General features: G+C 39.7%; 1 protein-coding gene across 1 annotated transcript; it reads right to left on the reverse strand.

Moving 5' to 3' along the window:
• Positions 1-19538: 19538 nt before the first annotated feature.
• Positions 19539-53229, reverse strand: cabp7a (calcium binding protein 7a; the record flags this gene model as incomplete). The annotated part of the gene is made up of 5 exons (XM_080499379.1): positions 19539-19669; positions 23527-23677; positions 25758-25870; positions 26009-26152; positions 53121-53229. The coding sequence occupies 5 exons, from the start codon at positions 53227-53229 to the stop codon at positions 19539-19541; spliced, it is 648 nt and encodes a 215-aa protein (XP_080355505.1).
• Between the last annotated feature and the right edge of the window lie 18860 nt (positions 53230-72089).

A 72089-nucleotide genomic window follows, 5' to 3' on the forward strand; every position in this document is an offset into this window, starting at 1 on the left:
AGAAGGAGGAAATACATTAAACCAAAAAAATTAAGAATTTTAACATTTAGTTATTAAGATTATGAAATAAAAGATTATGAAAATGACAATAAATTAAGTAAAAACTTTCAGATAACAATAACAAAACAAGTGAAACCTCTTGTTCAGTGAAAAGCCTGAAATAATAATGAGCATTTAACATTTAAAGGCATCATTTAAAAGAAGTAAATGTGTCAGCAGTCCACAGGTATCAGGGTTCCAGTTAGATGTAAAAGTGATAAATGTCCATTTGGCATCTATCACTTATATATTGATGTGTTTTATATTTCGGCTCGGTAGGCTTCACTCTAGCATCAAAGGCAAGCAGACACATCGTAAATGCTGAAAATCACGATTTTGGTAAGTTGTGTTACATCCGATAAAACAAGTCTGGTTTGATGCATGATTTTTTAACTAATTTTCTTCTTTTAGGATCTTTTTCTTTTCTCAAGATCAGACAATTAAATGTTTTTTTTTTTTATATTAAATATCTCAATTGATGTCAAAATTTACAATGATGAGATCCATATGTGAAATTTTCCTAAAATGCCTGTTTTTAGATTTGTGGAAGGAAACAAGAAAATAAAATCTGTTAAAACAAAACTCCACACAGAAAAGCCTGACTCTGGGAGATACACACAGTGTGAAAACATTCACATTCCTTGCAAGTTCTGAGTTTGACAGTTTCAAAGTCAAATTTTTTTCCCCATTCAGGATTTTAAGAAAATTAATCACAAACAGCGTGGCTTTAGAGGAAGGCGGCAATAAAAACATGAATGGTCCACAATATATGTTTCAACCTTGCTTTAGTGAGTCGTTCACCGAAAATATGCAAAGTGAAATCACGTAAACAGGCCAAACAAATTCTGTGAGTCAGTTTTATGTAAGGAGGAGACCATCTGCTCGAGCAAGTGTATATAGAATATTAGATGTATGTTCTTCACTTGGGGCTGGGATAGTCATGTGAGATGACTTGGAGATTTTGTTGATGAAAATAACTCTTGTTGAGTCCAATGCTACATTGGGAAAGAACATTTTGAATAGTACATTTTGGGCATTAAAATAATTTGAAATGAGCAAAGACGAGTTGCCAGTCCATCACAGGATAAATAGAGATCATGACAAACAAACAGAAGCCTATGAGAATTTAAGATCGCCCATTAACCGCCAATGTGTTTCGACTCGAGTACTCATAACTGACAAAGAGTGAACTGGACTGGCCAGGATTGTAACACAATCAATACACCACCTTTAAAAAAATGGCATAATTTAAAATACACATACTCCATTGTTTTCAGCATTCCTGCCATTTCTTTGCAAATGAACACCATGTTCTAAGCACTGTTGTTAATTACAAAACTTATAAATCAAAAACACAAAAATGATGCAGAATTAACTGGAAACTGACCCTGTGCTGCACCGGCAGTTGACCCGCCCCTGCAGCCCTCTCCAAAACCTCTTCCCATTAGTGCCAGAGGAAAGACACTTTGACGAACATCCCGTGGGCCTCCTGGGAGTGTGGCGTGCCGAACCATCATAAAAATCCTGAGGGACAATATTCAATCTCCCCTACTCATTTCCCTTGATACTACAGGTAGGAACTGATCTCTGAAAAGAAATGACAATGTCATTGTTGATGGGAACAAATGCAGGGTTTCACCATTCCGTGCGATTGCAATGACCCAGTTGCTTTGCCACTCGAATTGGAATAAGCTGGAGTGCCTGTTAGGGGTGCAGAATACATATTGCCCGATTACTGACTCTAAATGATATTGGGTTATGAAATTCAAATCTCATTCATAAGCCACTTATATTGTGTCCACCTTTACAGCCAGCGGAAAATAAAACATCATACTAGCAGACAGGGAATATCGAAACCCAGGCTGAAATTGGCGGCTGGATATTTTCAATTTGGGTCTGATTACCAGAGTGAGGGGGACGGCAGGGCAATTCACTTCTCCTAGTGGTTTAAATGGACCCTCGCTGTCATGTACGAAGTGGTATTTTATCAGGAGAACAGTAGTATATCGGTAGAGCTCAATCTCTCTGCAGAATCGATGGTATTCGGGGCAGAAAAGGGTGTCAATTTGAGTTTATGGATGATGTGATTTAATGAGATATCTTGAATGAAGCCAATTCAATTAGCTCCAAACTTTATTGGAAGTTTATTGAGGAATGTGTATTCCTGATGCCTCATATGTCTTTTAAAAGCTAAGTGATGTACTCCCTATGATTAACTATATTTGTCTTCTATACCCTTATCATTCAGGTTAAGGTTTATGGGAACTCAAGCCAGAAATATCAAAATCCCCAATTCAACAACAATTTTCACCAAACAAGCAGTGAATAAGTGACAGTTATTAAATCCCACCCCTTCTCCATAAATAATACAAAACATTGTTAGCTTCCAGTTATTTAACTATGGTTAATTTAGGTCTGAAATAAGATATGTATGCAATAAAATATGCATGGGTTATTCAGAAAAAACACCATGCAGTTTTAAAAATAACAGCCTGCAAACTCCACACAGAAAGGCCTTCACTACTGTAATGACTAATATCAAACATTTAAATTGAATAATTCAGTGTGTTCATGCAGAAGAAGATTTTGACAAATGTCCCTTTACCAGTCTAGTTAAAAAAAAAAGTTTGGATTTATTTTCAGGATGTTCCTGGAAGCATAATCTAACATCTTACAGAAAATACATTAAAGAAAGTAATTAAAAGTGAATTTTTATACTGCAAAACTGCCACAGTAAGACCACCGGCCCCACCAGCAGTTTGTAGAGGTACCCCTCATAGAGCATTCTAAACATCAATATATTTCCATCGCTTGCAGTCACATTATCATGTATCCACTGCAATGCACAATAACAACTGTAAATAACCCTCTTGGATATTAAAAGATCAGTAGTCCTCACAGCCAGTCTGTGAGGACAAGCGTTTAGTCACGTTAAGCACGGTCACCTCGGTGTTAGCAGCCTCTCTGCAATGTTCAATGTCGTTATGAGACTGGATACATTCAAAGAGGAATGTCTTTGTCTTGGAGTCAACATGCTCCATTTCAGGTTTTTTCTTTTTTTTCCCCCTTTTCTTTGTCAGGAGTGTGTTAGCCTCATTTGTACTAGATGCAGATGAAGCTGAGTGATTTGAGTCCAATCAGCATTTCAACCAGAAGGCCTGATTTACCAGGATCCTGCATCAAGCATGCACACTTATGCAAGCGGATCACACTTCTTTTTTGCATATTTCTTGCAGGGATTTCAATTAAGTAAAAAATAACTAACATGACACACAAATTATTTGAGGACCCTGTTCACACAAAATCTGCTGGAAACTGTTTTGCTTCTATGTTTGTTTGCTTGTGTTTACCACTGTGGACATGTTGGTGGAGGAAAAGTTCTCAAACATATTGTATTGTTGCTAAAAATAAGTCTGAATTTAGAAAAAAATAAAAAGTAGTTGTGCCACCATGTGACTCACTTGCAAGGTAGAGACCCCTGTTCTATGACAATACAACATAATAGGCATTCAAATACAGCCATGCTCACACAGTCCATCCATCCAGCAGTAGACGTTACACAGCCATTTGCATTTCAAATAAAAAGTCTAACTGCACCTCAATTGTGATCCATCTGCTTGTTAAATGCTTTGTCCTTGATGAATTCTAAAAGTGGTGGTCATTACCTCAACAATTAATTGGAGGAGCAATGTGAAACAGAGGCAAATCAATGATATAATCTACTAGATGCTCTGGCTGCCCGTGACCTTTTTAAGTTCAAGTTAACCGGCACAGACTGGTGAGCCATTGTAAGATGAGATGGTTGAGATACAACTCTTGCCTAACTAGTTCTTACTGCTTCATATGTGTGAAAAAGCGTAAGTGATTTTTATGGACTTAACATGAATTTTATTTCAGATTGATCACATGATTCAAATTTCTCATTCATCCATTTTACTTAACATCATTGAAAGCTTCCATTCAGACTGTGCTGCAACTTTAAAATCATTTGTTGCCCTCCATGGAGCCCATTCATTTAATTTGTAGACGCATCAGTGATTCAAGGTTTTTCCAGACAGTAAACACTTTGACCCACGGTGAGTGGAGTTGAATCTATAAATGAACGGATGACAAAAACATTGAACTTGAGCGGCTGTGAATTATAGGTTAGCCATTTTTCTAATCAATGGGTGTGCCGTTGAGTGAGCAGGTGGGGTTAATCATTCCTCGTTCAAGGACGCTTGAGCCTGACGCCAGATGGATCCATGCTAATCTTGGCTCGGGCAAGCTGGTTGCTGTTGTTGGCTTGAGTGAACATACAAACCATCTTTCTTTTATCACATTGGAAATATTCCTGCTCTGAGTAGCTTCTTATGAGAAATGATGCTTGAGAATAATCTTAATATAAGTTGATAATCAGTGAAGGAATGAGAATTCCACTAGAAAAATTAAGATCTGGAAATAAATCTGAGCATGAACTGATTGTGGTTTCGGTTTCGGTTTTGAATTCTAAAATCAAAGTCAGACAAAAGCGAGAGAGAGAGAGAGAGAGAGAGAGAGAGAGAGAGAGAGAGATAGTCTCTCTATAACTGAATCTGAGAGAATTGAATGTCCAACCATTTCCAATGGGAATTTTAGGGAAGCTGGTCCCAGCTTACTACATGCAAACTCCACAGAAAGACCTGACTGATAGTTGAGCCCACAACATTCTCCCTGTGAGGCAACTGCTGTACCATGCAGCATCTGTCGTCATGCTTTCTTAATTTATTTTTCCTGGTTTTTTGGCATTTGATCCCCCCCCCCCCCCTAAAAATATATTTTTTTGGCAGAATGTCTATTAAAGTCATCCACATGCAGACTGATCTGAAGGTTTCGCATTTTGATCACGGAACCGAGAAAATTAATAATTGCTAATTACAGTTCTTTTGTTTCTGTCAGGAAGACTGAACCCCTCCAGGATTGAGGTGCTGGCCATGTTTTCACACAGACCATCATCAATATGTCAGTGTATTGTATTTGCTGTTGGTACATCATGATTTGTATTTGGACATGATTTATTTATATTGTATATATTTTATATATGATATTTTATTGTTTAACATCAGTGAGAATGTTCCTTCTCAAGACTTACATTGATATTTAATATTTAGTTTGATATTCAAAGCCTTCACTGAAATCTCCCGCTGATGAGAGGGTTTTGATTAATCCCTCCTTTTGTTCTCTGCAGACATTTGGGTGATTTGACTGTGAATATGAATGCAGAGGCTCGTTTGGGCCCTTCTGTTAAACTGCAGAGCAGCAGAGTCTCACTTCCAAGCTGGAATGAAGCAGTCACAGTCTTTCCAGGATCCGATTCAGGCTCCACTCTGATATCTGTTTGAGGTGCGTTCTGACAAAGACATTAAAGTCTTTGAGATTAACAGAAGGATAAGAAAAGTTCATCTAATTGATCGATGGTGTGTGTGCGCACATGCGAGAAAATGCTAATTAATCTTATTCTGGAAACCAGATTCTTTCTTCCATGCATGTTCTGGTCGTGAGTTTTTTTATTTTTTCAGCGCTGCAGAAGGTGCCGAGCTTCAGAGAAGTCTCCACAGGCGCTCGGGGGGGAAAAACATACTTGAACTGTGGTAGTTAGCCGGATGATGGAGTTCCCTCTGAGCTGACAAACAGTCGAGGGAAAACATAGCTGAGAGTAATGGCAAGACTCAAAACGAGTGAAGCTTGATGCATTAAAAAAAAAAAATAATAATAATAATTCACCCATCAAGATTTAGAGATGACGATTTATGATCAGATAAGAGCACAACTTCCATTTCATTGTGCCACATTTATCTTTACCTATGTGCTGCACTATTTACACAGGCTCATAGAGAGGAACGATTTGTTTGTACCACATGTATTGGGACCACAACTTCAAAGATGAAAAATACGGTATCTTTATTCACCAGCTATTGCCCTCTTTAAAGCCTCCAGTTAATGCACACTTAACTACCTCATGCATATTCTTAATGCTCTGCTTAGTATTTTCTACCAACGGGCCACTGGTAGACTCCTGGGGAGACAGCAGCTTCAATTCAATTTAATCCTGAAGTTCTGCGACTCCTGATCCAATCAGGTTCTTGGCTCCGGTCCATCACTATGTGAATGATAATGCTGCTGAAGAGACAGAGACATAACACCACAGAAAAAAAGGCAGGCGGGATGGCATTGGAAATTTTGTTGCAGGAACATGCATTAAAAAACAATGAGAGGGAACATATGTCTTATAAGTCACCGCAGCGTGATGACCAGATGTCTCCAGACTGCAATGATGTTTCTGTCTGAAGGCTGGAGGGACGGGTTGAGGAAAGGGTGAAAGAGGAAAAGGAGGGGGAATCTCCAAAGCCTGCTGCAATATGTGCCGCATTGCTCCATCTCTGATGGAGAAAGGAAACGCAACATTAACTGGCCAAAAGAAAAATGGCATACATGTTTGAAATTGTCATTGTGTGACTATTGAAACAGTAAAGAAAAAGAAAAAAAAAACTATGCACCACAGCAGTAGGAAATAAAGCAAACAAAGTTTGCTGGCAACACCTGCTACTTTGTGGTATGTCATTAGTAAGAGGTGATGAAACCTCGAGCAGAGGAGGAACTAAACTTTTCTTTTTTTCCCCACCACTATAGCAGAACAACCACAGTTTTTCCTCCCAATGCTTTTCCCTTGAGGGTGTCTGCCTTCACTCTGCTTCCTGCAGAGCCATAAAAACATATTTCCCACACAAAACATGAAGGGTTGATATGTAACTGGAATTACCACGTTGCTGGATTCCTCCACCAGCAAGGTTGTCGTTCATTTTAAAACAAGGTCAGACTTAATACACTTTGAATGAGGTTTTAATCCATCTTGCATGCGTGCCAGATTGAAGACATTCTGTCAAGATGTTCAACACTGTTCAGGGAGAATTAAATGGACAGACTCTCACTCCAAAAACATAATGCCTCAAGCTTGTGGGCCTTTGCCCAAATATGAGCGAGAGAGAAAATAAACCATGCATGGACTGGAGTACGTGGAGTACCCACAGAAAACACATATATGTACAGGGAGAAGTGTGAAGCCCAGTGGTCTTGACAACAGTGCTACACCACTATTTAAAGTGTTCTTTTGTGCGCACTACCAAAACATATACTGGGGTATCAGGGTGTTTTAGCTTGTCTTCACATTAAATTTGAGTAGGAGAAGAAGAATAAGTAGAAGGAGGCGGATTTTAATAACCTGCAGTGTACAATATAAAGCCTGGGGTGCCTCTGTATGTTGACATTTAAAAGTCGAGTATCACCATTTTAATATCAGATCGGTTGTGTGCTTACCTTTAGGATTATCTGACTGCATTGCTATTATTAGGACAGATGTAAAAAGTTCCCAAAAGTAAGTGGTTTGTGACTCTCTGTGATAATCAAACTATGTTGCAATCTGCTGGATTGTGTGGTGACATCAATGTTCAAATGGATGAAAATCAAGGAAAAGCTGGATTTATGACAATAAACTTTGAATGCACAATTTTTGGACCATGTGAAAGTGTCTAATATGACCCTTTAATAAAGAAAAATGACTAAAACACCACTTTGATAGCATCATTGTGTGTTTTGAAATTTGTTTTCAATACACAGATTGAGACTTCAATTACAGTAAAAATAAATGCTGAAATTGAGAGTTCCTTGTAGTCTATTTGAAGGGTTTTTTTTGTGTTCAATGAAACTTTGGCTGATAATAATGTTAACCATTGTAGAATAAATGAAAAATGTGCAGCCGTGCAAAATGCGCATGTGTCTGCGCATGTGTCTGTCTCTTGCAGCAACACTGCATGACACCTCTGCAGCACAAAGCCTGACAGCCTCTGAGTTTCCACTTGTGGGGTATTATCCATCCCTGCAGAGAGATGTGACTGGAGATCACGTCCACATGCAGGCGGAGGGTCATATCCCTAAATGCTGATAACTGAGCTCCTTACATTTCATTAAAGAGTGGCCTTGTAATTGACGACAAGTGGCCTTTCGCTTGTTGTGACCTTAATCTTTTAATTAAGAGCTTTGCAAAGGTGAAGTGATCAGGGAGGTGGGGAGAGTGGTGCCACCAAGGTTTCATCAAGCAGCTCAGCAGCTCTTCATTTGTATGAATTTATAGTACATCCCCCTGAAGTGCAGGAGCAACATATTGCTGTCTGTTTGTTCTTTTTTATTTATTTAGACAAATTAGACTTTCAATGGATTGTGTTGGTATAAACAGACATGTTTTGATTGACAGGTTCTCTCTTGTCAGTTTACACATTTGTGCCAAAGCTTATTTAAAGCTAAGAAAGTTCCCATACTCGGAATTCTGGTTGTAAACTTGTTCTTTTTCTGGCTGGATACTTTCTTTGGTTGTTTTCCCAATGTTGTCTTTTTTTTTTGTTTAGCCTGAAATTACATTAAAAATACTGGAGCTGAATGTCAGTTGAAAGGCAACAGAAAGTCAGCCAAATGTGGTGCAAAACGTGGCACAGCAATACTTCTACACACAACAACCCAAAGCAATGCCCTTTCGCAACTCTGCACAGTATTTTGGTTCATTGCCAACAAAATATTACCTTGCTGTTGAAACACATTGTAAATGCAATTCATCAGGTTTGTTGGAACTCTTCACAAATGACAAGTTTTCTAAGTCTGTACATGTTTTTTTGTGGAGTTATTTTTTCCCCGTTACAGTATTTATTTTAAACGAAATGACAGTCAGAATACTTTGTCATATTTATCGACTTCAATTTTTGGGTGAAATGTCCATCTGTCAACAAAAATAATGTGGTAACTGGAGGTTGTGGACCCCCGTTTCTTTAGAAAACATATGATTTTCTGTCTCAATAAGAAGTAATAGTCGAGTGACCAATATTGTAACTATGGCCAATAATGTCATATCCACTAATAACATATGACATGTGGCTATTTTAAATTGAATAAATCAATTAACCCAATTATTTGGAGACAACATCAAACGACCACGAGACATACTTTTATGCCAATGGATCTCAGCAGCAGGAAGCAACACTGGCTTATCATGTGACAATTCAGAATCCAGCATTCAACCCAAAGACCCATTGATGTGAGAGTTCAGGAACTGTCATTCCCCAACACTTTCAAAACTCGAAGCACGAGGCAGCCTTTGAGAGGTTTGGTGACATAACATAAGATCCCAACACAAATAAACAATGGAAACATACCAAGTTTGTGTTGAAGGTAACTGTGCAGTTTGGGAGATGGCTCATCCACATGGACAGGAGCATCTCATTGGAAGCTACAGTGACAGCTGTTGCAGTGATGATGAGACCTGGAGACCTCAGATTCTCCTCAGTATTCGACCTCTGTGGAAAAGAGGCATAAATGATGCAAAACCCTAGTTTGGCATGTGCATGTGGTGAATAACACAAATGAGATCATTTGGGCCTGCGGAGGGACCAGTCGTGTACCATGAAGAAGTATCATTTGTGGCTTTTTGCTCGGCTCTAATTTCCATTTGTTTAGGATTTTCCAAGGAAAGAGGCATACGGTTTACGAAGAGTAGATAATGACCTGCCGATCTAGTTGAAAGGAACCAAGGAAGAGATCCTACCAAGTACAACCTTCATGTGGCCCAATGGAACAGGTCGTTTTACTCTGGACAATCCATGACAAAGTAACAATTCAAAATATATGCACTAATGCTAACGGAGAAATGTAACAGAGAGGAGTTTCCTTGCAATCTTTTTTTATTGCCTCTTAAATAGCACAGAATGAGTGAGACTAATGAGCTTCCTGCTCAGGAGGAGGGGGAGCATGTAACACTCCACAAGAGGTTCTGGACAATGAATAGAGTTAAATAATTCACTAAACAATAACAGATAATTGCTTTATTAACAGGACACATTGTTATTTACAGGCCAGGCTGCATGCCAGCCAGAACATTTACCATTTACCACATGTATTTCTATGAATAATTCTGATTTCCACATTAAAGGATTGAAAAGATCTTTGTTCATTGTTATGCATCCTATGTAAAAAAAAAGAAAGAAGAGAAAACAATAACAAAAAGCGAGTTATGATCTGTGTGAGGCCCCATTTACACAAACATATTTCGAGGGAAAACACATCAGTTTACATTTTTGTTCCAGACAAGGGTTGTGTTTACACAATGTTTTTAAAACGATTCCATTCACACAGAAATGGTATAAATGCTGCAAATGATGTCGTTAGTATAGTGGGCACTAGTGGGTACTGTTTTTTTGTTTTTGTAATGAAACCACAGACATTTGCACAGAAAACCATTCACTATAAATTTTAACAGTGGCAAATACACAAACATTAGTATAGATCTACAACAAATTTGGGTTGCAGTTACAAGCAACTCTTAACTATAAAATTAACAAGTAGCAGGAGAATATGGACTGGGACTCATGACAATCTCGACAATCTGCTTCTGAATGTGCAAAAAAAGCAATTTACTATTGCAGTATTGCACTGCTATTAAGTTGCATTTTCTTCTGTTTGGAGATTTGTTTTTCATCCAAAAATAATCAGCTATGTTTAAGCATGACATGCTTGCTTGCCCTGCAATGTGCCAATTAACTGAAACCTGTATAATGAAGCCACAACCTACAAATAGTTAGTTCTTTTGCAACCGCAAAGACACATTTGAGTGCTATTGAATTTTGCTTCATTGCAACATTTATTAAATCTCGGTGACATAGCAAGATTGTACATTTATGCTCCAATTACTAACCCGACATTAAAGGCTGTGCCACCTCACATCATAACAGGCAGGTCAGGCAACCAAACCAAAGAATTTCCACCTGTCAAAAGCAAACACACACTAAATTAATCAAGAAACAATGAAAGAGAAAATAAAAGTTGAAACCTCTGGCAGCTGCAGCTGGTGCAGCATCAGTGGTAAGTGCTCCATCTGCTCCATCAAATAGGTCCCTGGATCCTCTCTCAAATGAGCCGGCTGGCCTTGACCTTAGGGTTGACTTGAATGACACCTTTTCTTAGCAGGAAATATATCACTCTGTGATTCCCTGGAAGTCTGCTGATTACGGTTCATTTCCTGAACTGACGGGTTTGCAGACTGTCAGTGATTTCTGGGTTGAAGGCGGGTGGAGATGTGTTGTATTTTTGTAATGCAACCACATGTGAATGTGCACAATGAACAGATGTCAACATTCAAGTGCAGTGTTTCACCGTAAAATTTATAGTAAATATAAATAGTAATAAAGAAACACTTTGCTGTTGAATTCAACATAGTGAGCAACACAACAATCACTCAACCCATTGGTTATGTTGTACATCGACCCATACACGTTCACATGAATGTTTTTATTTCACGACTGTTCATTTTTTACATTCTAGTTAGGAGAAGCATTCAGGAGTGGTCAAAAAACAAAAAAAACTCAAAGCCTATAACTGTCCAAGATACGAAAACACGAGTTGGATTTTGGCGACAAGAACATCGAATAATTTACTTTTTTCAGATTCTTCAGGGTGATCATAAATTGTAACAATACAGGTGACATAATCGCTGATGCCATTGAACGTGTTTAGTTTACATGACGCTCTTATATCTGTACAAGATATTAAAAAAAAGAGTCATCTGTTCAAACAATCACCTCCTTCTCTCTTTCAGCTGATGCAGCATTTACAGCAGCACAAATATGTTCTGTTTACTGTTCTTTCGTTTTTTTAGTTGAAGACCTCAAATTGCATCGGTACATTACTCTTTATGATTCAGCACAGTGTTGGCAAGCTTCTCCCTTTGGAACAGTTTGCATGGTAATTTCCTCCATTTGTATTTTTGATTAGAGCAATTAATCTTAAAAGACAGATCCACCTATGGGGGTGCCAGAGGCCGTCCATGGTAACACAGCAGGAAAGTCTGGGGATCAGAACGATGCCTTTTCCCAGCATGATGATTTCCTTGATCAATTTTTTACAAGAATTCACAATATGCATGATCAGAGATCATTTTAAATATATCAAAGAGAAGTGTACAGACATTTTGAATGGTTTTACAGCAAACAATTGAGAAATTCTTTGTTGATCAGGAGCAAAGAACAACTTTATGGGAAAAGTTTTGTGATTTCCACTAATGGTGAAACACTACACTTTATAAAGATGACACAAATATCCTGTGCAGCCACACATTTCAAATCATTACTGGATACCTATCGAGGTGTTATGATGTGGAAAAAATTTGTGTTGTCTCTTTGAATGCCTGCTGTGCTGTTGTTTATTTGTTTGTACGGTTGTGAAGGTGCTGTGCGTATGTGTTCTTTATTACACTGGTGACAATTTTACAAATCTTAGTTTAACATTGGGGTTTTTTTTTTGTTTTTTTTAAGAAATTGTGTTTCGAACACATTGCTGTGTTTTTATTGAATTGGGTTGGTTTTTATCAGATCTAGCATCCACTGCGGTCAAAAGGAGGGATTAACATAGGTATACAATTGGGAGGATGAAAATTCAATTTTTTTCTCTTTAGAAATTCAACTTTTTATGAATAGTTTGTTCCTCCACAAGAGAAGCTGTTGGACCCTCTTTGTATAAAACATAACAGACCCTCTGAATCTGTATAGAGAGAATGAGAAAATATTGTATAAGAAAACTGGTGTATGGATGATGGGAAATTCCAAGTTTGTGGAACAGCGTGTCTCTAATGAAATTAAAGGGAATCTATTATAGAGGTGTGTATTCACTTGTGGCCACAGTTCCTTGGGTCAATGCAATTGATCTTCCACAACTCCCCTAAATGACTTTGGTCTTCTGCACTTTTGTTTACTATTGATTACTGTGGGTGATAAAATGACTTGGAGGGTGGGGGGGGGGGCATTTAAATGATTCTAATTCCCTCCCTCCCTTCACAAAAAGGTGAAAATGAAAGAAGAAGAAAAAAAGAATCATTATGGGTCGACATTCCTGGTTTCATCTACAGAGGCTAAACTGGCTCATCAGTAAAGGATAAAACCTCAATTTCTCTACTGCTGCTGCTAGGAGAACCAGTCCTTTTAATCACTAGTTCTCTGTGTGAAAATGTTACGGCCTGACGTGACTGCGAGTGCCCCTGCTGAACACAATGTAGTCCGATGATGTTGCGTGCACTGATAGAGAATAATGTAATAAACAATAACAACATTGCAATTTCATGAAGCCCACAAACCATCAATCTGTATGCAGCCTGGGCAGTCCAAATTAAAAACGACTGGCAAACACCACAGAGGGTCCCCTGATAATTCACTTACTTAGATAGCGGGAATGTGTTTCACACCTTAGCGAGGAATGATAATGATCGTTCGTGCTTAAATCCTGAGAGCGCGAGGATGACGGACGACTCGAGACAAGACTGCAACTTCTAATTCTCACATTAAGCCTGCTGACACACACACACACACACACACACACACACACACACACACACACACACACACACACACACACACACACACACACACACACACACACACACACACACAGTGCACCTGAGTGGAAAATACTTTGCAGTTTCGGATTCTGTGTCTTTCTGCATCCTGAAGATAATTATCCCTGGTGAGCATTTCGTACGTGATCTGAGTTGTCTGTTATGATTGTGGAGATTCCCCAGAACAAACTTTTATCCATGCTTTAATTCTCTCCCCTAAATAAATAGATTTGATTTCCAGGGGTACTGCACCACATCGGCTTAGCTTGAGTGCTTCCCATTGGTTTGCTGCAGAGGGAAGAAAAAAAAAACAAAAAACGTACTCAATTGCCCACTTTAGTTTGTGCAGCAGTGGTGAGATTAACATGATTACATCAAAGGGTTCACTAAGTTCTTTTTCTAGGTGTTTTTGAAAAATGCTTCCATCAACTCTTATATAGTTTCACGTCTTGGGGGTTTCTGGGTTTCATTACTTTCTACAATTAAAGCAGGAACTAGTGTAACCCAGTGGAAACCCATGCATACACAGGGAGGACATGCAAACTCCACACAGAAAGGCCCAGTCAGTTTTTGAACCCTTTACCTTCTCAGTGTGAGGTGAGACCACTGAACACAACACCACCATGTGTCCATTAAAAGTTACCCCCAGTGTTGTGATTAGTTAATGTATTAAAAAAACACACAATTGTTGACTTTAGACAGACTTGAGAAAGAATGCTTTTAAGTTATGATAACTCAACTGATGTGAAGAAGCATAAATATGTGGGTCATTTCAGACATTCAAATTTTTATTGTTATTTAAAGTTGACTTACTGTAATATCCTATGTCAGTGAGAATATGGTCTGCGCTATATATGGATAAATAACTTTATAATTCTCATTGATCCCGGTTACAAGCGGCTGAAATGAGCTTCCTCCGTAGGGTGGCTGGGCGCACCCTTAGAGATAGGGTGAGGAGCTCAGTCACCAGGGAGGAGCTCGGAGTAGAGCCGCTGCTCCTCCACATCGAGAGGAGCCAGCTGAGGTGGCTCGGGCACCTGTTTCGGATGCCCCCCGGACGCCTCCCTGGGGAGGTGTTCCGGGCATGTCCCTCCGGTAGGAGGCCTCGGGGCAGACCCAGGACACGCTGGAGGGACGATGTCTCTCGGCTGGCCTGGGAACGCCTTGGGGTGCCACCGGAGGAGCTGGAGGAAGTGTCTGGGGTGAGGGAAGTCTGGGCAACTCTGCTCGGACTGCTGCCTCCGGATAAGCGGCAGAAAATGCATGGATGGATGGATGGATAATTCTCATTAGTTGAACAATTATTATAATTCTTAAAGCGCTTACAAATGTTGCCAATTTTAAATATTATCAAATATTGTTCGTACCTTACAAATATAAAAATGATTTACTGAGGTTGTAACATTAAATACTCAATTACCTGTACTCAAATAAAATCCTATCTAATAGATAGATAGATAGATAGATAGATAGATAGATAGATAGATAGATAGATAGATAGATAGATAGATAGATAGATAGATAGATGTCACTGGATTTGCACTCACTTTTAGCTTGTTTTTCTGATGTAGCATGAAGACATTTTTCTTTGAAGGAAAGTCTTTAAGCTTCACCTGGAAGGCAGATCAACCCAGGAGTAAAGACCCCGGTGATATGCAGAACTTCAGTAAAAGCCCCTCATGGATTGATGCAACAGTGCTCTCTCTGCACTTTGGTTGAGCAATAAAGTTAATGTGAGTCAGCGAGCCTATGGGAATCTTGGATAAATCTCAATTCTACATTGGATAAAAAAAAAAGAAAAAAGAAAAACAAGGCTTCTGATTTCAGGCGCTTGCTGCCATGTAGACACTGATAGCCACTTTTCTTCTTTCTTTTTTTCCTTCAGTGAAATACGTGTTCATGTGCAACTTAATCTTCTGACCTCCATCCATCATCGGGTCACCATCATGGTCTGTCGCTCGGTGACAGGTTTTCTTAGTGAAAACCATGTTGTTGTTTTTTGGTGTGTGTGCGTGTCTCTCCAAGGTTTTTCACGCAGTGCACAAACAAGATGAATGTCACGCCAAGTTGTTTCCTTTTTGATTATGAGTTTTCACCTTGAGGCATTTGGTCGACTGATTAATGTTGAGACAAAACAAATGAAATGCTTTCCTCCTTTCTCTTCTGCTCGGTATGAGAAAAAAAAAAAAAACGTTACTCATCCTGGCAAGGGCTTGTGCAACCATTCCGCAGCTCTGTGCGATCAAGTGGAAAAAGCAAAGGATAAGCACACACAAAATGATATATTTCTTACTTATCGGGGTTGTTCAAATCACACCTCTGTATGGAAAACCCCTTGAGAAGCTCAGTTCAACTTACATGAGCTAATAGTAAACTATTGTGACCTCCTTTTTTGTTACCAGTTCTTAAGCTGCTCATAAAACCCATCCTGGATGGAAGATCAAATTCAAATCCTGTTCATCCTGTCCAACTCCAAGGTATCAGCTTCCATTTTTTGGGGGGTTCAGTGTTCAACCCTGTCACTCCATGACGAATACAAGCACACGAATAGAGTACTATATTCTTGTGGAAACACATGAAAATACCTCCTGTTTACATGACGAATGTGCATGAAGTCACTCATGGTGTTATTCTTAGCTCATGACCAGTGAATTGAAAGCACTGTCTATTTGCATGATGATGCAATTTAGCAGGATTTATATGGAATCTAAGTATTGTTTATTAATCTCAATAGTATTTAGAGTGTTATGATCTCAAATGTATGCATTTCATGAGCTGTTGTGACGTCTCTGGATATCATAACTTTTCTGGCTGTTGGGTCTGTTTTCTCCATTTAGTTGTTCCTACCTAAATAAGGAATGGAGGTGAGCTTTCTGTGATGTTGTCTAAGCCTTTACACCTCCTTGAACCCAAATTTTGTTTGCCTTCTGTTTTAATTTGATATGATGTGAATCTCCCACATTTTCTTCCTACTATTGGAAATATACAGTTTCACATTGACAGAATAGAGCAACCACATCAAATGAACGTAAGAGTGAAGTAATAGTCTTTTTGAGAGTGATGTGGCAGATGGAGCCAAAACCACTTTACTAAGCCAAAGGGGGTGTTAAAGTGCAATAAAGCCATACATGGATTCAGCCGGCCTTGAAAAAAATCTATCACTTTATATGGAATCCATCTAAAATGTCAGGATGTCAATCAATACAGTGAAACTGATCCTCGCGTCATCTCGAGCGCCGGGAATTGAGGATTTGACAAACCAAAAATGATTTCACAGGAAGATAATGGACACAGTTGTTCTCTGGTTTTATTAATGGGAAATACCATTCCACAGACATAGAGGAACATCGGATGAAGTGGATGAACGGAGATCACGGGTTCAATTAACATCTTTGCAAGATTCAAAGACAAGTATCAAAGTACAGTACAATGGAAAGATAACATTCAGTAGACTATCAACATGTTTGTACAGTTTTCTCATCCATAAAAAGAAAATAAATATAAACTTGTACATTTTTTTATGATTTTTTTATGGCGATGAAAATCAAACCCATGTTGTTTTGTGTTTTCTTTTTATCCAACAGTGACTCAAAGAATAAGGCAACAAATCAAATTATTACTCAAACTTTATTCCCCATGAAAATGTCACCTGATGATGTAAAACAAAAATGAGACAGTATCAGTTGACATTCTTACTACACTCTACTCCATCACATTCTTATCACAAAAATAGATACATCTATGGCTAAGGTGATTCTATACATTTAACCCATTTCTGGACGTGGACAAACAATCATGGCGGTGAGTTCTCGTTGTGCGCTGCAGCACATCTTAAAGTGCAATATGGGAAAAAAAAGTACTTAATAGATAGTTCATTTTTCTGTGTGTGCATGTGTGTGTGTGTGTGTGTGTGTGTGTGTGTGTGTGTGTGTCACAGAGTTGGAAAAGCTTGAACAATTGTTGAGGTGGATCAGATAATACACATTCTGAGATTTTTCTTCCTCCTTGAGGTTCTGGTTACTCTGGGATCCAAGTTCAGATCCAATGTTTTAATCCAGTTCTTTATATTTTCATTATTTACATATTCACCTTCTCAAACATTGTAATTTTTGAAAAGGTTGAAGGTGATCAGGCCAAGATTTAAATAATCTGTAAATCTATAAGAGATATTATTTGTGTTTGTTCCTCAATAAATGAGTTTGTATCTTCCTCTAATGTGGGCCTGTCCTGTGTTCACAGAGTGCTCCGTAGCTTTGGTAATGTTGGTTATATATATATATATATATATATATATATATATATATATATATATATATATATATATATATATACATATATATATATATACTACATACATGACACACGTGGATAGACACAGATCTGACTGAGATGCATGCACAACAATCTAACTTACACCCGTTCAAATTCAGGCGATGTTTCACAGGTATCATTATTTTATTGCAATGGCGTATGCCGTTTGGCCGGCTCTAACTCCTGCATTCAACATGCAAGTCGTCATTCCTCTCTTTGAATCCCACTAAACACGAAGGTTATTCCCCATTCAGACAAAAATCTATTGCTAAAACATACATTTTTTTAGAAGTGTTATAATCTGTTTTCTGACGTCAGCAAAACATGTTTCAGTATTTTGTCTGTTTCAACGCACTGTGAGATGACTATTTTACACGCAGTTATTGCTCTGCAGCAATGCATTCGAACAGAAAGCAACTTCAAAGGAACAAAAAAATACTTTCCTGCACATTTGAATCCCTCTCTAGCAAGCTGATCCCGTTGTGATGCATATTCTTAAAATGTTTGTTTGACACGTCTCGAAATCATTTGCTGCCCTGTGACCGTGAGAAATGATCAACAACCTTGCAAGGCAACTCGTCCATAGGTTTTTAATCTGTAGTTGGGCTTTTTTTCTTTCAGAGCATGTACTAAAGCAGCCCTTCTTTTTCATGCACTTGTATGATTTAATGTTGTGTTTGCTCGTATCCTGCACCCCACGCAGTTGCTCACAGTTGTGGTTAAGTAATTGGGGGGAGGGGGGGGGGGGGGGGGGGGGCAGCTGTTACACAGTCATAATGATCAATACATTGATAAGAACGTCTACAAATGTGTCAAGACGACTGTTTAGAATCCATGCATTTCATGCATAGATGATAGTCATCCTCTGAGGCCTGCAAAGCAGAGAGAAAGAGAGAGAGAGAAAGAGAAAGAGAAAGAGAAAGAGAAAGAGAGAGAGAGAGAGAGAGAGAGAGAGAGAGAGAGAGAGAGAGAGAGAGAGAGAGAGAGAGAGAGAGAGAGAGAGAGAGAGAGAGTGTTTACTGCAGTGTCCAGCTGTTTTCTAGCGAGTAACCTGTCCATTCTGATCTCGGCACCCGTCCTCCAGAGAACTGTTAACCTGCCTCACCCTCATCCACCCTCCCCATTATCTCCACTCCATACCAAGCCATTGTCCCCCCCCCCCCCCCCTGAGTGGTTTTTCAACAATGTTACACCGCATACGGTATATCCCTGGCATTGTGTTCTCCAGACCTCGCTCGTAATGACACTTTCCAGCCTCAGTAATCCATTCCCCTCAGTGTCCCCCTCCAATAATATTTCACAGCTTTCTTTCTTACTCGTAGAACTGCATGGCACACCGGACAAATACACAACTGGACAGTCACAACACTTCTCTCTATAGCTGCCACCATACTCAATGCAACACTGCTTGAATGCACATAGCTAATGAATACTAAATGTTGTGTAACGAAGTGATATGTCTGGTCAGCTGTCCACTCTAAGCTTGCTGCTGTCTCTTCAATTGTGAGGTCTTGCAATCCTGGAAATTGCAAGTTGATGATGTCTCTCTTTGTCTCGCCAAGAAGCGTCCGTACTGGCTCCATCTGTTCCGTCAGTCTGATGTTCGTAAATGTCTTGTTGAGATTTTCTTTGCGTGTGTTATTGAGGTTGATCTGCACAGTTGTTTTAGCTCGAAGGTAGCCTTTTGGTAGGGGTCAAGGCAAAAAGAAAAGGAAAAAAAAAAGCCAACAACCCCAGAACGTCACTGCTCTTACTTCATCCCGCTCCGCAGCACCTGATTGGCCGCGATAAGCATGACACTGATGATGAAAGCAATGGCGAAGGCGCATATCAGGCTCTTGCGCACACAAGTCTGTTTGACTTGCTGCGTTGGGCTTGAGCCTGTGGAGAGAAAGAAAAGGAGTGAAAATACACATGACTCAAAGCACTACTGATTCAAAAGTTATTTAATGCTTGAAAGACATTGGATATTCATTTCCAAATGATAGAGCCCGTCATAAAAAGCACACAATTACATGAACACAATTGAAACGGATGAAGGCAGCCAAGAAGAAATTGTTTTCACACCTGTATGCTGCATAACCGCTTCGAGATTGAAATGTTGATGGGAGTTTTGGAGGAATAAACGGATTGGCATCCGACCGGCATATTAAACCACGCTCATCAAAACACTGGCACTCAAAGGAAAAGGTGTCATATACCATAGAGTTATCTTCAGCTACAGCCAGAGTAGCTGAAGCAAACAAACTGCTTCGAACTGAATTTTCCACTTGTGTTGATTTACTTTTGTCCAAACAGTAGATCGTTAGAAATGCTTGATGACTGATCTTGCTTTTTAAATCACATTGCTTTTCTCCAAGAAGTTGTAGCTGTTAAAGGAAAAAAAAAAGTTTTTGAAACACAAAAGTAGAGATTCCCTGACTGTGAAACACAAGGAATCTTCAAATTAGCTATAAGCTAAGGAAAGGAGGCTCAATGCTTCCTTTATAACCTTCTTTAACCTAGGAAACACTGATGCATTCTTTACTAAAGGAGACGAGATCACGCTGCCCCACAATTCCTTCCGGCAATATTTAAAGGGACCCAATCATCAAAGCATTCAGGGAAACTCACATTGACTCAGTGAATATCATGTTAAGTTACCAATGCAATAATATGCCTTGAACAACTTTAAATAATCTAAAACGCAGATCCCAATTATGGATGTTATGTGAATGTTGTAAAACGAACACAGTAAAGTAAAGTTTTTGTGCAGCCTATTCTCAGTTTGCATTGGTTATTTATTCACCTCGTTGGCAGCCTCTTTTCCTTTGATTTCAATTCAAACCTTGTGATATTTGAGATTTTATCAGTGGTTAGAGGCACAGGGGAAAGTGGTAGAAATGCACTTTTTGTAGTCCATTTTCGGAAATTGGTAGTTTTTTCACCGGTGCTGACGTCACTGACCTGTGCCGCTGTCAGATTATTATCACGTCACGTAGTAGAAGTGCGGTCTGACTGTCACTGCCTGTCACTGCCTTTCCCGAACTCCTTTAGGAAGCCTCCTGACGCCTTTCCTTGATGTCATGCACAGGGTTGAGGAAAAGTGGATAGGAAAGGAGAAAAGGAGGGACTATTTGGAAGCACCCCTACGCTTAAAGTAGCTCTCTAAATTAGCCACTTAAGAGAAATTCCACCTTTAAGGTAGCGATTTGTTAGTTCCTGCACCGATCTCGTAAAGGAGAGGTGTAATTTACTTTTTTCACTTAGGCCTACTTTTTTTTTAATCTCTCTTTCAGTCAGGGATTCCCTGCAATGTCTGACAATGACTTTGAAATGAGCCCCAGAGCACCAAGTTCTTCACACAAAGCTTGTGTAGGCAGGAGGGGCTCCAGCACTGGTGTAGTCATTTTTAAACAATGAGGTGAAGCGGAGAGGTGATGATGGTCTCTCATTTCACTAAAATCGCAGCCTCAACAGGCGCGGTGTTTCACAGACTGCTGATGACGGGCTGGAGCTTATTGCAATGGGCGGAAACTGCTGATGAGAGAAAATAGTAACTTTGCAGTTCAGCTCATAGTGTGCCAAGTGAAGGTGTGTGAGACTTGAATATTTCCTGATTGTGAGGAAGTTTGAGAATATGTTTTGAAAGATATGAAAAAATAATATCGGATAATAATATTAAATCGATCTTTTACATACCAAAAGCTCTGGATCTAAGGGGATCGTTGCAGAAAAGGTAATATCTCACTGGGCTGTGACAAACCGTATGACACAAAAACTTTGTCAAATACGCAAGTTAATAGAGCTCCATGATACATTGAAAATGTTATCATCAAGACTATATCAACAATTGCAATATACTGGAAATATCGCAAAAAAGCCTACCTGAACTGAACGGTCATGGTGCACACGTAGCGTTACCGGAAAGCTGTGTTATATCTGTCTGAGCTTTCTTGAAAAATTCCACATTGGGAAGCATTTTGAAAGGTTGCATTTTCAATGGCTCTGAGCAACGTTGTTGTGTAAACTGACCACCAAAATGTAACACAAGTGTTCTGTACTCACTTGAAAACATTGTAATCGTGTAAATCCTCTAATCAGTGAGTTAGGAGGGTAATCCTTCCATGTGTTTATTTCCTCTTGGAAACAAAAGGCGAACCCCACCATGATAATACAGTGGATTTCCCAAAAATATTTTACAGTACTGAGTCGGCAGATATATTGTGTGATGCATGTTTGAGTATAGGTTGGTAATGACTGTGAGAGATATTCTGTTGATGAGTTTGTTTTTGTTGATGCACCAGTAGCGCCTGCCAGGGTAGGTAGCAGGTCAAACAGGCGAGAACCAGTGTCTGCTGTCCGTGGTGATGTACTGAGCCAGTGGCAGGTGTGAATGTCCATCAGGGAGAGGAGAGGACAGCCAACAATGCTCTGTGTGGCTGTGATTACCCCCTAAAGCCTCCTCTTATCTGCCTCAGTGCAGTTGCCGAACCACACTGCAATACCGTATGTCAGCAGGCTCTCCATGGACAAGCAGTAGAAAACCAGCTGCAGTTCTGTGTCGGGACTGTTCTTGCAGAGGAAACGCAGTCCCTGCAGAGACTTGTTGATAACAGCTGTGATGTTGTTTGTCCATGAGGGTCATCAGGGACAAAGACTACAAGGAAACTGAAGGTGTGGACACTCTCCATAGGGGCCAGGCCAGTCCTTCATTTTTCTGATGTTCAGTGTCTAGATTATTGACTGAACACCAAGCTGTTGTCTTCAGGACCCTCTATAGGCTGCCTCATCCCTCCCTGAGGTTGGTCTGACCATTAAAGTCACTGTGGATCTATATGGGGAATTAATTACACCTCGACACTTCACAGAAGCCTTGGTTCAGGCTTCAACCATATCTGTTATTGTCTCACAATAAGTTCTAGCTGAAGGACCTGGGAATATATGTTGATTAATTGTATTCAATATGAAGCTTACTGTCATTGTACATGTCGAACTCATGTTTAGTTTGAGATAAAGATTTAATAGAATCACCCATTTCTTTCTCTTTTATTTAATCATTATTTTTATACAGATAAAGGCCCATCCATCCTTTTTTTGAACCTTTCCAAATTAGAACAGTTGGTTCCTAAACCTTTGTTGAAGAAAGAGTGATTTTATCACCTTTTAACACTTGTTTACAATACAATATGATGCAATCAACTTCTGAAAACTTTGTCAATCATTATCTTTGATTCTTATTTGCATTTTAGACTCCATCTCAGCATTTCAGAAGTCCATGTTGCGATATCAAATTAATCAAAGTGACAGACAGTGTTTTACTTTTTTCCCATGATAATCAAGCCGGTTCTGTTCAGTAATTTTTTACCTCATCAAGAGAAGCATCGAACAAGTGATTCCAGCCTGAGTGTCGGGGACCGATCGCTGAGCAAAGCGTGTAAAATTTCTTTGCAATTTGCAAGCGACAGTGATTTGTAAAAATGGGTTGTTGCCACCATTTGCAATCTCTTTGTAAGCAATTGAAAAACACTTTTGTGAAACATGCCCGAGGTTTTCTGTGCCTTTGATAAATCCAAAGCCAAACATAAATAATGTATCACTCCGTATGATGGCTTGTTGTAGCTCTATAAACTTTCAAACACACCACGAGAAGCTACATCAATTTTGATATCTGAATCTTCCACTGAAATTCCACTCATTTTTGCTGCAACATTACCACATGAAGCAGAAATGGGAAGGTTTAAGAAGATGCTTCTTACTGTCTATGTCCACTTGGCAGTCCTCAGGGTTCTCTATGTGATTCTCCTCAGTCATGATGATGTTCTCAATGTCTTTCATGGAAAGATGATCACAGAAGGTGTCGTACAGAAGCCTTTTCAGCTCCTCCACCGTGAGCTTCTGCATGTCGCACTGGAAACACACACACAAACACAAACTCTAAGCTATATGATTTAAAGTAATTTTGATCAATGTTGGTTGATGGTCATTATCTAAGGGATGCTAGTTACAACTGTTAAACCTATATCAGTTCACGATTGTATTTTCTGCTCATTACATTCAGTTATACAATACTTGTGTTTTATGAAATATAGTTTTAAGGTCCACCTTTTACTTTTTGTTCTAATATATTACGGTCTTCTGTATTTTCCCGCATTAATTTCATCCTGCAGGAAGCACAGATGTGTAAAAGCATACAGTAGCGATAATAGTAGCAATAATGGTATAAATAGGAATTCAGGCCAGCTAATAAAACAAGAAAAGAAAAGCTCAAGAATTTCTCGAGTGTATTTTTTTTTTTAATCAGATTTTCGAATTTGAATATGGGTATGAATGAACATGTCAGATTTCTAACTGAGCTCAAAATATAACATCCACCCCAGCTGAACGAATCCTATTTTAGACTGTTAAACTGTGTGATGTGAGGCCAAGCACTTTATTCTGACTCAGTGACTGCAGGGGAATATTTAACTTTAGTCACTCTCATTTCTCTTTTCTTATCTGTCAGCTTGATGGTAGAAATGCAAATGCAGCATTATCTGTAAATGGGATTGCAACATTTGATGTGAAAGAGAGATAATCTCATGTTTAAACATGAGCTGAATATACTTGATGTGTTACAAGTTGCAGTACACAGGATGGAGCATGGTTTCTATCACAGTTAAACTGTTGATTTATTTGATTAGATTAGTTTCAATGCATTAGTTTTGTGAGTGTTTTTTGAGTGGCAAGCGCCTTTTGTTGTTTAAACGGACACCACAAAATAATGACAAGGAGGACCCAGAATTTTTCCGTTGGAGATGCAACTCAAAATTATAATTCATTGCAAAACCTTGAAATGTTTATAAAGTGACATAAAATCTCTAAAACTGTGATCAAATTAACATCATGTGGATTTATTTAATTTTACTCAAAACCAACCTTTTGCTCGCTGAAATGATTGACTACAAGCTTGTTGACTCTTGCATATCATCATGGAAGCTGAAAGCTTCCTTTTGGGCAAAGTAGTTCCCAACATTGGCATTAGCTGACCGCAGTTAGCGTCTCGGTGAACACTAGACATTCCAGAAAGTAAACCTGTTGAGTCAACAAAACTGAAACAATATTCAAGGGCTACTCAAATTTAAACCAATTTTAACTAAAGCTACAAAGCCTTAGTTTTAATGCTTAACTACACAACACTTTGTATGTAAAAAGGAGAAAAACATACATTTATTCCGATTTCTGAAATTTATTATGAGATTTATAGAAACACTGCAGGACTGTTAGTTTAGTGCATGTGGCCGTTTGAAGCGCTGGTGTACGTTACTCTCCCTCAGCTCCATCCAAGTTCGGCTCATCAGTGTGACCGGAGGCTCAGTGTGATCAATCCAGCAGCACAGGCTCGGCACTACCATTCCGTTATATAATGTTATGTGAAGCTATGCAACGGCCCCCTGGGCCCCACATCTCTCCCAGCAGGTGTCTTTGGTTGTGATTCTCTTTTTTTTTTTTTTTTGCTCACCGAGTGCAACAAGAATTATCATAAACCACCTCTCTTTCACACCCGATTTGGAGCCTCGCAGTCTGACAGGCGCTCCTGCGCCGTTATCACACCGTTACAACAAAGGCAGTTTTGACACGAGCTCCATCCCACTAATTTCCATCCCAAAGTCAAAGTGAACAGCTGATTATCTAATAAGGTGTCTGTAAATAAATTAATATCTATTTTGCATGAAAATTGCTTTAATCCTCAAAGTAATAAGACCGTTGCCACACACAAAGAGGCAGAGATATGAGCTCAAAGACCAACAGAGGAAACCATTTTGAGGGGCATTAGAACCTCTTCTTGATTAAAATCCTCCCATTAAAGACTCAGCGGGCGTGATAATTAAAACCGGTTTCCCTTTAAAGTGTCAGTCTAACCATTTTACCGCTTTGAAGTTTACTATATTGGCAACCTATGTCCATCTTCTCCCTAATAAGCAGGAAAAAACGTCTGAATAATGAGCACCTTCCAAAACACGGAGTCAAAGTCGGTGCCGTTGAACTTGTCCGGCATCCCAGCTGCCGTCAGCTTTGGACCCAGTAGAGTCACAAATTCCTCAAAGTCCACCTGGCCATCGCCTGGAGAAAAGACAAAACAGTTGGCATTTATTGATGCTCCCTTTACTGCCCACCACGGCCCAGCTTAGAGGGCAAATAGAGGACAAATCTTTGGTCATTCAAGGTAGTAAAATAAAAGAATCTGTGTGCCAGTCTCACCATCCATGTCCAGTCTCTGGATAATGACTTCCAGCTCCACCTCGTTCGGCATGTAGCCGAGGGAGCGCATGGCCATACCCAGCTCCTGCTTGGAGATGAACCCGTTCCCATCGCGGTCAAACACTTTGAAAGCCTCGCGGATCTCTGCAGAAAAGAAAACACGTGCCAGCTGAAGTCTTACAGCAAAGCAGGATATGAGAGTGGGAAATGTTCCACACACCAAAGATGCATTTGTTATGCTGTATCAGTGTTTGACTCATAGTTATATGGAGGTTGGCAGCTCAGGAGAACAAATTCTACCAGAAAAACTGACAAGAAAGAGCCAAAATAAAATAAATACCCATAAACAACAAGCTGAGCTCAGGACACATTGTGTTTGCTATGTATTTTTGAATTTTTAGGAGATAAATCAAAGCTATTTAAGTCTAAATCTCATGGCTGCCAAAAGCTGAAAAGCTTTAATGCCAAAAATAACCCAACAAGATGTTCTGCTGGTATACGAGGAGAGAAAGGTAAAGCTCTCTTGATGGATTTCTTCATTTTCCAGTTATTTCTTAGAAAGAATGAAATATGGATGGCAAAACACGTTACAGCAAGATACCAACTGAAAAGCATCAACTCCACCGACTCAATGAGTGCTTGAATTAATGTCGCAAAATGATATCAGACCAGTATGAGGCCACTCATGAGTTCACTGCAGTATAAGTGACAGATGTTAGACCATCGCCACAACCCAAAATGCACATAACAGGTTGGGTCGTATAAAAGTGGGGAATAATATCTCATATTTAAACCTTAAAAGTTGGCTGTGTGACATTCAGTGTTGACCTGCAATAACCCCACGACAAATTTTAAGTTATGCAAAATACTTTGTCACAGTTATAACTTTGTGAGTCTGTGACCATAACTGGTCCTCTAATAATTTCATAGACAGAGAAGGCAGTGCCACATCACAGTGAATGCACAGTGAGGGGGCATTAAGGGGTGGGGAACATGGTGGTACACGATCTAAATATATGGCGAGAGGGGGGTGAGCTTCACGTGGCGGCTTGATTGACATAACCCGGGCCTACATGGAGAAAGAATTGAACATCCAAAGAGAGGGATTGCTGATAGAAATAGGAGGAGAGGAGGACAGGGGGTTTCAGCAGTGTGAAGGGCATGCAGATCCTGCTACAACACATTCTGCTGGGATTCAACAGTTCAATTAACTCTTACATCTGTGACATACATGTCCCAAAAATAACGTTGTTTTTTTTTTTTTTGACATCTCTCTGTTCTGAGTCAAGCTTTTGCATGACTCATTGTGCACTCGCTGACTGCAAATGAAATGCACATGCAGCTTAAGGTGGGCCTCTTCTCCACCAAATGCAGCGCAGGCATCGGCAAATAGGTTGAACTGACAAGATTGCATGACTTTCATACAGCTCGAGGAGTTGCCGACAATCCAGTTCTACCATGTCCCACCTCTCCTTGATTTGAATGAGTTTTGCGAGAAATGCGTAATCCCTCGGTCACTTCACAGAGCCTCTATGGTTTGACATATGGTGATGTCTATTCAGTGTAGCCATTATTATGAAAGGAAAACATGAAGGAAAGATGTCATTAAATATTTGTTTGAGTGTAGATTCAAACCAAACCGTTCACAACTGTAACTCTATTCTTACGATTAATGTTGCTCTGTTCTTCCAGGCTGTGCGTAGCAAAATTTACTTTAACGGTGTTTCTCTCCTTTTTATTTCCACCAGTACAAAGTAGTAACAGCGCTTCACCATACGTCTATTTGTCTCTCCTGAACAAAGGCAAGCAGGAGCCATTTAACTCAAATAAATAAAATATGCGAAACTGTTTTTTTTTTTCTATGTGCGACACACAAGTAACATTCCTTATTCAAATTAATTCAATTCAATTATACTGATATTTCAGCAAATACAACACAGTCGTTTCAAGGCACTTTTACAGAGAAATACCCATAAATTCCACATGAGCAAGAAAAACGTCCTTTTATTTGAAAGACTTTCTGTTGTTGTGGTTACAGGATGGAAAGCCAGAGAAGGATAGAGACAGAGAGCAAAAAAGATTGTCATGACAAAGTTGGTTGTGCCATCAATGGAAGTGGGTTGTTGTGAAAGATATAAACTAACAAAACAATCTACTTTTTTTTCTTGCCTAACCCAGTAATTTGAGTATGAAAGCAAAATAAAGTATAGCATTGACAACAACAATCTCCATGGATATGGAGGAAAACACAGTTTTAGAATATGCTGCAACTGCGCCTGTGCTCCACAGCCATAGTAAACAGCTTTTCTGCACATGCACAAGTAGATGGACAATAACAACAATATTTACTGTGAGAGTTTCATGACTCCCAGTCCATATTCTCCTGGGACTTGTTAGTTTTATAGTTGAGAGTCACCGTACATTTAATTGAAAGTATACCATGTGCTCTCTGGTAAAAAAAAAAAAAAAAAAAGCTTTTTTTGAAACTTGAAAGGAAAATAACCTTAATGGCATGACAGGATTTCCTTTTTTCTTTTAGCTTTGAAGAGTTGGAATTGTAATGACTTAACACGGAGAACGTGCATTGTGAACACTTCTCAGATGCTGTTTTCTTCCTTTTACCTCTGGTTAGAGGTGAAACTCACTGCACTGCTTCAGCGATACAGGACAACGCCACTTCTCTAATGTGTGTGAAACCAGAGAATGTCGCCTTTCATCGTTTTGTATGTGCAGTTGTTCTACATCCTTCATTGAGGAAAAATTGCAGTGTATTTTGTCCAACAAAGAAACTACATCATAGACTTTTAGAGTGTATTCACTCTGATGACAAATGTTCTAGTTATAAAAGAAATTCTGCTACAATCATTGTGTCCCTGAGGTCTATTTATGGAAGTGTGAATTTTGTCAAAAACTGGTGAACAAGCAGATTGAGTCCCTTGAAAGATAGGCCTCAGTTTGCCTTCAAAGGGGTTCGATTAAAGTCTGATGGTACTGTGAATACAGTTTGGACTAAAATGTACCAAACATGGGATTGTACCTTGCCAGTTCTTTGTGTTGGATGTGCACAATGAAGGAATTCCTGCAATTATTTTGATACTCTATACATTTCTGTCAGTGAGTTTTTAGCTGGTGAAAGTCCTTCCACAGTAATCCAAGACATAGCATGTCACATTGTATTGTTGTAGAAATTAATTAGCAGAATATACATCTCCACAGATGTTCAGAATGTGCTTTGTTTACACATTTAGCTCCAGTGATATATACTTTTTGACGCAAACATGAACCAGAGTATCACATTACAAGTGTGAAGGCTGCAATAATTTGAGACGTAAAACTACTTATTAGCAGTTCATTGCTTTTGTTCATGGAGTGTTTCTCAAATAGCTTTTAAGGCTTTCTCAGAACGTGCATACATCGGAATACATAAAAAGTAATACTTCCATGTTGGTTTGTTTGATTGGGTGAACTGAGATTCCTCCATCACAAAAACAGTTGAGTTAAATATGTTGATGGAGAATGTTTATGAATCAATGGGAGCATAACTGAATGAATCCAAAATGTGAGGAATCGTATAACAATGCCCACAAACACAAGTTGCAGGGAGCCAGCTAAGGAAATTACTTTATTAACAATATCTGCAGCATCTCTGTTGAAGGCTGGGACAGTTTTCATACACTGTAAAAAAAGACTTTTCAGAAATGGTAAATCACATTGCACATTGTATATTTATACATTAGAATACACACTTTTCAACATGAACAGGGAGACACACCTCGAATTCATATTCAGGAGGGTAAATGTGCAAAATCGAGTTTGTGTGTCAGACTCACTGTCTCCTCTCTGCATTCTGTTAGTAGATCAGCTTTCACAGTGTCCATGAAATCTCATTTGTGTCAGTTTTTATCCATACATTCCTTCAATAGGTCAGGCAGCTGGTCTAATTGCTCCACCCTCTAAGTGTTCATCTTGTTTCCATCCCTGTCCAAAGTCTTACCTTTTAATGTGTTTTTAACGGTCTCTTGTGTGTCTTTCTTTGTGATTTGTTTAGGGTCTTGTGAGATGGTGCAAGAGTCTGTTAAATGTTAAATGGTTCTCTGTCTATTCTGACTATTGTTATCTGATAAAACAGCCCTGCTTTTGAAAGGTTTTGATGGACTTGGACTCCATACAGGGTTGCTTGTAGTACGAATAGTAATTAATAAAACCTTCCAAGTCTGTTAAATCCTCTTGTGAGAGATGATTACACTTTGGTTTATTGCAGCAGATGAATTGTGTGTGGGCTGGTTAGTGCTCCATTTTTCCTTTACTCCCTTTTTTTGATTACTTGATAGCTGCTCTGTCTTTTGGCTCCCATGTCCTACCTCCATCCTTCACTCCATGCAATAGTTTTACTGACAAGTCTTTTCAAAAATCTATCTCAAAACTATGACTATCTTTACTTCTATGAAGCTAAATTAATGCAGTAGACTCACAAGCAACTGGGGCAAACGTTTTACCAATAGCAGTAACTTTATAAAATGCAGAGAAAGAAATGAGGGAAAAAAATACTGCATCCATAAAATACAAAGGAAGCATCATCTTTAATTTTTTTTAAATCTAAACCAATGTGAAAGCCAGCGAAAAGATGCTCCAGTACGAGACAGACTCTGAACTCTTAGAAAATGGTACGAGTGCAGCCGATGCCTCCTTTTGATACAGTGTCATGATTGCTGTGGATAAATCGCAAAGCAGTTAATTCCTCCTTTAAGGCAAACTGCATATTTCTACTTGTTTCCCTTCATTCACATTCAGGGACAGCCACAAATGAGTCACCTACAATTTCTAACTTGTCACATCCTCCTGTCACATGTCTGATTAGCACACAAAAGTGCAAGGCTGGAGATGAATTCTAAAATATAGATTAAGCACAGCTTATATGTTAAAAAAAACAACAACCCAAAAAACAACAACCCAAAAAACAACGGGATTTTTGGTAGAGTAAGACGGCTCACCGAATATATGCATTTAGGTCATGTTCAAGCTTTGGAATTAAGTTTTTTAAAGAAGTAGTATTGAGTCCAGAATTCAATAAAATCTAAGTTTTCAACAGATCACATAAAAAGTTGTATATCCACCAATGTATGAACTTCTTTTGACACTTAATATTTGTGGTTTGAGGAATTTAGTTGCTATAATAAAAGTATATTAAGTACATTTCAGGCATTCCAGTTTAACTCCCAGATTCCTTTAGATATATATATATATTCCTTTAATAATCAGTTTTCATTTCGTGAATTAAAACAAATCTCGTGTTTCTTACACCTACTATTTCAATCTTAAATTTGACACTTGTATCAGATTAAAATTCAGTCTAACATTAAAATACAGCAGATGTTTTCTTTTAAGGAATTTCACATTTCATCTCTAATTTGAAATAGACATTTCAAGTAAAAATGCATCGTTTTGAGGTTTTCTTCTCAGAAAGATTTTGTGTTTACACAGCAACTTTTTGAAAATGATGTCTGCTTACACGGGAATGGCAAAACATGCTGAAAACTATGTAGTTAGTAGGCCACTAGAGGGTAAATGGTAAATGGTCTAGATTTATATAGCGCCTTCTAACCACACTGAGGTGGTCCCAAAGCGCTTTACATATCAGCTCACTCACCCATTCACGCTCACATTCACACACCAATGGGACAGAGCTGCCATGCAAGGCGCTAGTCGACCACTGGGAGCAATTTAGGGTTCAGTGTCTTGCCCAAGGACACTTCGACACATAGACCGGTGTAGACTGGGATCGAACCTCCGACCTCTCACTCCGAAAGACGACCACTCTACCACCTGAGCCACGGTGGTGGCTCTGGTGCTGTTGGTTGTTTTTGTGATGAAATCACACACACTTGCATTGAAAGACAAATAAGCTATATATATCAACAATGGCGAGTACATACACATGGACAGATGACAAAGTTGGACTACTATTCCAGGTGACTCAACTACAAAACTACCAAGTTTATGAGAATATGGACTGGGAGTCATGACACTCTGGAGGTAAACATTGTTGTTATTGTCCACCAACTCACACATGTGCAGGTGGTGTGCATGCACAGTAGCAGTGTTTCATAAAAGCTAGGGTTAGGGTTAGGCTAACCCTAACCCTAACCCTTCCTCCATTTAAACTATCTCATCAAAGATTTCCATCTTGGGAGCCGTTGTCAAAAAGTTCTGTTTTCAGTGATTCAGATCACTGTTGTCATGTAAACAGCCACACATTGCAAGCGCATAGCAATTTTACCCAATTTCGTCGTGGAGTCACATATGTGAGAAATGTATAATAATTAATCAAAAAGGAGAGTGTAAGCCCTCACTAAATTATGCAGAACTTGTTACATGTTGTACAGTTGACTGAGCAGCCTTCAAGGCAAATAAAATTAAACCGTTAATGTGTTTTTGAATGACTTTCTCCTTTGAGCTTACGGTCAAGTACCTGCTATTAAGTTGTTGAAATTTAAGGCTAAACAAACTTTATCAATCCGGTGCAAAGCGGAAAGCCTGATAAATGGGAGTCGCAGCTGAGGTGATTTACCAGTGTGTCACATCTGCAGTGAATGGCCATGCCTCGAGCCAAAATCCAGAGCGTGACAGTCTGACAAATCCTTCATTCGGGGGAAACAAAACATAAAATACCAACGATGGCATGAAACAACGTGTCACTGCACGTGGAATATGGCAGCAGAACTCCAGGAAATACTTTGCTGTAATCAAATATGTGTCCGTGGAATAGAAACCACTGTGCCAAGGGGACGAAGGTACTCTGCAATCATGTATTACAATGGATTCCATCTGGACACGCAATTTATAAAAGCAAGCCCGGTGACATTCACGGCAGCTGTTTTTCCACATCGCTTTTCTTACTGGAAGTACACTGAGAGGTTCCATCACTTTTTTTCTTCCCAGGGTGTGATCTTATTGTTTATAGAATAACAATACCTCCATATCCACCTGAGGTCCATACTCCATCTGTTTGCCTTAGAAAAAAATTAGGCTTTCCAGCAGGAAACATGGTGTTGCCTCACAGGAGGCAGAAAATCTCTTGAATAGGGTGCCAGGGTAGTTTTATCAAACACTGCCACTGCTGAAAGCTTTTTTTTTTTTTAAATGCTCAAAGGCCAGTAAAACATATTTAATATAACATTGACCATATTTGATATGGAAAAGAGTGTTGATTGTAGTAAATGCAGCCTTGATTTACTTGCTGTGGGTGACTTTTATGTCGTGGCAAACTATTTACAAGCTACCAATAGTGGAGTACTGCATCGGCCAGAAATATAATGAATTGCTTATCTTGTCCCGAGAGAGACATAATCGTAAAGCTGGAAATGTATAACCATTACAGATATGTTATCAAAACCACTTGGCATAGCTCAGAATCAGAACAGAATACTACAAAACTGTAGTAAGAAATTTCTGAAGTAAAACATCATCACTTGAGCAATTCATCGAAGGAAGCTGACTAATCGCCTTCCAATACGAATGAATTAATTTCCATAACCCTAAAAAAAAAACTGTCAGAGATGGCACTACTAATTGTCCTTGGGATGGACAGCTATATTCAGCCATTTTCACATCATTCTGTCGGGCCAACAAGAGGCTCATTCACAAGTATGCCCCAGATGTGACTCTATTGAAAAAGAAGCACAAAACTGTTATCTGAACAGCAGTGATATTAGTCTTCACATGCACAAATGACTTCAATTACCCTACCTAATCAGAGAGATGAGTGGCTTCAATTGGACAATCAACAACAGTCCACAACCCAATTATAATCAACTTCCAAATATGGGTGTTTGCCTTTTTTTCAAATTGATTAATGGTTTTTAATGATCAATGACATTTCTGAAGTGTGGATTCAGTTTTACTGACCTCATGTATTTATCTTCTAATCATGTCAATTTCTTCAATCAAACTCCTGCTGGCTGTAAATCTGTGGTAATTAATTTTGCCTGCTTTGATCCGACATAACAAGCTGGGAGTTGGGATTAGATACACACTAATGACCAGCAAGTCATCATGGTAAAGCAGGTAGCTGTCCACACTGCCCACACTCTTTTGTTTTGATACAGACCCCAACATTGGTTGACATACTTGGAGATGTTGTAATTGTCACGGATACGGACAGGACCCAAGTGCAGGACTCTGGAGGCAGGCTGGATTCAAACAAGTCTTTTATTTGCGGACAGCACAGACCGATGAATCGTAGGTTGCTCCTTGACATGAGGAGCACAGCAGACTTGACTCCAATGACTGGACAGGACAGACGAGACATGGAAGACTAGCACAGGACCGGACGGACGGGACATCGCTAACAAACAAACACACAGACAGGACATATATAGGGCAGGGTGATTACAAGAAGTGGCCACAGGTGAGGTGCTGACAACCCAGACCTATGGCCCGCCCACTCTTAAAGGGGACCTCACCCTACACCCTGACAGTAATATTATTTGCAAAGTATTGCAAAAGAAAATAAATCATTATAATCCTTTGTATCTTCATTCAAAAATCATTCTCACTTTCTGCACACCTTCTCTCATGTTGTTTTGTGTGGTTATGTATTGATCCATCAGCGTGTTCTATAAGTAGATAGAAGTAGATAGTTTTCAATATGATAATAAGGACATTGCGATCGTGTCATGAACTATTGCAATGTATACTTGCGTGTAAAGTACATGTTTGAAATTGCAGCTTCACCATTGTGTGTCAAGGTAATCATGTGAAGTTGGTTCATCAGATCAAGCACAGAGTTTTCATCCTGGAAGCCATCGTTGCAAACCAATATAAAAGAAACTGTCACATACGTCAACAAAACTACCCGTTTTGCATTGTTACCATGACCATGTGTTGTTCTGGAAGTTTGTGTTTTTGCCTGAGCAAAGCAGAGTATTACAATGACAACCTGTGATTTCACACTTTTGCCTCGTTAGAGTTGAAATGACACGTTTCACACTTTCATCTGATGCAGAGCAGCACTTTGGCTCCATTAATATTGTGTTTCTGTACATGTGAGAATTGTAACTTGAATATTCCCTTTCCTCTTAGTTCTGCTTAAGTCTATACTAAACAAAGGAGGAAATGATCTAGCTTTTTTGAGCTCTTGAATACTTCCGTGGACCTTGACAATGTTCTTCTGTGCCGGAAGGTAGCGCACCCTGGGTTTATCAGGAGGAGAAAAAGGCTTCCTGCTGTGTTTGGAAAGCGAGCTAATGAGAGAACCCAAAACACACCAGCTCAACAGCAGAATCAGGTAATTTTCCCTGCAGGTCCGTGCCCATAAGCAACCACTTTCACATTGCACACGTTGATTAGAGCAGCTTTACATTCGTGCGGCTTTGTAGTTGAAGTTGCTGCCAAACGGTAACTCAGTGATTGTGCCAATCCATTTCCACAAAAAGTAACATTCCAGAACAAGAATTTGTGAAACTGATTCATTCCAAAGGAATTAAGCTGGCTGAATAGATAAAAATAGAGAAATCTTTCATTGGAGTTTTTATACATAAACTTAATTACAATTTAGGAATATCTCCATTACTTTTTTCCACTACCTGGACAAAGAAAGGGAAAAGCTCCACCCAGGAAAAGCTAACAACAACTTGACACTAAAGATTTCTGTCCTTGGAGACAATTTTGGCTGGATCATTTCTTGACAAATTTGCAGATCGAACACAACTTCTTTCCTATCTTGGAATAGTGTTAGATTCCCTAAACAAGTAAAATAAAATATATATATTCCACATTTCCATAATGTTTTAACTATTCCATGTCATGCATTCAGCTGTTGTTCTTGGTGGTTTTTATTACGTTTAATACTTAGTAATGTATCTTTAAGTCATTGTAAATCAAATGTGTTTGTGTGAGTGTGAAAGCTGCAATTTCTTTTCATTGAAACCCATTTACATTTGCAGCATTTAATCATGGTAAAGTAGTTTACTTAATCACTCCATGCAGCTACATTCAGAAATTTCCATCTAAGACCCCTGAGTCAGACTCTGAACCCCAAACTGTTCTCAATGGATTGACTGAGCACCTTGCATGGCAGCCACCTCCATTGACATGTGAATATATGTGTGTAAATGGATGAAAGTCATTAACAGTGTAAAGTGCTTTGGGGACTGATAAAGTGGTGGAAAAGCACTATATAAGTGAAATCCATTTCCCATTGGCCGCATTTACCATTCAAAACAACCAGAATGATAATTTAATGGTGACCCGTCCCTGATGTAGTTATCATTGTTGGCTAGAATTGCTTCTTGTCCCACAACCCTCAATTGCATAAAGCATTATCAAAGATGGATGGATGGATGGATTATCATTGGCCACATCAAGATGTGAAAAAAAACATAGGGCCTTTAGTTCTTCCTTAAGCACAATCCGTTACCAGAATCATATCATGTTAACCAAAGCTACATCTAAACCACATATGTGCATATAAGACTCCATTTGGTATTTTCAGTATTTTCCATAGGGAAAATCTGAAAGTTTAATGTGGTATTAAACTCACACCTTGTCTCATTCCATTACCAGAGTCAGTCATCCCATCAACCCTCCACTAAGAGAAACTGTGTATGAGGGACTATTTAAGTTGTTTCCATGTTTCCAGTAATTAAAAGGAACCTTGGCATCAAAGATGATGAATATACTTGCTGGGGATTGAACGTGGACTTCCATCCCATCTTGATACACTATAGTCCATAATCTTGCCCACATTCTGCCAAGTCCCCCACTTAAGTGGTTGTTTATTGGAATCCAACTGGATAGTGAACAGGAATCAAACAGGGACATTTAACATGTATAATAGTGGTGAGGAATACCTGAAAATTGAAATAGAAAATAACATCCTTTTCAAGCATAAGTCATTTATTGCAGACCAAAAAAACATATTCAAAGCCTCAGAGGCCATTTCAACAAAACAATGTTTTCAAGTGAAAACAGAAAACTTTCGCTGTGTTTTGGGTGTCTTATTTGCATAATTGAAAAAGCCACTTTTTGAAAGCAGCTCCGAAGGTGGAACTCCAAAAACGTTCCAACCGTGTCTCCCTGAAAACAGGGGAAAATACTCCGGCACGGTTTCTGTTCAAACGGGAAAAAGGCAACTTTTCTGAGGCGCTGCTACTGTGCATGGCCGAAGTAAACAGTTCTTCTGGATATGTGCAAGAAAATGGGTAATAACAACAATGCTTGCCTCAAGTGAGTCATGACTCCCAGTCCATATTCTACTGGGACTTGGTAGTTTGATAGTTGAGAGTAACCCATAATAAAAATCCAACCCAGTCGTCTGTCTTTACGAATATCATTCATGTTTAGGATTATTTATAGGAAATGAGTACTGTCGTTAAAAACGATAACTGGAAAGCTTCCTTTATATCCATCCATCTTCTATCCCGCTTACCCTGGTCGGGGTCATGGGGCGCTGGACACACACACACACACACACACACACACACACACACACACACACACACACACACACACACACACACACACACACACACACACACACACACACACACACACACACACACTTAGGGGCACTTTAGCATCACCAATTGACCTCACATGCATGTTCCTCTATGTTATTGAGTCAACCCTTAGCTGTATTATTTATTCTGCTCCAACCAGTCTTATTTTCAGTTTAAACTTTATTTTACATAACGGAGCTATTATCATACATTAACTCTCTTACAGTAACAAGAAACTGAAATAGAAGTTACTGTTGCTGCATCTTTCGCTCGAGTCTCAGGGACTGGGACTCCACCTGGAAGGTGAGTTTATTTTTGTTGAAAGCATGTGGTATTTGCTTTGATGTGGAGAGGTGCTCGTTGGCTTTCAAAGATGCAATGCCACACGGTTCCCCATGGTGTGATCTGAGGATGAAAAGCTCCTGTTAAGACCGGGAGTCTGCAAAACCCAAGTGTCTACAGCTAAACTCGTACAGGAGAAAGGTGCAGTGCGGTCCCTTCGCACTCTGCTCTCCGTATGCTGCTGTATATCAATGAGGTGCAGTGGATCCCCGCTGCAGCACAAAGATGCCAGAAAAGTCTGTGAACTCTAAACATAACTAAACATGGTGAGAGACCGCTGAGAAAAAAGAATGATTCATGTGAACAAAGGGAAACATTATTGGATTCAGGGGGAAACATTAGGGGACTGAGGCCAACTTTAGATCAACAGAGATTGTGGTGTGTTTTTCTTTTTAAGTTTTTATTCTTCCCAAATCAATCAAGAAATAATGAGTTATAGTGACTTTCAACTGTAAAAGAAACTTGAGTGCACAACAGGGTAGACGTATTTTGATTTCCACAAAAAAGGACTCTTGAATAATACAATAGAATAGAATATCCAGGTATTAAATCAACAATATCTCCAAAATAGCTTTTTGAGATGTTACTCAATATGCTTTATTATTGCCAAAACAGTCTCACATCCACAAACAATGGTAGAAGAAGAACTTGAATATCTCTAGAATGAGAGCTAGGTAATGTCTCTTCTGCACAGAAAGTACAACAACAAAGCAACAGCTCTCTTTTTAAGTATTACTGGACAAGGAGGAAAACAAACTTCTGTTTTAAACAATCCAACTTTCAAAAAACGTCTTTTACTTAGAATATCTACACTTAAATCTTGAGTGTCATGTTTTGCATTCGGTGCACTCTGCTTTGTATTTCTCCCGACCATGGCAGCAAATGAGATTTCTTTTTAACTCCCTTTAAAAAACAGAATTCGTGCTCTGGCATTATATGCGCATATTACAAGCAAATAAGTTCAACTCACTATGAATATATTATTGAAAACTAGTATGCCACATGATGAGTTTGTTATTGATCATTTCTGAAGCTGGTTTGGTTCCCAAACTGGATTTGTGTTGACCTCACTCTCTTCACCGGCAGAGTCGCGAGTCATTTACTCGTCAGTGTTCAACGTTTCTCTCAGTTGATTGCAGGATGAATGCTAATGCTCACAGGTTGAAATAAGGAGCAATTCAATCTGGTAATGCCACGATTATGGCATTCAACTTGTCAGTGAGTCTTCCATCAACCAATTACAGATATGTGTAAAATGTGGCTGTTGCAGTAATTGGTGATTCTGTAAATTGACACTGATTTTATTCCAACTGAGCCGCAAGTTGCTAACCTGGTTTTTGCATCCGCAACTATGACTTTATGAGATGTGTCGGACAAGCTGTAATGCATAGATCTACGCAGTTGCCAGGCAACAACCTGTAACCCCCGGACTAATCATTTGTTGAAAATAGGATTAATGTTCACTTTCTATGTGTTTCAGTGTCTGTAATGGTGAAGTGGACATGTCTTCATTATATCTTGCTCTTACATAACAGTTAAACGAAGTGGAAATTAAATAGCAAAAATTATCCTTGCAGAACATAAGCACAATAAATTTTTTTCAAGGCATGCCCTAAGCAGAGATTTACCTTTTCTTTTCTCTTTTTTTTTAACCCTCGGTTAAATTTAGCATCACTCAAAACTTTTGCCAATTACACATGGGGCACTTTGAGCGGAGCGGACTAATGCCGGGGCTTTTGTAGCAGTGAAGTGTCCGTGAATGTAATCCAGGGGTGGTTTGTTGTAGCCAGATATCCCCTTCCCTGCAGCCAGACCTGCATCTGCTAAGAGCTGCTTTGGAACGGTAATTGCAGCACGCCCACTCTTTATATAAGACCTTATCAGTGTGGGAAAAATAAAACACAGCTCTGCTTTGAGTGTGTATATGTGTGAACCCCGGGCAGTGACTATTTTTAAAACACCCACAGCAACCTTAATCCATCTTTAGCTGGATATGGGCCGACTTGGACACCCGAAAGATTTGAATATTACCATAACAGGCTTCTAACAAGGCTCTGGAGAATAGGGGTATACGGAGGAATCTGTGTTGTCTGTGTGTTCAAGAAGAATCCCCTCTCTGGGCTTGGATTGGTACTCCTCCCTCCAATATGAAATTCAAGGCACATTAACCTCGCCACTGCAGCACTCACACAACCACAGGGAGGAAGTAGGACCAGAGAACAAAAAATGCTGGAAAGGTCAAGGTGCTTTGTTTTGTGTGAGTAAAAAAAAAAAAAAAAGGTATCCCTCTGGCCAAGTTCTTAAACCCCATTTGACCCAGAACAATTAAAGTCAATAAAACTGTGAAATTCTTTTCTTTTTTTAATATTCCAGACAGGACGAGAAACCACTGATCTGCCTCCATTTTTCCCCTCCACCACTTTTAAGATTTTCATCATCACAGCCGTGCTGAGCCGGGATCAAGCTTCATGTGTGAGAAGCACTTCAGACAAAGGTCAAAAGTTAACTATATCAAAATGCCTCGTCTATGCATTACAGCTTATCTGACACTCCCCTCATCAGTTCCACCAAGTTATTGGAAACACTCCCTCGCTGATGGGTGCTGTTTTTCTACCGCCGCCATTGTCTGGGGCAGACTTCGCCGTGTTGTTCATTAAAGGGGGAGGTAACATTACCCTGGAGAAAAAACACTTCACCTTCCACAACTCATCACAGTTCATTTCACAGGTAATAAAGTCTGCCGGATCCACTCCTTCATGGCAATAGATCAAAATGGAAATAAATGACTTGTCTTCATAATCATGGCGCGATATTCCCCGCTAATCTGCGCCGCATGTTTTCCATCAAAACCCATTTTGGCAAGGTGGGATGCCAGATTACAGCAGCTGATTAACGGAGGATTTAGGCCGTGGGTGCTTGATGTGATCAAAATATCAAGTGATCAAACTACATAAAGCATCAGGAGGATCAAAAACGTTATCCTCTTCCTCGTCACGTGCATCATGTTTCTACAAAGAGTGCAAAGAAATAAAAATATAAAGTCTGTTTTTCATGTTGATGTAATAGTTTGTCATTTTGAAGAAGAGAACAATTTCTTTTGTATAAAGCCACAGAGAGAGTCACTTAACTTGGCGTCAAGATAAAATGCATTGTAGTAATTCTAAAGCTCTAAAGTACTACAGCTTGTTTAACAAAGATCAGTAAAATTATGAAAAAAAAAATACAGTTTACATGAGACTATGTGCCATATTGTTTCTTATCCAGGCAATCCGCAACCTGTTGTCTCTCCTTGTTGCTGGGCAACTGCGTAGATCTTCAGTAACAAATTGCTAATGACAATTTGAGTTTGTCATGTTAGATTTGTGTTAATTTAACATTTGCTACATAATGGAAAACTGCCAATAGGGCACAACAAATTATACCAATTTTCAAATAGGCACTGCCTGTGGATCATTGGAAGTGTTTTCATTTCCAGTCAGAACCATCTTAAAAAAAAATATTTTGTACCAAGAGTCAGATGCTTGAATTTTTTTTTTAAAACACATAAGCTGTTGGTATAGACGACACATTTATCTTCCTTGCCCAGTTGAAAAGGTACCGCCGACAATCCTCGGCAGCTTTTTGAGACTCGTCTGTGGAATTTCTTTGCTCCAGTTTTGGAAAAAATTACATTGCTGTGAGAAATTAAGGAAAACACATGGCTCGTTCACAAACATATTTTGCAAGTAACTCTATGTTCTATTATCAACAGTTTATAGTCTGCTATCTTACTTTTTCTCATTTGGATTACTCTGTCAGGTTGTGTGGTGGTAGTGTAACAGCATTCTGTTGTCATACAGTGACATCTCATGTTCACAGATGGCATGTATTGTATACTTCATTGATAACTTGCTTTAATATAAGTCAAGGAACATAAAGTATAAGGACAAGCCAAAGAAAAACTGGTGATGTAATTATGGTAGTTTGGTTTCTTTAAATTATCCACGAGTATTATGTTTCATCCCAAGTATTTTTTTTATATCTTAAAAACATATTGAAAAAGACTAAATTCCATTGTAAGAATAGTTTTGGTTTTCTGATGTGAAATGGATGCTTTGTTGTTATTTTGTTCATAGTCTTTCAATTACAAGAAGAAAAAAAGGCCCTGTAAAACCTTTTCGATCACAGATTTTAAGTTTTTACACTGATGCCGACATACAGATAATTAAATGAAAAATAAAAATTACATCAAGTTGTCAGCACCTCCTTGCTATTCATCTTTTTTTGGTGGTTTGTTTTACTTTTGTCATTTACATTCACTAGCAGTAACAGTTTTGTTTGATCAACCTTGTTTTTGTTTGGAGAGTAACTCAGAGCCATCGGGGCTTCTAAAAGCAGTGGTTCGTATTCAGTACAAACAACATATTACAAAAATGCTGATTACGTGACCATGAAAATTCAAGTGCAGACATGAATGGTGATAACAACCTGTGTCATTCAGCCCAGTGTGAGGCCAAAAATATGAATATAACAACAGGAAGTGTTCAGTGACCAAAGTATTTTCCTCATATTTTTTTTTTTTAACTGATCATGTTATGTTCTAGTTGTATAAAGATGATAAAGAAAGCACTGGGTGGGATTCAGATCAAACCAAGCTTGGTAGCTCATTTCACCACCAGGGACTACAAGGGAGATTATTCAAGCCTCTGACTTGGAGCGCTGTAGTGGTGGATGTGCCAAACGCCTTTCGCTTTTGAAGCACGGTGAGCAGGAAGGTGTGCAGACATGAATAAGGGTTTTCAGCCGTGGGAGTCATTTTTGTTGGTGCTTTGTAAGCGAGTGGCAGGGCTCTGAATTTGTTGTGAACGGTAACTGGAAGGCGGTGGGCGAACATGAGCAACAGCGTGGTAAACCTCTAAGCTGGTCGTTGACCAGATGTCCAACCACCTGCAATTTTACTTAAATATTGGAATGGGAGTTTTTGGAATATGTCAGTTCTGATTTTTAAAGTTTTTACATGACTTTGACAATGGCTAGAATTTTGAATGCAGGGTCATGTTGCCATGAAGGAAGTGCACACCCTGGACAAGTCACCACATTAAAGGCCTGGCCCAGGAATCAAACTCACAACTTTTTCACTGAGGCAAGAGTGATAACTACTACACAACAGTCTGGACCTGCGTAAGCTATTTTACCTAAAAAGTTTGGACAAGCAGATTGATTTGTATTAAAGTTATTTCAGGTTAAAAAGAGTGTCCTAAAAACCAGTAAGATTAGTGTTCAAGCTTGAAAAATTACAGTGGAAATATTGAATATTTTATTCTTCTACTAAATGGTAGTTTGTTTGCTTTTCTTTCTGAAGTAATCATTGTGCTTCTGTATGGTTAATAGAAATGCTTATCTTTTAAGAAATTCCAGAAACAGGGATGCAGCAGCATGCCCGCTTGACTTCACTTTTTGAGCACCATGATGAAGGAGGCGAATGAATGACGTTTTTATTTTGACTTAAATCAAAATCCAGTGAAAACACAGAACTTTCATTACATTTTGCGTGTTTATTTACGCGACAACGGTGCTTGGAGTCACTGAAAATGCCACTTTTTGAAAGCAGTTTTCAAGGGGTAACCGGCCTCCAGAGTGGCATGACTCCCAATCAGTCAAGTTAGCAAGTACCATGGCCTACATACTTGGTTTAGTTAGATTTGGGAATTTTTTTTCTGTATCTATTCAAGTAGCTACTGGTATCTTTGGAAATGGTCAATTGTGTTATACTTTTATTGAATAAAGCAAAGATACTTATTTCACAAAGTGAAGCCTTGTCACATCCAAAGTTCCAACACGATGTAAATTGATGCCCGTAAAAATTGGCTTTCCTGTATAAATACATTTTTCCTTCCGTTAAAGAGCAGTTCAGCAGCTGTGGTGCTGGGTCACCTCACGCTCACAGAAGTGGCTCATTTCGGCTCACATCTTTATCACCATCAATGTCAAGTAGAGCTTTTTCATATGCCGCATCCAGGCAGGTGATGCATTGGATAAAGCTATTTTGAAATCTATTCCTTCCTGCCTGTGCTCTTGTCTGACAGGGTGTGTATAAGCCGACCCTGCATTAGGTGCAGAGAGGGGACTGATTGTGAATCGAGCAGCGATGGAAAGACACTCAGGGTGAGAATTTATTATGCTTACACACAAGGTGGATGCTTTTTATGGCCGCCTCGAGTGGCAGACATGTGTAATGTCACAAAATTTACACCATCTATTTTGGAAAAGGACTTTTTTTTTTAACCAGCTGGAATACACCTGGTTTTTTGTTTTGTTTTTTACACATGGAACTCCTCATTGTCTTTGTTTGGTGTAAAACTAAGTTGTTTTCCAGAATAGCAAGCTTGTACTCGCTAACTTTGGCAGCTATCTGATTGTGATGATCATTTCATCAGGATTGATAACAGACATTTAAGACCAATTCTACTCCAGTGTTAATGATGTCTAGCAAGAGGGTGTGCTTGATGGAATCAGTTTTGACAGGGAAATCTTAACCCAACATGCTACGTCGGATGTATACTCTAAATTTACTGTGTTACATCTGTGTAACATCTCATGGCTGGTGAGTTCATTGTGGTTCAGGACTGGGTTACTCAAATAACCAAAATTTTGAGTTCTTGGGGTAAATTGACATTTAGCCTACCCTCAACATTTCCATTACTTGCATCACCTTGATCCAAAGAGCTGAAGATGTAGAGAATGGCTTTAACAGGCATAACCCGGACTAAAACTATAATTCCCAAATCTACTGCATGTGAGGCAAAGTTTTACACACATCACTTTTCTCACTGTGAGAAAAGGGATGTGCTCCCAAGACATCGGCCCAAGGTTAAGTTTTGGACAAGTAATCTGGGCATCACCAAACATATTTCTCTTCAGATCCCCCACCTTTCCACACGAGATTATGTTATTCTGTATCAGCGATAACAAATGAAGAAGCACCAGAGCGAAATTCTCAAAATCAGTCTAAATATGAGGAAGGCTTCACAGGCATTTAACTTTGGAGTAATTTAACAATTCCAGACATCAGCGCTGTTGATGTTGCTCGTCGTTCTTCTTTGTTAATCATTCACAAAAGCCCGCCTGAGTTAGGAAACCATGTTTGCCAGACTTATGGCATTGTCAAAGGAATTTGATTTGTGAGTGGTAGTGTGATGGTGTTTGCTATGAAAAGGTCTTTTTTGTTGTTGTTTGTTTGATTCAATTTATTGTTAATTTTTATTTCAATTATTTTTGAGAGGGAAAATTCTGAGATTAAAAGAGAAGCTTGTCAATGAGAACAAATTAAAGCTCCCCTGGCTTTAAAAGGAAGCAAAGTGTTTGTTTGTGGGATCCAATTTAAGAGTGAAACCAAGGTGCATTTTCTGCAAAGGAACAATAATTGGATTGATTCTGGCTTCCTTCGAGAGGACCCTGCTAATAGCAATCAATAGCGAAAGAAAACAAGTGGGGGAAAAATGTGTTGAATTTTTAGCAGCACATCTGTACCAGTTTGTCTCTTCTCACTACTGAAATTGAGCCAGCACATCTTCAGCCAGTATGATTGGTCAATTTGTTGTCGTCCACATCTACTCATCGGCATGTGGTTTAAAACGGTCTCGGTTGACCCTTCAGATGTACACCTCTGCAACGCCCACTGATTCTGCACCAGAGATACGTTATGTGCATAAATTCTGTCTTCCCAAACAGATGCTAGAGTCTTTAAATATCTTCATTTGTATTCATGTAAGTATTTCCAAAGGAATGGAAGTCAACCCTCCACCTCAGGGCAAAGAAATGACTCAATGCTGCTGCTGCTGCCGCTGCTACAGTAGGAGTTAAGCAGAAACATCAACAACCCCTCACAGGTGGTTTATGCCATTAGGACCACGGTGGTGTCAGTGTTTTGCTCTTTTTTTTAGATAGCTGTCAGTCAAAATAGTCCTCACAGCCTCCAAAACAGTACCATGGGAACAACTAAAGATGATGAAAAAGGCCTGTTTATTCTTGAAAGCATAATGCATTCAAAATCTGTGTGGAATTCAGGGCATTTTAAGAAAATGTTCCATAATTACTTTTTTAAGACTCAAGGAGACAGAAGAAGAAACAAACTTGTCACATAACCCAGTCCACATCGATCTTCTCTGTCTCAACAAACCCCTGATAAAAGTTTGCTTTTTGTTGGAGTTCTTAGAATTCCTCTCGGATCCTGCGATGGCTACAAGGAGACTTAATGAATCATTAAATTCTATCAAGTATTTCTGACCAATCAATGCCAAGGCTGGTGTCATTTTGGCCTTGCATTTTGTGGAGGTGTTGTGTTTATTTTTCAGTTTTTTGAGAAGGAAGGAAAAAAGAAAATCCCTGAAGCTGGCAAAGGGATCATCATGGGATCATGGGAGGAAGCCAGTGCATTTAGAGAACATGTACCATTTGCATTATTTACCTTAATAAGTATTACACACCATACAACTCCAGGAATGTTCCCTGACATAAGAATTCATCCTCCATACTGCTTTATCCATCTCACCCTGGAGCCAATTATAACCAGTCTATCACAGAGCAAAAAGAACTCAGCCCAAGAAACACACATTCACACAAAAACACCACAAGTGGACAAGGAAAACGTGCAAACTCTTGTGGTTTGGACTAATGTCCAAACTGTAGCACTACTAAGATTATCTGTGAGTGTAATGTCATCCATTTGAAGGGTGCAGAGTTCTTAAGATTCACAGATTATATAGTGTGTGTCTTTACTTATTCCGTAATCACTATGTATCTGTCGAATTCACTGTTTTCCTCTCTCACTCACTCACTCACACACACACGCACGCACGCACGCACGCACGCGCGCACGCACGCGCGCACACACACGCACACACACACACACACACACACACACACACACACACACACACAGCGCGCACGCACGCGCGCGCGCACACACACACACACACACACACGCACACGCACGGTAACTGTACTCCCATCATTAAAATGACGGTTTGCAGCATTGATGCTGACTGAACAATCTATGGTTGATTTCCACATTAGGACCCCCTCCCCCCTGCTCTGCCAACATTGTGAATGAATACAGAGATACATTAGTAGGCTGGGTTCATGGTGATTATGGAGGACAGTTTACTCTGTGCTTCTAAAATGCTCCTGGAGAGATTCATCTCTGTTGGGCCTCTGTGATGGGTTTGGCTCGGGATACACTTTCATGTGTCTGCGACAGTGATTACGAGGAGCTTCTCACGCCGGAAACCAACAGGCTGGAAGCACAAGCAAGCGTCAAGGCAGAAACTTCCATTAAGCAGATCACTCTGATACAGAATAAAAAGAAGTGGGGTTTCTTTTATTGACATTTTAATCTGGGAACCATTTAATATTCTTGCGATGCATTGGCAGTAAAAGCCTCCTCTCAACGTGATGTCCATCAAATAGGACCGCTGGTAAATAAAGCTAATTCCTCTGCCTGCTTGTTTCTCTGCTCTTTATTTACTCTCTATTTCTATTTCAATATTGCCAGCAAGCATACAAAATAGCAGGGACTAATTGGGATTGACATTTGCTTCACAAAAGGACACACATGCATTTATATAATGGTGATAATGCAGCAGTTCTGTTGAAACGTTAATTGATTAGGTTTCATTCACGAACCTTTTCTTTTTCAGCATTAAGTGAAGTTATCAGACAACTTTCTTTTATGCTCAATTTTCTCAAGTAAATTATCTTGCCTTGATGTCACATTTTATTAGCTACTTAGAAACAGATTGAGTTTGGCCCCACATGAATAAAAGCTGTTTCAAGGATTTGGGAAGGGGCGCTTGAGAGTCTGTCTGCAATTTGTCTTAATATGTGAGAAAACACAGTTAAATTGCAATTTCCTTCAAGCTTCCTCTGGTTCCTTGTATAGTTATAAAAGTGAGCTGATGAAAAAGGAAGTATATATCAGTTGTGACAAAAGATATGCTGCCATATGAGTAAATCAATACTTTTAAATGCTGAATTCTGGGTGTGAGTCTCTTGAAGCTGAGAGGACTGCGCCCTGTCCGACTGAACTCTGACACTGTTTGCATCAAGGACACCAGCGTCAGCTTGTTTCTTATATTCTTTGTAATTAATCATTTTAACTTAATATGTGAACTCTGACTTGTTAATGAATTATTCTCTCTCTCTGGATTAAGCCCATATAGAAACTGGCTCAACAATAAACCTTATCCAGAAAAACTGCACAGTTTCATTGAGTGAATATGTAGACAAGTCATTTTTGAATCCCAGTGTTTGTGTTTTTTGTGTGTTGGTGATAGCTGTGTAGGCGTGGCCAAAGATTGGTCACGAAACCTACCTAAAGGAGACTAAAGCCATAAAAACCTGTCAGACAACAAATGTTTAATCACAATAATGTGAACACAAATTAACAGGAAACTCTTTGGCTCTGACACACTTGTTGGTTGGGAAAAATCAGTTTTTCTTTATTATAGGTGAAATTTGCACAAGCATCAGTTACAACACGTTATGTACAGTTATTGTGGTTAAAATTTCTTTCAGATCTCCTGATTTTGGCAGAAAGCCTGTCCTGGACACTCTAACAGTTGTATTACTTTGAAGATTGCTTTAAATCACTCAACCCTTCTCCCAATGGCCTCGGTGAGATCTTTAGCTCATGGCATTATGATACTTCACGCTTCAACAGCAGAGAGAAGAGTAGAGCCGAAATGTCAGAGGTATATAAAAAAAAAAGAAAGCACTTCCACATGACGTCCGATAACCAGCCTTCAACTTCTCAGCCATTCATCCTACACTCTCTATCCAAGTTAAAGCCACAGTCATGGCTGGACCAGGGGTGTGAAAGTCATTTTAATTCTGGGGCCACATACAGCACCATTTCATCTTGAGTGTGCCAGAATACTAGTACAATAGTACATTATATTCAGATTATATGTGATGCCAATATTTTCACAAAACCCCCAAAATTAAGAAGGTAATTTACACAAGCTCATCATGAAAGTAAATTTCAATGAAACCTTCCAGTGCAAAATACAGTGAAATGTCTCAAAAATCTTTTCCTATGACTATTGCATTATGCATTTTTTTACAAACTAAAAGCATGGCCTTAAGTGTAGTTTGCTCATAATGAGATTTCGAGCATCACAGATATGTCAGTGTTCTGTGATGTCTGCTACTCTGAAGAAAACTTTTTCTTTTCTTTTCTTTTAAATTCTTACAAGTTACTTGATGGTTTGGTGGCCAGATTGGAGCTTCTTGCAGGCTGGTTTAGGCCCATGAGCCTTATGTTTCACACCCATGGACGAGAGTGTTGGCGAGGATACATTCTGAACAGATGGCCAAAAACAAAAAACAATCACATACTATATGTACTCATACTCATGCCGAGCTGACAAGCATATATGGTATATGCAGGATTGTTGGAGAAGGTTGGTATAACTTCATGTATGGCAATTTTATACGATGATTAAATAAATTATAAACCAAAATCAGTTAGGAGGGCACACATGGTGTCCACTCAGATAAGTCGCTCGCCTCGAGCTTTTCCACATGACGGCACATAAATAAGTAAGTACAGCTAGTAAACTCTCCCTTCTGTAATTGTGCAAGTCTGAGATCAAGAACAGCAAGAAACAAAGGAGGGGAAGTCAGAGCGGATTTAAACTGCAACAATAAACAAGCTGCACTGATCACAACTTTGTCGGAGAGATGCAAACATTCTGCCTGTGTCTTATCTCTGGCTTGTGTCTACAGAAAACCACCAGCTTCTGTTTGCACAAGCCTCACTGTGGGACCTGTTACAGATACTTTAAGCTCAGCCCTGGGACGACTCCGAGGCTGCTCTGAATAGGACTGTTGTTAGGCAGTGTGGAAATGGGCTGCCCACTTAATTCCACCTGCAGCGATATTGACAATGAGCTTTGCGTGTGTGTGTGTGTGTGTATACATATGTGCATGTGTGTGTCCAGTGGTGGAGGAGGTCAAAACCATATTGAGCTCCTGCAATATGACCAACTGTTTTTCCCTCTAGTGTAGGAGGGGTAATGGAGAATATAGAGTCCAATTCAATTTATGCCTGCATCACTGTAAAGTACTTGCTGAACCCCCACCTTTTTCCACGCATACACACACACACACACACACACACTTATCGAGCATCAGAAAAATAGCATTTTGTCCCTATTATAGCTTTGACAGCCTCCTCAGCCACAAAGTACAGTGCTATTGGCCTGTTCCCCAGTGTGTCCAAGCCAGTAATTGAAAATCAAGTCTTTGGCGAAGCGTGCCATAGGACTTCAGACTCCCATACCCTATATGTGCGCGCACGCACACATTCTCACTAATATGCAATTTTGCTTCATGACAAAGCCCCCTTCTCCCTGACAGCGCCCAAGCTGATGTATGTGACACTTCAGACTTCCAGCCAATTCTCGTCCCATCTCTCAAGAGACGAGAGTGGTGACGAGACACCGAGGGCTTGCACGGGGCTCTTCTCATCAACAAGTAATTCATGAGGCAATGTGAGTGACATGCTGTCAAGAGCTAATTGAGAGGTACTCAATATTGTCGACTGTGGATTATAATTCAGAACAGCACAATGTTTGCTTGGTCAGCAATTCATCAAGCACAGTGACAATAATGCACATGTTTTGTTTAAATTGCTCCATCTGTGTTTAGGAGTCCTGTTCAGAACATAGATCCATTGATGCAGTGCTGGACTTGGAAACATTTTTTTTTTTTTTACTCCGATTAATGTTCTGGTGAAAGATCACTTTTGCGACAAAACAATGATGGATAAATGTATTTCTGGGAGTGCCGGGATACCAACACTGACCTTCCTTTATTTCTTATTCTTTATACAAAGATGTTTTGAGATTACACGTCACTAAATTTTTCTCCTGGAGCCTCCTGCCCCCATTGTGTCTGCAGTGAGTAGATTTGTGTCTGTCACAAACAGGAAGTCCTCCAAAATGTTCAATAAAATTACTAACGTTTGTTGTTTGAGCTCCCCTAATAAATAATGAGTCACTCAAGTAGAGCAAAAATTCATCCAACATCTGCAGCATAGTGTTCCTGAAGACAAAACTGTGTTCTGATAGCAGCAGATTGTAGAACTGCCACTCCATCTTCTAACCACTGAAAACTGTATCAGCAGTATTGTTTTCGCAAAGTTCCGAAAGTGAGATTCAAAAGCACGAATCTTGCCGCATCATTGTGCACAGCAGTCACTTGTCTCAGCAAATTAATCAGCAAACCAATCTGTCCTGTCGTGTTTATATTGCTCCTATTCTGTGCTCTCTCTCTCTCTCTCTCTCACAGGGATGAAAAGCTATGAATCTCTGCTCCACTCACTCTCGACAACAACAGCAACAATCAGTCTCCTCCGTGACACTGCCTTTTAAAGTCTGCCTCTTTCACAACCTGTGAGACATCGCTCACACGGGATTACTAATTTTCTCCAGCAGCCGAAAGAGGCTCTGTCACTGCAGTTAACTGTGCATCACCCCGGGTGCTCCTCTCTTCTCCACCAAGCCTCCCAATGCTTCTCCACTCAAACAGCCACTGTAACTTCAGCTGTAAAGCCCAAAGCAGCTTGCCCTGCCTTCCCGTTGAAGGACGAGGATTCAACTAATTAAAGTCGAAATGAAGTGGGATCGTTTTACTGCATCTACCAGAGAATCCTTCCTTTTAACAAAGAAAAGCTGCTTCTGAAGTCAGGAAAGCCACTTGAAATACGAGCTTCTTGCCGTTTCTTATGTGTTGTCATGTGCAAGGTCGCTCCACACTCAAAATCTTGTTTGACATTAAAGAGCTGATGAAGTGCCATCATTGGGGGCCTGACATCATAAAAACATCACATTTAATGTTGACACTGGGCAGTCTTTCTTCTATCACAGGTTCTGGTTTCTGGTTTTCAATAATAACTGTAAAATATACAAAAGAGAGACAGTGTGGCACATTTTCTGGATGTTCTGTTTGCAGAAACAAAAGCAAAGAGTGCCTCTGAACCCTTTTGTGAGGGGAAAAAAAACTCTTTTTTTTTTTTTTTTACTTCCACTCAGGGTTTCTAATTAATATCAACCCCAGTGAATTTAACAAGCCTGCCACCCTGAATGCATGTGTGAGAATGGCTCTGCACACGCACACCCCTTTGTGTGAGACAGCTGACTGTGTAACTGCAGGAACAAATGACAATTCTTTTGTGGATTCGGCTCTGGAAAAACAAGAAATCCCACACAAGCACCCACAGATAAGATTTTAATAATGTGATCCAGTCTTTCACTTTTTCTCAAGACTTATGTGATCTTTTTGAATTTCTTCAGCAAAATCTGTCAAAAATAAAACAGCCTGTGCATATTCAAAGTGTGCATTATTAAAGGTGACAAGGTTGAGCAGAAATTCATAAAGCAAGACATAACACAAGAGCTTGTTGTCACACACACACACACACACACACACACACACACACACACACACACACACACACACACACACACACACACACACACACACACACACACACACACACACACACACACACACACACCAGGGACTTCAATGGTGCTGCGGTGGAGCTATATGCAGATGTCACAGGCTATCCTCGCAATTGTCAAAAAATACAGCAAGACAAATTGCTCAGAATAGTTGTCAGGCTTGTTTCAGGGGATTTGACACTAGTTTTCCTCTCATCGGTGCCACTGCAGTGCAGATTTTGAACACTGTTGTTGACTTTTGGTCAGCAGAATAATCCCATTTTACTTCAGGATGTTGACTGAATCATTCTTAGATCTGCAGAAAGACATCCACGATATCCACAAAACATGATTAAAAAAATTTCTACCATTCAGGACACAATGAGAAAATTGGAATTGCTGAGATAGAGCTTCTACATCCTTAATTTTCAATAAAAGCCAATGAATGAATGCTTAAAGACACAATGTGCCTATTCTGACCACATCAGCGTCACGGTTAGGGGATAAAGTCACTCTGGAAGATGGTCGTGGGCAATGAAAGTGATTTTAAAGTGGCATTGCCAGAAAAAATAAAAAGTAGGTGATCTTCTCACTCATTTTTTCCCCCTCTACTACAATCATGGGCTATTTCTTGCCAGTGCTTGGATCAGATTTCTCTGAGCGCTGTCCAAGGTGCTGACCGCGCTCAGTTTGAAGCAACTTCACCGTTGGAGCCTCACGATCCACCGCCAGCTGCACCAATCAACACTCGCTGTGTATACTCAAACCTTCGGCCGATCGTCTCACCTTCCACCTCGTCTTCAGGCAGGTTCACCGGTGCGCTGTAGGAGAGGATGTCAGGGATGGTGCAGATCCCCCTGTACATCAACGTGGAGGTGACCGGATGCATCGGCATGGCTGCGACCTTTGCTCGCCACCTGCACCCTCGTCATGCAGAAAACGTCTTCCAGAGAGGATCCCAACTTCCACCCCCCACCACCACGGCCACGGCCAAGGGAGCAGAAAAAAACGAGTCCGTGGGTGATTGTAGGGGGGATGAGGGGTGAGGCGGGTGGAATCTGCAGCGTGTCCGCCTCAAGTCTTCCCTTTTGGTCAGTGGACCAGGAGCAGGGGGGGAAATGTGGGGGTGTATCCTACCTCATTGCATCTTTAAATGAAGTGCTAAAAAAACAAAAACCCAAAAAGATACGATATAGGGAATAAAGGAATACTACCTGAAATCTCGAAAACGCGCACGCAAATGCATCAGCGACAGCTCGGACAGCCTACACATCTGAGCTGATGAGAGCTGCTTAAATCTTTCTGATGTGAGCTGACTGATCGGTACAGAATTAGAAGGATCCGCGTGTGTTGGTTTTTTTTGTTTTTGTTTGTTTGTTTGCTTGTTTGTTTGTTAGTTGGTTTTCTTCCTCTTTTTTTTAGTCCCGGGGATTGTCTTCCGCGAGAAGATTTCGCGCATCCACTTGTTGGATCCGTGCGCTCACTTGACGCACTCCCGTCCTCCAGCTCCAGCTCCAGCCAGCCCTCTGGTAATCCACAGAAACGATGTGTTGGGAGGAAATCTAAAGGACTAACGAGGTAACAAACGTTACACAGAAGAGCGCAGGTGAGCGCGCGTCCAAATCCTGGGATATTGAAATGGCTCGCTGGGTCTTAATTGGTAGTAGGCATGGGGGGCGCGTTACGATCCAAGGCAGGAAGCTCTCTGTGTGGATCAGATATGTATTCAGTCTCTCTCTCTCTCTCTCTCTCTCTCTCTCTCTCTCTCTCTCTCTCTCTCTCTCTCTCTCTCTCTCTCTCTCTCTCTCTCTCTCTCTCTCTCTCTCTCTCTCTCTCTCTCTCTCTCTCTCTCTCTCTCTCTCTCTCTCTCTCTCTCTCTCTCTCTCTCCCACATACAGTACATACACACTGTATATATAGGCAATCCCCTCAGCACAGCACACAGATATACACCCACCCTCAACCTTCTCCCTGTTTCTCGATTCAATTACTCCGTGGGCATTGCGCTTAAACCCACCAACTGTGACTGACGGATGTGGCCGCATGCAGGGGTGGAAGTAACTTACAAACGCAATTACCGACTATTATTGATATACTGAGTATTTCTTCTGTCGTTTATTTCGTGCTTGAGTACAATCACCGGACATTTATATTTAAAGTGAGGAATCTCTACGCCCACAATTTGAATAGATATAAAACATTTTCAGAGCGTTTTCAGAAAACGATTGCAATCTCATAACAGGGTAAATTCATTATTTATACATCATATATTTTGAACGTTACATTTAGTTGTAATTGTATAGATTTAAAGAAACAGTAGATATGCTTACTTGTGGATTTTGTGTTAATTCCCCACCAGATACTACTGCCTAAGGTTTACTGGCGAGTTCACTAACTCCTTATTTCCTTTGTGATGCTATTTTACAAAATTGAGAAATACTTAACTTTTATTTATTTTTTTCATTTTTCTTCTTTTGTTTTCAAGTCAGTTTTGAATGTTTTCCAGCTAGATGTTCCTCACAGGTGCAGAAAATGTTAATTTGTTATGGAGTGAAATGTATAAAGGAATTGTCACTTAAAAACAGCATTGTCATGCATTGCTTTACTCAAACCCATTGAGCCAGAGTGATTAGCACCATTGTGCTTTTACATACAGTCTGACCAACACTTCTTGAACTTTACAGCTTTTTCAGGGTCTTTCTCTGCATTTGTAATATGTTCAAGGTTAAATAAAGATTTTATTTGTATACAGGTTAGTTTGCTGTTAGCCTGATATCAACCTTTTGAGTAAGTGATGTAAATATTTCTGTTAAAAATAGTATGACTAATGATTGTGAAAATTATCAAGCTGAACACAATGCATAGTTATACCTCTGCCATTGTCCAATAACCAATAGGAAATTCACATTTCCTTTATAAGAATTAGGATGATGCTGGACTTAAGGGCTGAAGAAGATATTTGCTGGAGAGAGATGGATTAATCTGTACTTGTTTTCTGCAGTGTTCACTTCATCCTGTGTGGTGTGTAGCCTTGACCATCACATATTTCAATCATGAAAGACTATTACATTTACCATATGTGCAAATATAATAATCATTATCAATGATTACTAAACAGTAACATAAGTAAAGTAACACTCATTTTATCAGATATATGTTTAGGCTCAGTCTGTTGGTGGAAATGAGCAGTATTCAAAAAGAAATAAAATTCAATGTCATTTTCCCAACTGATACAGGTGTTCACATTAACATTGTTCCTGGAGGGCTGGGGTCTTTGTTTTTTAAGTGACGTCACTTCATAGCTGTCTCCATGACTGTATGGTAAAGTCCATTTTCCCTATGAGTGTCTCATTTTCAAACCACTTGGGTTTAGCTGTGTTAACCCCATGTGTTTTATCTAAATAAATCCCGCATTGAATTTGTTTTCCCCCATTTTGTGTGACAACACAAAAGCATATCCTGTTGCAATGACGCAGTCCTGGACCTCCTGCTGTTTGAGCTGCCTAGACTGATGTGACTGTATGGAAACTGAGCTTCAAGACATAGCAGGGGGATCTACTTTATTTTATGTGTGCGAGTGCATGTGTGCATGCAAGAGAGAGTGGAAGAGAGGAGGGGGAGAAACACAGTGGAAAGTCCCTGTAGCTTTCAGTCTCATCATCTCCTATTGTACGGTTTGCTGCACCACGATCTGCACTGAGCCACCCTTTGAAATCTTTCAAACGAACTGTTGTACATTTCAGCTTCTCAGCCCACATGGGTGGATGGCTCGTCCTCAGTAAGATGAAGTCAAGAGATGTTGAATGAGACCACTTGGATGTTCAATGACCATGAGCGGTCTGTCAGATAATACCTTGAAATTCATACCTTGTTTGAGAGAAGAGCAAGTCAGATTGGTCTCAGTAAAACCGTGCACCCATTTCATTTAGTTTTGAGATCAACTTAGTTTTGGTTGACTGCGTCTAGTTTTTGTTTATCTTTTACAACACAGTCAGGGTGTAGAAATGTATGGAGGGGGTGAAACTTTTGCACCTTTTGAAGCTAAAATGCCTGAATGTAAACAGCAATTATTTACTGAATATTTTCATATCATAGAAATCAATTCACTGACAAACAACCTTAGCTTACATTTGGACAATACTTCAGTATTTAAAGAAAAGACCAGCAGAACTCCAAACTGCCTTGTTGCATTTGGAGGAATAGTTTCTACTCCAAAAAAGACTCTCACAGTCAGGTTAGCATTGTGGCTTTCTGCAAGTATGGATGACAGGCTGGATATTAATATTTGACAACTGCTACAACTTATTAATTTTATTGATTCAGCTCATAAAACAGAATGTATTCTGCAGTCCAAACTGAGCAGGCCTTACACATAAACAAAAATACATCCATGTTTAATATGGTAACCATGACAGAGATGGTCGAGTAAGCCAAAGTTTTTTAAAGAAATGTTAGTATTAAATTTAATCCTGCTTCATAAACATTAATATTATGTTGAAAAATCAATCAGTGTCCTCGGCATCATCAATGACTGATGTATTGTCATCATTTAAAATGTTTATTCTCACAAATGTCACATCCAAATACATGTAATGTGACGATCCATGCTAAAATAAAGACCAAAGCCCCATTTATATGACAATGTTTTCAAGTGAAAATGGAAAAACTTTTTTTGCATTTTTGGTTTCCATTCATTTACATGACAATGGTTCTCTGAGCTGCTGAAAATGCAACCTTTTGTTTGCAAAAGATCAATTTTCTGCCATTTGTTTAGGGACATGCTGACTTTTTTCTAATCCACTTTGTTGACGCTAAACACTACAAAATGCAGTGTTGGTTAATCTTTGTATGTTGAGTATTTTTTGAAAATATTAATTCAAATTCATTCCAGACATGTCAACACAAACAAGATACATATGAATAATACATAAATGTATATTTTATAAAAATACATATACACGAAATTACAATAAGAGAGCAAAGAAAATAGAACGGTAATACCAAATACCTTGAATTGATGTCAACTGCATAGCTAACATAGATCACGAAATTCCAACTCCACAGTAAAGAAAGTACAGAAAGAAGACAGAGAAGAGAGTAGAGACTGCAGAAGAGTAGAGAAAGATAATTAAGAATCCTCGAAAGACCATTTTTCATCATAGATTTAAACGAGTCATCAGCAGGGTAGTTCTATCTTGTGAATTTCCAGCTGCACAGTCAGATACACAGGCAGAGAACCATAAATACAGAAAGAGGACATAGAGGAGAAAGCATAGACCACAGCAGAGACAAAAAAAAATGTCAATAACTCTTCCATACTGAGCTTTTTCCAAGTTGGCACTGTTAACATTTGAGAGACTCCACCTTCAACCTGGGTTTCTGTTGTGTTACATATAATTGTTTCAAAGCAGCAGATCTTTTCTTTAAAATATCAGTACTTATTTTAATCTAAATCCAGTTAGTTTTTCTGTGACATAACAAGCTCAGAACTGTCCCCCACTCACTCTGGATCAAATCCCATCAATGTGACGTCCAGGCACTTAATATTTATGGAAACCACTGCAGTGACGCAAAACAGCACCTACTGCTGTTTTGGCTTCATGGATTGAGGTGACTGTGCCCCGGGACATATCAGCAGGGGTTATTACATAGTTCCTGTGTAAGAGAGAGCGAGAGAGCGAGAGAGAGAGAGAGGGGAGTGAAAGATCATCATCTTTCTTTTTATTTTTGGCTAGTTAACAAGTCTAAAATTTCCATTTAGTCAACAGGAGCATCCCTACTTAAAGTAAGAACTGCTTGAAATTGTTATATCACTCCGACAATAACCGGTCACTGAGCATCATCATCCTCCAATTCCAATTGTGAAAAATATCCACTCTGGTGGCTGGCATTTTCAAATGTTCAACAGACCACTGGTCAGTGCAATAGTGTCAACAGTGTCCAACAAAGTGCTGGCTGGACACAAAAGGGCACCAGTGTCTTTGTAACCTCGGGTGACATGTGGCACCTTTTATTTCTACAAAAACCCTCCACCTAAGGCCTTCTCAACAGGAAGAAACTTTGAAGGTCAGACCACTTTCACATCCGATAGGACCAATGTTCAGACTGCAACGTGTCACCAGGCTCTTTTGTCACTAGAAATGCTTAATGATTAGCTCCCACAGGTCTGAGGGGTCTATAGAGCTTTCCGTTATTCACCTTGTATGCACATATGCGTTAGGAGATATGGCGTTAAGGATGCAGTCAGCTGATCCTGCTGTGCCTTCACACTCCGTTTGGTCGCCAAATGCTTCTGTAACCGAGGGTAAAAAAGATGTGTGAAGACAACCTATATATAACGTAAGGTTTTTTTGCACTTTAGCTGGTTATCCACCACATGCCACCATCAGTGAAGCAACTGATCTGGCCAAATCTTTTCTGCAGTATGAGAACAACCCCCGGCCACAGTTACAATAGAATAGGGAGTCCTACCACAGATGGTTTGGTCCCCCCTTGAGCCCTGATCCCAACATCTCTGAGGAGACAGACCAAAACTGTGGCGAAGCAATGGGAGGTCACAGTGATATATCGATATGTTTTTCCACTGTTGGTTGTTAAAATCCTTTTTCCAATGTGATGGCCTTGAGCAGTGATTCTCAAAACCCAAAAGGGGATTGTTCTCCTGTATATATTGGGTGCCTTTGATAAAAAATGTATGTCACACACACCGGTGGTGACAGTGCTTTATCATGTAGGTTGAGAACCGCCATTTCACATATCAGACCCACAAAGTTTGTTTACATATACTGGCTGAGCATGGTGAAACACAAGCACACTGTCAGCTACGGTATTTCATTATATTACAGGACGATAAAAAGGCCATTGTGTTTTGTGCAGTCAGGTGTTAGCTCGTAGATAGATGAACGCAGGGGAAACTGAAGCAGCATTCAGAACTACATGCAAGCAGAGATCAATTTTGTTTGATATTTGTGCATGAAGTCATGATTTGAGTTTCTTGAAAAAGGCTGAAGCTACTGAAGTGAAGAGTTCAGGGTTGGTGAGTATGTGATGCAAACAGATCGACTGAAGAAGAGGTAGGATTTAATAAGCTTTTTGTTCCTCCTACTTCTTTTCGAGTTAAGCTCCATTGCTTGTTCCGGTTTATTTATGTCCAAACTCAAACATTCATTCAATCACAATTAAAAGGTGGGTGACCGCTTGTCATTGAGGAGTGACGGTGGGACCCGAAGTCAGACCAGTTGAGAACCATTTGCCTCAATGTTCGAAAATGGAGGTTGTGTTTAGAGGTTTGAATTCAAAAGCTGACAGGTCACCACTGTGGATCCCTGAATAAGGCCCTTCACTTCTTCGAGTGTTTAATAGGTTAATTACAAGATGAGGTAAATGCAGAGGGAAAAATTCCTAAAGGAATCAATAAAATATTCTCTTCTGTATCATTTCTATTTCACCTTGATTGCTTAGTGTACATAATTTATTTATTTTTTTTTTTTTTTTAAAGCAGCACAGCGATGATGTGGTTAGTATTACAAGCCTGAATGTTTAGGATTGATTCTGTATCATCTCCCTTTCTATGTGAAATTTGTATTGTGGAACCATTGCTCAGCGAATTCCTGCCATTGTAGTTTCATACATACATTTATATTACCATTCTATTACTTAAACATGTCCAAATTAACTATGCAATTTTAAGAATGAATCAGCTAAAGTACAAGTGTTCTTTTTCCGGTCCCCAACATGCAAATCAGCTGGCGCAACTCAGCAGAACAGCGCAAGTGGTCTGAAGCTCAGTGATTGCACTCTGGATTCATGAGACCAATATTTCTCTCATTAGGTGCTGGATTTCACCAATCATCACTCAACAGCAGCCTGGGCCTGCTGCCGTCATCTCCTCATAAGCTGGTCTAGCCAAGACTGCAAGCTACAAAGAGGAGACAAGAAAGTATTTTTTGTCTGTAAAAATATTTTCGGTGTGTGATTTATTATTCACTATTGCAAGAGGTACAGTAAGTCGTTATGCTACAGAATGTAGCATTGGATTCATACGTGGATCATAGACTGTTGCTATTGTCTAATGCATGAATCCACTTATCCATTGTTGTAGAGGAACTAAAGAAGGACTACATTGAAATGTGATTAGCCTTTTTTTCCCCACAGATTAAGGATTTCAGTGTGGATTAGAGGTCTTTACCAAAACATGCCTGAAAAAGCGTAGCATCAAACCATGTTTTCAGATGTATTCTAGCTGGCATCCTGATTTTACAAACCAATAAGCTCAGTGTTTAGAGAAAATATTGGCATTACATGATATTTGAAAAATAGAATAGAATAAAATAGAATATAATAGAATATCCACTGCCAGCTGATGTGAGCATAGGCTAGTAGTGTCAACATATCTTTTTTGTGTTGTAAGCTCTAACCAATAAAAATGGCATCCCTGTCACTTTATTATTTATTACACAAATTCTCTAATGTTACCCTGAGTCAAATTACAACAGGATTGCACCTTCCACCCTTGATTCAGCTTGACAGATTCTAATCTCATCTTCCTGAGTTTGTTTGATGGCAATTTGGGGGGAAAAGCTGAAATCCTAACCCTGTTGTGTTCTCGCCTGCACATCCCATCTTCAGAAAGAGAAAGGCTCTTAACGAGGACAAAGAACAAGGCAAGAGCCCGGGTGACGCTCACAAGCTGCCTGATTGAATTCTTGCAGATTAAAGGGGGAAAAGGAGAGGAAGACAGCAATTTCATGTCAGGCTACCTGCCAGAGTTTATTGCTTCCAAGGATTTACCATATTTCAAAATAAATAACACCACCTGGGAAACCTATGACAAAAAAAAAAGAAGATATAAATGAGGGCGTGTGAAAAATGTGGTCATCTCTGGTAACATTTCACCTGACAGGAAGCTCTAGAGTCTATAAGATGAGGGTTTGTGGTGATACTGCCCCTGTGGTCAGATCCATCTGCTCCCACAAAACAAATAAAACCTTTTCAATTCGGACTATGTCCTTAGCTATTGACCAGCACAGAGAAAAAGTATTGGAGTGAATAATGGCCCATGCTGCAAGTCCATTGAGCTGCTCTCGCATTATAAGGATGAATCCAGAGGGAGGTGAAGGCTAAAGGGGATAGACGGAGGTAAAAACATGTCCTCACAGTTTGAGGGGGAAACAGAAGTAATCAGATTAGAAGTGAAAAGATATGGTCATTTAATAAACCTGTTAACATGTTCAAGCTTTGCTTCACAACTAGTTATTGTTATTAGGGGATGCAGTTGCAGGGTGAACGACAAGCAGGCTATTTCGGGAGGCTGAAATGCTGACAAAAGTCAGACATTACTGACTAAGCCCCACCATGGATCACTCCACCATCCCTCAGTCCCATTACACATCCACACATCCTCTGCTTGGAGACCTGGCATCATCCCTCTTTTCAGATTATGCCTCTCCACTCGACCAACTGCGGCTGGGCTGGCGCTACCATTCTTAAAAAGTTTCTGTGGGAAGAGGAGTTCCGGTCTGCGAGGGAATTATGGCTGTGCCAGTGGGCCATCGCTCTGAATCCGCCTCTGAACGAAGCTGCAGGATCAACATAAGCTCCACTGCAGGCCCAAACATGTATTCCTTGGGTGTTCTGGCTTGTGTTTATCTCCATGATGTGCCCTCCTCTCTTTCCTTCCCTCTTTGCGTTCTGCTGAACGGCCCCAAGCTGGACCCTGTCAATAGTTCTTCGGAGGATGTTGGTGTCTGTTTGAAGTGCTGCTTTGCTATTTGGGGAGCTTTCGCCCTGGGGAGTTGGGGGATTTGAAGGCAAAGAAAACCTCTTTATTTGTGGAAGAAATGAAATAGCAGCCCCTGGTGGCAAACAGATGTCGGCTGGTTCCTCCCTGTCGTAACATGCTCTGGACGTTCCAACAACCAATCATACAGGCCATTGCATGGGTGAGACTCAGGAAGTTTTTTTTGAGGTACTGTTGTGAGGGAAAGAACAAGTGAGCAGTCATCCAAAAGTGCAGAGTGGTACTATGTTTATGTGTAGTGACACACACCATTATCATGTATTTTCAATGCACTCTGTTTCTGTCTAATAACATGACAATAAAGAATAATTGGCACTCACTGCATATGAGTTAAGCTGTAAAGCTTAACTCATATGTCTACCTGTTGTTTGACATTACCACGTTCACCTGTGGTCATGAAATGTGAGTGATGGCCAAAAGAACAAGATTGCAGATAAAAGAGAATGAAATTAGTTTATATATGGAATAAATGCATTTGGGGGATCATGACACTGGGCTGAATTGATTGGTTCAGGTTATTTTTGGCAACTGACTTACAGAGATGAGTCACTCGTACTAAATGAGAAAATAAGTCCAAGACATTTCCCCACATTGATAACATTTGACCACCTTTAACTTTCAAAATCAGATGGACATTTTATTTATAAACCCTCACTGAACTAATGAGCACCTCAGAGCTGCACCAGTCTTAATTGCCAATGAGGCCAAGATATATGCAATAGTGTCCTGCAAGCGCTTTTACATTTAAAGATAACGTCATACATACATTATATCCCCCAAGCCACTGCTCATTAAAACCAGGAAATCTATGCTTGGGGCTGTTGCAGGGCTATCCCCCTGCTACTTTATGAAACTTAATGTTCCATTAAGAGTGCATCAATCACATTCTAAATCATCGGGGCGCCCATTAGCCTTCACAGAGCCACAGCACTGAGACCTCTCCTTGTGTAATCGCACTGAGGGGACTCAAGAGGCAACATCTTTGGAAAAAAAGCTATCGCACATTTACCCCCCCACGTTCCACACCAAGTGTCAGACTGACCGTGTTCCCATCAGTCCGGGCCATCTGAGCAGCAAGCAGCTAATCCAAGAAAGACTAAGGAACGTGAGCACACAAAAAAAAATTCACAATGGGTTTTTCAGAAAAACGCTGTATGAACTCCCCCCCCCCCCCCCAAAAAAAAAAAAAAAAAAATGTTAATACCATCTCCGGAACATCAAAGTTGGGGAAAGTGGGGTAAGAAAGCCTCATCATGTTTATCTCCTGAGCGAGCTGCCGACTGTTTACACACCTTTTCCTGCAGGAAGCATTGCGACACATCAAAAAAAAAACCCAAGTCTGTTTTCCCCTCTCATGACCCAGAAATGAAAGACAACACCAAAGGCAGTGGAAAGAGGAACCACGGGGGAATTTAGCTTTTTGAAAAAAAGTTAAGCAAACTCTAAGTTCTGTGAGAGCGAGGTGAAGTCTGATTTGATAACCCTGACAGTGGTAAAAGAGTTTTTTTTCTTAATATGCACAAGTGCTCCTGTGGGACTAACATGTCCCAGAGCAAATCTTTACACGTGACAACACGAGTTTCTCAGAGTGTGCTGCCGTCATGTGTCGACTATATTACATGCCTGGTTGTAGAGCCATATTCAATGCATAAAGAAAAAAATATTTCCAATAAAAAATTTACATTATTACTAACACCCATATGGACACCGTCCTGACCCGACAAATTATAGCTCCTTAAACTTTTCCAAAGTGTTGCAAGTATCAAGTCAACTATTGAATCACCTCCTCAGAACTCCCCTCTATATGGAAATGTTGAGGGAAAATGCAAACGTCTCACTGGTTAAAATCAATTATTCACAGTCTTCTCCAGGGATGTGCAGGGCCTGGCAGTTGCCTAAGATGATTCAAAGTGTGCATGAGTGTGTATGTGTGTGAGAGTGCTCAAGAGTGTGGAAGGTTGAAACTAAACCCTTTAACATAAGGGAAGAAGAGTGTATCAGGGTGAACCCTCCTGGCCACGACTGTCTACTTCGTGACTGAACCCCGCTGAGCAAATGGGCCTCTCAAACATATCTGCCAGAGCAGGATGGAAGAGGTTACGGTGTCTCTTCAGTGTCTTTCCTCTGCTGAGAAGTTGTGTTACATAAAGAATAGGCCCGGGCTGTTGCTGTGTGTCCTTTCGTCAGCCGACCGAGATCTCCTCAGTTTCCTCATCTGTAAAGCTCCAGCATGTCTGGGGAATTCAAACACATGCCGGACGTTGTGCAGTTTGAAGACCACTTAAGTAACACTGAAACTGGCAGAATTCATTCTTGTATATCATCAGTTGAAATGAGTTCACAACATTTCAGCAACAGAATACACTTTTAGGAAACGATCCTGAATATGACTTTTTTCCTACTTGTAGATATTCTTAGTGTCTAATAATGTGCACGTTACTGCAAATTAGTAACTGATCTGTAGTTGTTCCTCTACTAATTTCTACACATCAGTATGCATCTTTTATCCCACTTATCCTGTTCACGGTTGCTGGAACCGATACCAGCGTACTGCGGTACAAGACCTAGTGTTTACAGGTCGCCAGTTTGCCGCAGGGTAGACACATATAGACGAGGATAACATGCAAATGCCACACAGAAAGTATTTTCTCGCTGCGAGGCAAGAGCCACTGCACCAGCTGCTACTAATTTCTATCATAAAATTATATCATAAAAACACAATAGCAACCAACATGCCAAAGATATTGTTTTCAGTATTTCTGCCATTTCTGCCTAAACCGAGACCGTTTTCAAAACATTGCATTGTAAACATGTGTCTTTTCCAAAGGGAAAAAAAAAACACTAAAACAATTCCTTTTCTTGCATATAAATGGGGCCCAAAATCACAAATGACAAGCCTAAGTTACTTAATGTATTATTGTAAACACTGTTAAATTAAATTACTAACACTCTTACACAACAATCTCCTTTTAAACTTTTTAGAGCCAAAATCCTGTGACATTGAATAGTTTACCCAGTGACACTGGAGCTGTTTGGAATTAAGTAATTCAGAACTAGAGTTTTATGTCAATAGATGTGTTTGGAATGAAAATGAGACAAAGGGGAAGTAAATAAAAAAGGTTAAGGTATTAAAAACGATCTGTGTACAGAGCCTGCAGACACTGTCCTTGGGACTGTTTCCGTCTCGATTTGTTAGACACGTCCTTCAGACATCATTCAGGTTAATTACCCTGAACATCTGCCCTATACAATGACCGATATCACAACGAGGGACAAAACTCAGATAAATATACCAGGAATGCTTTTTATGATGTCAGTAAAGACACAGATTTATGCACCGTCTCACCTTCATGTGATCATTTCAAGTACAATAGTCCGTCCTCCATTTGTGGTGTTGAGGGACAATCATCCTGGATCCACCAGCTTAATCATTATCAATGACATAGATCATGAATCAACTTGTCTCGTAGTTTTTAGTCAGGAATGACATTTTCTAATAATTATTGCTAATTCATATATTTTAATAATTATTCATGAAATTGTTCAATGTGAAATTCATGAACTTCTTTTGAATCGTGCTCGGTGGAAGTTAAAATATGTTATGAACCAGTTTAAAGAACATGACGACTAAATAGCACTCTCTCAATAATGAGTGATTATACATTTCACGATTAGACAAAATGTAAGTTTAGGCAGAATGGAAGTTAAGCTCATGCTTTCATATTGTGGTGTGGTGAGTACATGTATGTGTGTCCAAAAACTGCGAGCATACTCTCATTTAAGAAGCTTTGAGGGTTCTTGAATGCAGGAAACCACACAAAACAATTATGTAGGCAGGTTTTTGATAACCTCACTCTCTCACACATAGTGCAGATCTGTCAACAGTCTAAATATTTACATTTCATCAACTAACAATGATTTTGCCACAACACATTAATTCAATTGTACAAAACTGTTATAACCCTAACCCAAAAAGTGTTACACGAATAAAAATGGTCTCATGCTCTTGTGATGGCAAGTAAAAACATTTGAACACATCAGTTTGAAGTCTTTCACTCTTTCCACATATTTTGATAACTCTACATATTTTGTTAACATTTTCTTTTTAGAATATTTTCCAAAAGAACAAAGAATGCTGTGGAAAGTAGTTTGCTTTCTTTTTTGTTTTTAATCAATTTGATGTTTCCAGTTGAACGTGTTCAAAATAAGCAATTGGCCAGAAACTCCCTCATTCTGTATCACAGTTTATATGTCTACTTTAACTACAGCTCAAAATACTTACATACCAAATGTATCATAATAATTGTAGACACTGTAATTATAAGTGTGTTTTTGCTGCTTGTGTCAATAAACATGGATGTTGTGACTGGAATACAAAACTTGACCTAATGTGGACTCAAACAAACCTCTATGTACAGATCATGATGATGCAACTGCTTGAAACGTCAAAACGACTGTGCTTGAAAACCAATCTGTGATGTGAATGGCCTCCCATGTGAGGCAAAAAAAGATGCACTTGTTTGTCTCTATTGTCCACCCTGCGGTTTGAACTTTCAATAGAAGAGAAGGCCGAAATCACTGCCGAGTCTTTCTCAAGTGTCATTGTTGTTGTGAACATGTAGAACGGAGATTTTAAACCAGGTTTAATGCAGCATTGCAGAACTGTGTTAAAAAGAAGGGGTAAAAGGTAAAAATAGATGAAAAATGTCAGAAAGAGTTTGATGTACGTAATCCAGTGACACTTAGGAGCAAAGTGATGACAGTTCACCCACTTGTTCCTTGTTCACGTTGTTGTCGTGATCCCAAGTGGCAGGTTTGGAGGCACATGTTTTCTTTTGAAGTGTGTTCTCTTCAGAAGGTATTTGAGGTAATCCGTGTACACCTGACACCGATTTAAATGTGAAGTACAATTAAATGCAATGTGTGAGACACATTCTGCGATACGGGAAAAAAAAAAAAAATTATGTACCATTTAAATAAAAACATGTAAGTGGGAGGGGTAGGCTGATTCGCACTTGTCAATGAAGGCAATTTATTTCTTACGGATCAACTGTTGATAGCAATAGCATTTGTTTTGAAAATACAGGAAACCTGGGATTCGCCGCTGTGTGGTTTTATTCCAAAAACAACCAACAGCACCCACTCGGGGCTCCACTTGCTAACTCCATAATTTTCAACATTTACACAATTTCCATGTAAATGTATAAATCTGAAACTTTTTGAAAACACATACATATGCATTTCCGTTGGAAACAGGGCTTCAACTGGAAGGTTGCAAGTTTGATTTTTCCCCTCCTGTCCACATGTTTAAGTGCCCTTGAGCAAGACAATAAACCCCAAATTGTTCCTAATGGATGTATTGGCAGCCGCCTCCATGGGTGTGTGTGTGTGTGTGTGTGTGTGTGTGTGTGTGTGTGTGTGTGTGTGTGTGTGTGTGTGTGTGTGTGTGTGTGTGTGTGTGTGTGTGTGTGTGTGTGTGTGTGTGTGTGTGTGTGTGTGTGTGTGTGTGTGTGTGTGTGTGAGAGAGAGAGAGAGATTATCAGTGTAAAGTGCTTTGGGGAGTGTTAAAGCAGTGGAAAATGGCTATATAAGTGCAATCCATTTATCACTTCAACACTGCGCCCCACAGCTACAGATGGCACTGCTCTGTTGGTTTGTATCCGAAAACTTCCAAGAGATGGACAGATGAAATAAATGCAGCTCACAGACAAACATCTTCATATATATCCATATGCATATTGAATGTCTACAATTTGAATAAAAGTTGTGAGCTACTGACCTTCAAATTAACAAATATCTTTGAGTTAATTGGACGATGAATTTACTTTTTCCGTAGGATTGTTTAGTAAATTAGGTATTGTACCTTCAGAGAATGATGGATCATGGGTCAGTTTGACGAATGAGAGTTGTGTTTGTATTGAGATGGGATGGAAACAGTAGGTCTTATTAGGTTAGTCAAGGATTAGAATGAGTCTGCTTCAATGTAGAATCAACATTTTAGTGTGCAATCTAAAGTCATTCATGCAGAAAAAAACCCTCAGCAAAGTTAATACAGGGCCAAAAAGAGCTATAGATGTGAACTCATGTTGGATTATGAAGTATTCACCCTCACATTCTCTGTATTCACTTTAAAGTGGAAAGCACTGTCTTTCCGTTTGCTGTTGTTTTCCAGTTAGCTGAGAGTGCTTCGTTTACAAAGTCCTTGTCAGCTTTGCCAGCCTATAGTCTCAGTTGGCTCGTCTTGCTGTCTTGCTCTCATTCAGAATCACATAATGTGTCTATTTACAGTGAGTCTGAGGTTGATCGCCGCAGTCAATAAGGCCTGACAGGCTCACACACTTTCAATGGTGTTTGTTGGCTGTCAGCAGCTGCTCTGCACTTCACCACACAAGGCTTCCTCCTGAATACTAAACAGGGGATGCTCCATCTTCAGTCTCGCTGTGTCGACTTCCAAATGGTACATCCGTACATTGCTGTGTGACCCAACAACAGAGCAGAAGAAAAGCATCATTCTTGAACATCTGTACTTGCTCTGTGATTTAGAGCCACCAAACCGTGACAAAGGAGCTTTGGAGGAATACTAGGTGGTTGGTTCTTGTTTTGTACTATTTGCATGCTGTCCAGAAGCTTGTGTCCATCCTCATTAAAAGCAGATTCTCATATTGACAATAATAGTAAATATGTGTAATTTTGAACATTTTTGTAATTACATTGTCAATTTTAACTTGTTAAAAATAATTGAAAGTAATACATGTGGCTACGAGAAATTTACATTTCATCCCAAATTATATGAAAGAGGGAGCAGTTTTTGGCCGACAATATGCCACTTTGTGCATCTGCAATATGAACTGCAATTCTTGTGTTAGCACATGTATAAATATAACTAAATATAAATGTGTAAATACTGCTTGAAAATGTAAATGAAACACATACCTCATTTAATCTACTTCACAGTCAGAAAGCCATGGGTAATAATCTCAGCAGCTAATTGTCATGAGGATACTCGTACTAACAGAATCTATTTTTAGCCTCATTAATCAGCTTTGCTGGATCAAACTTGTAATGATTGACAGGTACGCCAGTGAGAGCACTTGAAGGTTGGCGGGGTTTTTGTCCCATCAGAGGTGAAGTCATAGTGTAACAGCTGTTTTCACAGATATCGTCGGTGTGAATGGAAGAAGGCAAACCAGAGGAAACACCTTGATGGGCAGATGGGAGTGGCACCCAGAGTTCCCACATGACTTTCCAGGAGACGCTGAATTTCCAAGCACGCTGCAAATGGACAGACTTCAAGCAAAGCTGTAACTCAATGGATCCAGTCAATGAGCCCTGTCTATCAACATCTTTTCACAATAGCTAGGTAACGGCCCGTAGTCGATGCTCCCCCACCGTGAAAGACTCCATTTCCCCTGTGACACTGTCATTATGTTTTTGTAGCCAAGTACCAACACAGACGGACTCAGAGCTGTTTCCTCTTCCACTGCTTCCACGACACTCAATCTGTGCTGGATAGTAAGAAGTTATGTAACTGACACATTTGACACAATTAAAAGCTCTGCTGTCAAGTCGTTACATGACATTCAAAAATCTGTCTGACAGTGACAGCACTGTGAGGACCGTTTTATAGATTATTCAGTCACAGTAAAATAGATTATCAGCAGTAAAAGCATAGAGATGGAGAATCAATCATCTTTTTAGTCATCAAAATGGGTTTACGATCATGACTTGACCTGATAAGATATTAAAACAAATACATATTTCCACATACCGTACTCCAAAGCCGATTGGATGCAAGAAGACCAGTCATATGAAATTTGACGTTAAATAAGATGGTCTACAATTATGTTAACAACTGCATCTTACAACAGATGCTAAGTTCTTGGCAGGCCCAAACACGTCATTAATTTTGGCCAAGTTACACTTTACAAGTTGATGTACTGAGTTCCCTTTTCAGGCTTTGTTGCATAATCACACTAAACTATTCTAATATAGATTTTTTTTAAATTGTACAATTATTATTTAGATGTTCAGCATTTCTGATTAAAATAGCACAGCGTTGAGAAGCGGGTTACCGTAAATGATGATGTGTACCAATCACAGCTCTTGTGGTCTGTGTCGCTTCGACGTGTAGCTTTTCACAATTTTTGGAGGTGCGTGCCTCTACATAGATTTCATGTGGTACAATAAAGTAGGTCTGAGAGAAATTAGGGTGGGGCTGACACAATCAGCACAGAGAGGGGAATACACAGCACAGCTGACAACAATCAAGGGTAATCCAAGGTGCTTGAAATCAAGGCTGGAGTAAACACAAAAGACAAAGGCCACGTTTACCGTACCGGGCATTTGAAAAAATTGTGATATTTCTCTGCATTTGGGTTGTGCATTTACACATAGACGCAGCTATGAATCACCAGAAATTATGATTCTTGAAAACTCTTTTCATAAGGCAAACAGGTATTTACTTCACATTTTTGACATTGTGTTTTTGCCAGGATTCTGACTGGTTCTTGCCCCCTGCAGGTTTGGCATGCTCATAGTAGCTCTGAACCAGGTGTATATGCAGTATATTTTTATAGATTTATTTTTAAAGTAGAGGGTGAAATATCCATTTTTGTAAAAACCTGAGTAGGTGTAAACGTGGCCAAAGAGAGAAAAGGTGCGCATAAAAATACACCACAGACATGCATCATGGAAGACGACATGAAATTGAAGATACATCAACCACAACATGTGACATAACAACACAGGAAACGTGCAAACACATACCATGAACCAAGAACATATGAGGAAAAAAAACATCTGAAACTTAAACAATGGCCATACCATCAACACTGACATGGGAAGATCTGGACTCTAAAGAAAGACAAACCTACTGAAAATCAGGGCCATTTGAAAAAAAAAAGCTTTTAACTCACAGCATGTAAGAGATTCAGTGACGACTTTTGAGACATGTTTGTATTTGTCGAGTACACACTCATATATAAATACAGTGCAGCAGCCTGTCATTTGGAGAGCCGGATTAAGAGACTGCAGGGCAGAAGAAGAGTCCTCATGACCACCTTATCTTGAGCCGCTTTCCAGCAGCCACGATGAGCTGGAAAGATAGCTGAGCAGGAACAGAGCCAGTGTGAGCAAGGTCAGCAAAAGACCAGCCGACAGTTCTATCTCCCACAGACAAGCACAGAGATCTGGGATGCAAATCTGCATTTTGGAAGAGGGGATAAAACGATCTTATTTTTTGCTTTACAGTTGTTTATTTTCTGACCAATAAAGGTGCTGCACATGGTGCACTCTCCACCAAGGCGTCACAAACAATAGCGACCTGCTTTTCTTATTGAAATACCAACAAATGCACTCAAATCACAGAAATGTTAATGCACAGCAGATACTTTCCTCGCTCTACATTACACTGATACCAGAGCTTTGATTGTACCCAGTGAACCACAAATATGACTTAGTATGCATACAAATATGCTGTGCAGGTTACTTAAAGGTGATCATAAAATGAGTCATAAACTATTAAAGTAATCTGAGTGTTAGGCACCAAGAAAGATTTATATATACAGTATATATATATAAATCACTCTTCCTGGTGTCTGATGTTCAGTATTTGCATTTCTGAAGGAGGTGACTTTAAGCGTCAATCAAAGCTTTGCTGGGGAAAAAAAAGAGTTTCTGCTTCACTCTTGGTGTGAGTTTGCTCAAACCCCCTTCCTCCTCCCCCTCCCGCCGCCTGGCTGTGTTATCCTGTCAAACAGTGAATGGACAGGCAGGAGCTAATGTATTACTGCCTGTCAGGGAATATCAAACTGTATGCCTTGCAGGAGGGTGAGGAGCCTTCATTAGAGTGTAAAAAAGCACCCCACATCCCCACATCACCTTCTGAAAATGGGCAGTTCTCTCCATCCCTGAGCAAAGATTACAGTTTGCTGAGGGATTCAGGTAACTGATAAGCC

This window comes from Blennius ocellaris (assembly GCF_963422515.1).
Source record: "Blennius ocellaris genome assembly, chromosome: 7".
Taxonomy (NCBI): Eukaryota; Metazoa; Chordata; class Actinopteri; order Blenniiformes; family Blenniidae; genus Blennius; species Blennius ocellaris.